Raw genomic sequence first — 72089 nt, forward strand, 5'->3', positions numbered from 1 at the left:
TAACATTTTAAGGCTTTCCCTTTACTTATTTTCCACTCTTCTCCTGGCAGAAGTAAATATAAGTGCTTTTGACTTACTATTTGCTATTGAATTTCTCAGATTCTGTGACATGGTGACTTCTTCAAGGTATATCCTTGAAAACTGAAACAGATGTGTCCTATGTAGCTCTCTGAGGAGTTACAACACAGGACCTGTCTGTCCTTGGGCACAGAAGCCTTTGCAGCTGTATGAGTTTCATGAAGCAGTGGGGTTCTTTCCGCTTGCGTGGCCAGCATGGACCATGCTTGGAGCTTTGTTGTTGCTCTTAAACAGAACTGTTAGGGTGGGCTCAATGTGCCTGGCAGCCAGTCCAGTCAGGACCCCTGAAACAGCCCTTGCTCGTTATTTTGTGCTGCCTTACAAGTGGGAACTCTGGATGCCATCCAGTCATGAATCACAGCATTGTGAAATGAAATAAAGGGAATAAGCTGGAGCAACTGAAACACCTGTGGGTTGCTATCTGCAACAGCAATAGAAACTGGGCTAGACAGCTCCTATCCATGAGCTATCATCCAGCATAAGCTAAGTTTGTAGAGCAACCCACGGGTGTTGCTTTTGGCCCGAGGGAGCCCTGAGCCACAGCTTCTTCCAGCCCTCCTTGCTGATGACTGAGCTGTCGTGTTACAAAAGGGACGGCTGAGATGCACATTACCCTTCTGTAACACATGGCCCCAGATCCTGACTGCTTGTCCACACATTTTCTATTGCATGCTTTTCGTGGAAAAAGAAGAGCCAGGGCCCAGGGTATATATAAAAAATTCTCTGGATGAGAAGCTTCTATACTTAGCCTGGGATCTTCCATAACAAAGCCTATTTTCAGACTGATTTTCTTTCCCTGGTGAGAGAGGAGAAACTGTGGGATTTTAATGATTCATTTTATTGATGGATCTGAATGTTTATTGTTGTTTTAACTATCAAAACATACAGAGGCTGGAATCTATCCAGAGAAAAGAAGGCGATTTCTTTTATTTCCTTACACTGCGTGGGGCAGTGTCAAGGGAATATTTCCATCTTTATTACAATAAGCATTTGCCTGAGGAACAGTGGGGCACAGAAGTCTGCAAGTTTGAAGAAAAACAGGCTGACAGTCAAAACTGGGAGCTGAATGTTGAGGTGTCTTTTCTTATTTGTTGCAGGTTTTTGGCTTTCTAACCTTCTCTCTACCTGTGCGTTAATAGCCAAAACTGTTAAAAATAATGTCTTACCAACCCAGAACTTCTTGGTTGTAGTCTCCTTTACATCAGCTTTTTCAAGGATTGATGCAAAGACGCAGCGTATTTATTTTTAATTGCAGTAAGTTATTGAGTGTGTGTGTCTATGTGCTTATGTGAAAGTACAGATACAACTGACATGCCCTGTACGAAATCCCAGGAAGGTATTTCTGTTTAAATATCAAACATTGTTTAGCCTCAAGTGTTTTAAATCAGGCTTAATCCCTTTTGCCTCTTAACCAGACTGTAGTACCCCATAATTTTAAAAATAGTTTCATATACGTGAGCAGGGAAACATAGTCTTGACAGACCGCCCTGGTTGTCCTCATAAACTTTTGAGGCAAGCTTTCAAGCCTTCAGAGCAGACGTAATGTGAAAAAGAAGGCCCATGATTTATGTCTCTCTTCTTGCATATCTATAAAAAAGGATGATGGGGTGTTGCAAAAATGGATTAATGGATTGTACCTGGAGCTTTGTGATCCTTCAGACTAAGCCATTATAAATGTTCTGCTGTGACCTTTTGCTTAGTCTCTCTGTTGAAGCTGTAGACACTGTTGCAGTGGACTGTGAGACAGAAATTGCTTGGTGAGGCTCTCATATGTGGCTCAATTTGCAAAACAAATTGTGTTCTGTACTAGTATTATTTTAATTGCTATTTCATGAAAATGGCAATGTGCTTGAACAACTTTTCCTTTTGGTATGGATGGTAGAGGCTCAGAATATAAAATTTCTTTTTTCACTTTGGAGGCCGTTTGTCCAAAGCCCAATATATTTTGGAATATGTATTAATAATTGAATCTGACCTAGATTTGTTCCTTGCAAATTTGGCGCAAACTACTGTGTCCCTAATTACAGGAAGCTTCTTGTGTTACGGTGCTAAAGTTTACTGGAGAAAAGGTGTCTCAGGTTCTACCATTTGTTGTGTGGATTTTCACAGGGTGCAGACAAAAATCCCAAAGTTCTGCATAACACGTTGGTCTCGCTGTAAGACCTGCAGTGGACTCTCCGTGGATGCACTTTGCCTTGGCAGGTTTGTAAATTCAGGAATCCAGAGGGTGATATATTCCCCAGAAGCTTAACGTTATGTCCTGGGGGTCTGTCCACTTCGACAGGGCCATACTTTTTCCTCTTACATGCTGCTTTTGATGATTAAACAGCCATCAATCCATGAGAGACAAGCATGGGAAACAAAAAGCTTGAAATAATTGTTCCCTACCGCACAAGTGAGGATCCAGTTTAAGGATCTGAGCCCACACAGCATTATGGGTATTAATTTTAGATAGTCACCTTTTTGAAGCTTATCCTAACCTAATTAAGTGTCTGTTTTCCCCTTAGGGCTGGCACTTTTACTAGATGAGATAACAGCTGCACCTCTGTGAGAAGCCTTGTGAAGGGCAAAATATTTGTTAGCAGTTGCTATTTTCAGCCTTGCCAGAATAAACAAAGAGCTAGGCACCTGCAGTCATTTCTTTTAGAAAGTCAGCACAATTTGTACACACTCTGGGGTCAGCGGAGGGAGGCGCAGGGAGAACAGGCAGGCTCACCCGCGGGGCTTTGGGAAGATGCTTCTGGAGGGAGTGATAGGCTCTTCAGTTTGGAGACATATGGGATTGTTAGGTGATTAATAACGCTCTTCTAGCAAGGGTGAGGAATGCACAGAAGAACAGAGTGCTTTGAAATTATTAATGCATCTTGGGACAAGCCAGTGTGAGACCCACATTGGCTATAAACAAGCGAGCTAGCACAAACAACCTGGGGGAGTTCAGACAGAGGCAAAGGCAGGAGAAAAGAGAATTGGTTTTTTTTACTCTTTTTTTTCTTTTTTGGTAATTAACCAGAACTAGATTTCAGAACACATAATTTTAGACCCTGATTGTCTAAACAATATGTCTTCATCTCGAAAACAATTAGGCTTTGGGCTTAACGTGCCTCAGAAGGTTACATAAACTAGATCCAGGATAACTCCTTACACAAGAAAAACATTCCTGACTGCGTGGGAGAGCAGATGGCATTTAGGTAAACTGTATTTGCAGGAAACTCCCCTGTGCCATTAGATGGCAAATGGCTACTGTCACTGCTGTTCCCCTGCTTGGGTTTGTGGGAAGCTATGGAAAAAAAGAAGTGCTTAATAAAGTATGCCAAATGCTTTGGTGGTGAAGCAGAGAGGGTTAATCTGGCATTACAAGGGTCAGCACTGCTGTACATTCACATTGCAGATGTGTCTCTGAGTGGTTGGTGTGCCACACCGAACCCCAGCCTGGGCTACAGGAGAGGACTGAAGAGGGATTTGTGTGCTGGCTGTGTTCTCCAGAGCGGGCAAGGAAGGGCCAGGAGTGAATGCAGCCACAGGTGGGTTTGGACGGGGAAGAAGAATCTGCAGCTGCTCCCCGTCACATGGCTGAGGGTATCTCATGCTGGGGAGAGCTGTGTGGATGGGCATGCAGCCTTGAGACCCCTTAGGCAATCTCATCTTGAAAGGCAGTGGGTCTTTGGAAGACCTACACCAAAGCCTGGCTCTGACTTTGACACCAGCTGTGGTGTCAGTGGTAAGTGGTCTGCAGTGGTAAGATCTATGTTGTACTGGATAAAGGTATTTGGAAGAGCGTCGTGGCCCTGGAGGCACCCGCAGGCCTTAATGGCCCTGATAAACCTTACCTGGGACTACCCTGCCCATGGCCCAGGGCCCCGTTTCAGCCCTTGGGGCCGTCAGTCCCTGCTCTAGTGATGTTGCAGCAGTGCTGGTCTTCAGCTCTCTATGGCCCTGTTGAGCTGGGCCCATGTCCTGGCTTGTCCCTGTGGTGACAGTCAAGGCCCAGGGAAGAAGTCACTGCTTTGAGTGAAGGCAGAGTGATGGGCCACTGGAGTGGAGGGTTAGTGGATATTTCTGTAGAAACATGTTTCTATGTTTTTCTAATCTTAGGCTATTTATTTCCATATACTGGGGGAACTGGAGGAGACTTAAGGGAGTTAGGCCGGAGCTGATCTCTCATAGCTACTTGGCTGGGTTGGGTTTGAAAAGAAGTTATTAAAGTGGCTGGCTTCTGTCTGCTCTGCTTACCTGGATGACTACATTCTCTATGAAGCTTTGTGTTTTTCCAGATATAATTTATGAATCAGTGTGAAACCCTTGTGACTCAGTAACCGTGTGGGGCATTTGCCCAAGGAAAGTTTATTCCATCACCCTGTTTTTGGACCCTCATGGTCTAATTAATTTTCCACAATACCCCTTCTGCCTTGATTTGTTGCAGGTTACACAAGGGTTTGGATTATTTTTGGGACTACTTTTGTATTATTGCTATTGTTACCCATAGCATTTTTAAAGGAGGATGGGTATTTGAGGGTGGAGAATATCCAGACGAAAATGCAGTATTTAATTTTGTTGCCATGAGTGAGAAAGCCTGTAAAAAGTCATATTTTCTAGGTCAATAAATGAATATTTATTATTTGAAAATCTATTGTGAGGAGGAAGAAGCTCCGAACTTGACACTGATGAATAATCTGTACTGTTTCTGAACTCTGAGGTATCTAAGGGAAAAATAAATGTCTTCCTTTTTATGCCTGAGGGACTCTCAGGGGGCTAAAAGAGCTTGGTAAAACTATATATTCTGCCTATTTGTAGAACCAGTGCTAAACGACAGAGAAAAGTGAAGACATTTTAAAGGCCTAGTGATCTGTTTTCCCCTTCAGTTAGTCTTGTAACGTTTCACAGCCTCTCACAACTTCACGGTAGGTTGGGGCATTATGGGATCCTAGGGATGGAGATGCCTGATCACTGAGCCTTCCTGTTCCCAGCAGCCATTCTAAAACCAGAGCTCTTCCAGCGCGCTGTCAGCAACTCCAGCTCTTCATTTGCTTGGCTCATCCATATAAATGAGCTCCTCTTGCTTTCGAGAGAGCATGTTCAGTGGAGCTTGTGGAGAAGCAACCGTCCTTTTTGCCTTGTGCATCGCTGCCAATGCCAGTGTAGGGCCTAAGAAAAGAATCAGTCTTTTAGAAAAATAACATTAACTCTGTGCCCAATGCTTTTGGCTCCCCAGAGATGGACAGGGTGCCGTTCTTGATCAGCCAAGAGTGCAGAAAGAGATGCTACGTACAGGCTCTCAACCTGTCTTTGTGTTCATCCAGCATTCATCCGTATGGTGGTCTGAAGCTCCAAAGTTCACTGCAGTGGCACTGGAAATAAAGACTGACTAACGGTATGTGTAGATTGCTGAGAACAATAACAATCATTTAAAAGAACCTAACTTAAATCTATAATCCTTCTTAGTTGATCTGCGCTATCTTGACCCTCAGGTCAGCCTAAAAGTATCTATATCTCCAGTGTTACAAATCCAGTTAGCCTGATCTGATTTCTTTTCTAAAATTGTAACTAACTAAGGTGTATGTCATGAATCATCCTTTGCTTTTTCCGTCTCTCCTCTGGAAGAAGGGCTATGTTTCCACCACAGGCCCTTGGAAAATAATGGAAGTCAGAAGGATCTGAGAGACCCCCATGTGTGCTTTCCCACAGGATAAAAGGATGGAGCAAGGGTGTCTGGGATGCAGCTGACTGAAATGATTACTTTAGCACTGCAGGGATCATCAGCATGTTGTCAGGGTTGTGTCGCTGGGACAATGCATCCAGCAAAGGCTGGGAATATAGTGAGGAAGGGCTACTCTACATGTGCCCTTTTCTTATACTTTTTACTGCACCTTTAGTTATACCCAGTACAGCCACTCTGTAAAGTCCTAGATAAAACAGCTTTTAAAACTTGGCATAGCATTATTTAAGTGGTTAGTTCCCAACAGAAAGGTCTTTTCAGCTTATCTTTGAAAGACAGGGCTTTATCGTGCTCTGGCTCTGCGATAAACTCTCCAGTTTGCCCTCTGTTGAAGGGAGATCTGTTCCATAATTTACAACTTCTTACTCTTGAATTTTTATGCTCTGTGGACTAACACCTTAAAATGTGGTGCGTCCAAAGAAAATTAACCTAAGAATAGCTGACTCAAAAAATATGCATATTAAATGTATTTAGTAAGATGACAGATTCTCCATGTTGTTGCCAATCTGTAAGGCTGAGATCTGCACCTCCCTCCCTCCTTGCTTGCACTAAACAAGGATTTACTCTTGGAATTCAAAGTTGCCTCCGTTGTTAAATCTGATAGGTTCCAGCTAAAAATTGACATCAAATGAATATATCTCCACACTGTAAAAGCATGCAACTCATCTCTTTTGCCTAAGGGAGAGTAACACAGAAGGCAAAGCTCTTGCTGTTGCCAAGAAGCCTCCAGTCCAAGCTCTTGGGAAATCTGACTTAGTAAAGAAATTTTTTCCCTTTTGTTTACAAGTTACAAATTCACTTTTTGTGTAATAGATTCAAGCCTGAATAATGTAACAGGAACTGTATTAAAAGCCCTGTATCCATGCTTAAAACAATTGTTACTGATATCCCAAACCACCTGAGCAAATCCACTTCCGATTTGGCTCTTCGTACTTTATCCTTTTGAGAACAGAATCCAAGTTTAGAGTCAAAAGTTAATTTCTTATCATGGACCATGCGAAAAAGAGCATAACACACAAACACATTCTATGCTACCCCAGTAGCCGTGGAATAGCTTTCTATAGGGAAAGTGCTAAGAAAAACCATATTAAGCTCTTGTGTCACATCTAATGATTATCCATGAACAGTGAAATCAAACTGAATCAAAAAATGCAAAGTACATTTATAGGTGATACTGTCTTTTTCCCTTGTGAAATAGGAATGGACTAATACGGCTGTGGGGCAAATTTAAGATTAAAAATAGAAGTTCCTACTCTGATAGATACATGTTTAAGTGTGTATTTAAAGGATACATTTTGATTGGTTAAAGCAAAATTAATTCCAAATACAGAAGTTAAGGAACTATCTGTTTGATAGATCTTTTTAAAAATCCAGTATGAATACAAGGTTCAGAATGATTTATTAAGCACACTAAAGCAGGAGTCGTGCATAAGCAATGAAAGAAGGCATGCTGTATCTCTGTTCTGGCTTCGCAAATTCTGCTGCTGGTTTTAACGTTCATGACTTATAAAGCTATTCTCCAGTTATGTTTCTCTCTTCCTTTACTGATCTCTCATGAAAATGTTGGTCCATCTGTGATATGCCATATGATCTTCTTAACAATATTATTGTTTAAATTTGGGATTATTTAAAAAACATTTCTTGAAATACTCTCTCCTTGCACTCCAAAGAATCTTCTTTTAGATCTTATAGATTCCAGCAGTATTTGCTGAGACATGAAGCTTAACTTTGGTCTTTGATCAAGTTGTCTGTCACTCAGCTTTATTCATTCTGCTGCTCAAGACACAGTAGTTTGTCAGATAACAATAAACTGCAAATATGTTTTCATTAAAAAACATTTTCTAGGTATTAAAGTGCTGACTGAACGGTCAAAATGAATGAATGGAAAACTCAAAAGTTTTGCAAAGCTTCTGTCTCTTCCATGAAGTGTGTGACTCAGTGCAGGCTTGAATCCAAACAGTATTGAAAATCAAGGGAGGAAAGGATGTTGCAGCTTTATATTTGAGGGAAATATAATCTTAGTCCAGCTGTGAAAATTCAGAAAGAGCTTGTACAAATTTTAAAAGAGAATGCTTAAATGTTGGTAGGAAGGTGAAATGTAGTGAAGGGATACACAAGTGGAAGGAAATAGTGGAGGGAGGTTTAAAGCAATGATTAAGTAAATTGGTTCTACTGGGTTGAGTGAAGAGAAGTTCTGGAGGTCTCAGGTCCAAGGAAGAAGGTAAAGATTGGAGATAGTGGGACGTGGAGGCATGAAAGCACATTTTTGGCTTTACCTTCTGCTTTATTTTTGAAGTTTATGTGATGACCTGCAATATCTCTGCCTTTTGAACTACATTCAAGACTCTCTACCATGAAAGCTGGGATTTGGAGGGGCCCTGTCATTTGGGGAAAAAGATCACTTTGACATTATGCCCTTCCTTAGGGAAAAGGGGCTTACACCTATCTCTCCTGGATTGCAGACTGGGGTCTGCCATAAACTGAAGAAGGATATGCTGTTCTTGGGTGGGGAAAAAAGGGAGCTGTGCTCCTCCACCCAGGCATGCACTAGGATCCAGGGGCAAAGCTTGCAGGGATTTGGGTCCTTTTCCCTGCCCTCTCCATATGAACCATTGGATGCCTAGCCTGGCCTCTTGATGTGGTGAGCCAGAGAGCAAGCTGCTTGGCAGGTTAAGCCAAAAATACAACATTGAGATGGCACTGAGGGGCTGGGTAGAGAGAGACATGCTCTGAGATTGTCACAGATTCTCAGTAAGGTTCTTTATACCACTCTGGGAAACCTTTTCTGTTTCCAGTCTGGGCTCCAAGGCTACATGTATAATAGTAAATACAGCAGGCCCAGATCTGTCTTCCAGCCCATCATCAAGTGGCAGAGTCGTGATCATTTCAATATTGTCACATTCTTTTTCTTCTAGACAGGGATGGTCTTATCTGGTGTGTTTCCTGGGAACTGCCCCTAGCCCATGCTGTCCCCCAAACCAAGCCTGCACATGTGGGACAGGGTTGCTGGGTGCAACGAAAGCCCAGCTGGTGAGATGCAGGCTGTTAAACAGCATGGTTGTTCATTTACCAGGGCATAGGTCTGTGCTCCGACCCTGCTTAGTTTATTATTTTCAATGATGTAGCTTAAGTGCTACGTCCCTGTAAGCATTTGAATTTCTTTCTGACTTGGGTTCTCCTATTGCCAGCAAGAGCCAGTGCCTGATGCTTCACAGATGGTGATAATCCTCTTCCTGATTACACCTGGAAGGAAACTCCTTCCTAAGCACTGATGGTGAGAAATCTGTACCGTAAGTCACTTCCAGCCTACACAGAAATGCAATTTCTACTTCGTGGAAATGCAACTTCTATTCTGACTCATGTAAATACTTACTTCTCTTTAGAGCATCTTGAACCACTTGTCTTGTTAGTGTAGTTTTGTAACAGTTGAGTCATCCTGTTAAGGCAAAGTTGTTTAGGGGTTTGAATGAGTCTGATCAGACTGCTATGGTTCAGTGCTAACATTATTAAGTTTCTGTGTGTTCTGGTGGGTCTACCTTAACAGTGAGTAAAGATGAATAAGGAACATAAAGGATTTCTTTAGTCTCACTTGAAAGCCTTTTATTTTTGCTATTCAACTGCACTTTGATCTATTAGAGTTTTGGTTGCTTATAGACATAAGCTACTGAGTAATGTTGTGTGCCTTTACTCATGATTTGTTTTTCTGGACAGGCTGTCCTTACTGCTGATTACCTGCACGTTGCCTGACTGTTTTTCTTTTGAAATCCAAGAGGAAAAATGCTGTAACAAATAATCACATAAACATCCTGTAAGTGCTTGGAAGTTAACAAGGAAATGAGTAATAGCCAGCATAGATTTGTCAAGAACAAATTGTATCAGACTAATCTATTTTTTTTCTATGACCATGTAACAGACTGTTTGGATAGGGGAGAATCAATAGATGTCACAAGTCCTGACATTAGGATGCTCTGACATTCCTGCAGATAAGCTGGGGAACATGCTCTGGATGTGAAATTTCTCATGTGGTTGGTTTTGTGTTCTCAGTGCATAGTTCTCCATGGGTCACTGCCAAAGTGGAAATAAGTAGTAGTGAGGCATTGTAAGGGTCTGTTACGACTCTAGGCATACTCAATATTTTCATTAACAGCTAACTGATAAAAGAGGAAGGATGTGTATTACACTTGCAGATAATAGTAAAAAGGGAGAGACTGAAAGGTGTGTGAGGTAGTTCTTCCTATCTACTAGGTCCTAGGGAAACTTCCACTGGCATGACCGTGTATAGCATAGGGTGCTGTATTGCAAGGAAGATGGGTACGGCTGTAATTGGAAAGCAACAAGAATGACCAGTGGCCTGTGAGGGAAGGCTGAAAGAGCTGTGGTTGCTTAGTCCAGAGAAAAAACAAGAGGAAAGGCAAGTCTTAAGTACACAGAAAGCTCCCTTAACGAGGAAGGGGATAATTTGGTCTCTTGGTCTGTAGCATATAAGATGGGAAATAATGGACTTAAATTGTATCAGGGGACACTGAGGTTTGACACTGGGAAAAACTTTTAACATTCAGGATAATTAAGCGCTGGAACATGTTGCCTGGGGAAGATGCATAATCTCTCTTACTGGGTTTTTTAAAAAATGAGCTAGACAAAAATCTGTCAGGGATGATGTAGTTACAAGTTTATTTTTGCCTAAGGGCAAGGGGATGGGTTAGATGAAGTCTTGAGTCCTTCAAGCGCTGTTGTCTGTAGTTCTCTGTGTCACTGCTGAATTCAGCACTTCCATATTCATGTCTAAAAGCTGGCTGAATACGTAGGGAGCCTGAGTTTTCACTCAGACCTCTCCCCTGTGGTCTTCTCTAATCCATAAAATGAAGCCCAGAAGGGGTAGATCTAATTATGTTCTATTTTAGAGGCACGAGTATTAGGGAGGTAAGAGAGAACAGAAGCTTGGGTGAGAAATGTCTTGCCTTCCCAGTGACGTCCTGACAAGTGTACAGAGTTCAGTCTTGTTGTGCTCCCAAATGGCCCATCTATGATTGCATTAGCACAAAGTATCACCATCTGAGAAGAGTTCACATGCAGAATTCATTGAATTAAAATTTAAGGCAATAAATGAAGGCTTATAATGTATTGGCAACCTTATCAGTAGCAATATTGCCAGCATATTAGTGACTATGATGGATTGACTACTGGGGAATTCATTAAATTTACAAGAGTCTCCCCAAATGATTCCACTGGCTAAAATACTAAATGCTGCCCTTGGGAGCACTTTGGCCATTTAGTTTCCAAGCAGAGCTTACTCTGAGAACAGGATTGTGCTACTGATGTTTGCTTGAATTTGGGAGTAGAGTCAATTTATGTAAGGGTTTTTCAACATTGAGAATAGTTTCTGTTTGTACAAAGCTTGCTGCCTTACTAAACATAGGGTCTGTGAGAAATAATTTTATGAGTGAAAAATACATTACTTAATACAAAGTTCCCAAAAAGCATAACTATAAAAAATAACCAATATTATACTTGTGCAATAAAGCTTAATCTAAAGGCTGTGTTGTTTTGGTTGCGTGGAGGATGGCAGTGATTTCTGTCTGCGCAGTCACCTTTGATAAAAGAGGAAAATTGCTGAAACTTTAAACTGAATCTATAGAAATCCTCTACCTTCCTTCTTAAGCTGATGGATACTTTAAGGTTAATAGTTAATGTTGCAAAGTCAAGTGTATCCACATACTTGTGAATGTGCACTGGAGAAATTCTCCAGAGATTGAGACGACAACTCTCTTCAGCAGTGTGGGTCTGTGGAATGGTTCTTGAATGAACTCAAAGTGCAGTGGATCACAATCTGGATTAATTTTCTTATTTGTAAATTTTGATTCTGGTTTAGACAACTGGAGATTGGTTGAAGCAGAACAGACCTTGTCCGGGTGCTGTGATTGTATCACAAATTGGTTTCTTGACTACAAAATTGAGATCTGTAATAAATTCCATGGGTCAGTAGCTGCAGGGTCGATTTCTTTAATGGTACTAGAACTATTATTCAACTGTAATGTAGAAAAGATGAAGCATTTTTGGATGAGGTGACTGATATTTTTTGGACAGACCCTTAGTGTTATATACTAAATATTAAAGAAAACAATCATAGCAATAAGAGTTATCAGTGGCTGAGAGAGGACAGGAAATCTAAGGCTTTTTCATCTAGTATAGGAACATATTTCATAGCTAAAAGACTGTGAATCTGCCCTTGCTACCCCATTAATAATCTCTTTCTTTTGAAACTTGCCAATGGGCTGGTTTTCTTCTGGGACCCTGAAGACCACCACCTGAATCATTGTCTGATAGTAAGGTGAGCGTTGGGGTAGGAGAGAAGTTTTCTCCCACTTTTGAGTTTTGTTTCACAGCTCCAGGTAAACACGAACACAGTTGCAGTGCTAGCTGGCATAGTCTTATTGTTGGAATACAGCTTTTCAGTTGGGCTTTTCTTTTTATCTTGCACAAGATGCAATCCTGGCTTGTCAAACCTGAGAAGATTGACTCATCTATTGTATTGCCCTGTTCTCAGTAAATTGCAGTGCAATTCCCAATTTACCTGCCATATGGCCAGTTCTTCTTAAAAATCCAACTGCATAAGCAATTTGTGCCCAAGAACACGGGACAGGAGCACATTACTTACAAAGTATGTAATCAAGCAGTGTGATCCAACCCATTAACTGGGTGACATCCTTCTCTTTATTTGGACAGTTTACTGGCTCTGGGGTTTCAAGTGGGAGCTGTCACTTAACACTTGCTGATAATAAAACGTAATTGAAATTTCATTCCTGTACCAGCAAAGTGCCAGGTCACCAGATGGTTCCTAATTGTTATGTCTACATATTCTGTGCTGGATAGCAGCAGATGATGTCTGTGCTCTTACCAGGACAATTGCTACATGTACTTTGCAAATTTTTAATATGCATATCTTATTGTTTAAATAATGTGAAAAGAATTGCTTCAATATTTACTAAACAGTGTAAAGTAATAAACTTCCACAGGCAATTCTTAAAATTGGGGTGTTTTTTGTTGTTTTGTTTTCTAAATCATCAATAAGACGCTAGCAGCTTTTTAACCACAATAAACTAGTGAGTTCCTATTCAAAAATGAGAATTTCTGAGATTGTAAAAGCTGTGATCCAATCAGGGAGGTAATTCAAGTCACACTGTCTCAGCATATCAGCATGGGCAATGTAAGTAACACTTACCCTGAGGCACATGCCTTCCAGGATGCGGGATTGGATACCCAAATTGGGTAGGAGATGTTAACAGGACAAACAAATGGAGAAAACCTACCTACCATCGCAGGTTTATGAAAGGCAAGAAAGGATACATACTGTGAGGATGTTCATAAACACACTTTACTTCTCAAACTCTTGCTTAGGACCTTTTGGGCCAGGAAATACAGTCACCGTGCTGTGCTTAGAAAAAGCGTGTGTCATGAGCTTGCTCCTTGCAGCAGGTCAGGCCTAGTCATGGCAGAAAAGGCAGATGATCACTGAAGCCACTAAAGCTGCAAGCATGGGTTGGACTCTGCTTCCCTGCCTGCCCGTGTCCCTGGAGGTCTTTTTTGGCCATGCACAGGAAGAAGTGGTAGCTTGGCCTTTGCCTTGTAGCTGGTTCTGTGACTGTATGTGGGAATGAAGCAGTAGGAGGTAAAGTTGCTGCAGAGGATTCTTGTAAGAGCAGGAATCTGGCCTGCTCTGAGTAAATGGCAAGAGGGAGCTTTCATGCAGAAATGGACATACGTACAGTCAGGAGTACGTCTCGTCAGGAGTAACGCGCGTGATACTGAATGACAGAACCAGCTGCCTACTTAGACATAGGAACTAAGGTCAATCACAAAGACAGCTTTTGGAAAACAGAGTGTAATAATACATGATATGGTGCCTGAGGGATTTCCTGACCGCTTGCACAACTGGGGATGGGAGGTTTCCTAGCTGATGCATTTGAGCATCAAGAGACGTTTTTGCACTTACGTTCCAGATGTGCCTAAAAGTCTTGTTCATGTTCCCCAACAGCTGTCAGGAGGATGAGGAAAAAAGAGAGAACAAGTAATCCCTGTCACCACTGGTGGCTTTATAGCAATTTCTAAACTTCAAGTGGCAGGGCTTTCCTCTTTGCTTCTTCCATTGTTTTTGCTTTAATCTGTTGTCTTTAATTGGGGTGGTGAAGGGTGTTTGGTGGTGTGTATACTGCTCGTTTTCAACTCTTTGTCCGGGACAACTCCCAAACTGAAAACAAAGAGAAAAGATCAGCAAGTTGTGGTGTCTTGTGCAGGGATGGGCTATTACTCATTTTAAGAGTCCAACCCGAGCTGTCATTTCTGATATATAAGTAATTTTTATCCAGAGTGTCTTAAAAGACAAACTCTTCCTTGTACAACCCGGAAGGTAACTGAGAGACCAGTTCAGATGCTTAGGTTAGCCAGGGGAGAAGCAAATAAACAAGGGTCCCTCCAAGAGGGACTCGTCCCTAAAACTTCCTCCCTCCTTCCTGTTCTTGGCTGTCTTCATTTTAATGTCCTGCAGGTCAAAATGCAAAGCCTGTGGGGCTGTCCCAGAAAGACATACTTTCTTTGACCTGGAGTGCAGGGAGCAAACTCCTGTTGTTCGTATTGCATCAGGACAGCTTTATTCTGCTTTATGCTGTACATCTGATCCATAACTTTGGTATTTACTCCAGTTGCGGAACTGTTGGCAGACCTGTGTGAGATGGCCCCAGTAAAAGCAGGACTGCTGGGATCTACACTATTGCTAAACTCAAACCAAAACAAAATGCATATCTTCACAGTTCTTCCTATTGAGATCAGAAGTAGAAGTAATAAATACAGTGAAGGAAGCTGTTCTCAAATTATTTGGGATGTTAAGTGGAATGGGAAAGTGCTTCAAAATATTTCTCAAATGGTTTCTGTAAACATTCCTTGAATAGCTTTCCTGTGCCTAGGTTTGGTGCGTGTTTAAGAAGACAAGGGCACTTTCTAGAAAACGAAGTTTTGTCTTCCCTTTGGTTTGTTAGAAATCTCATAGAGGCTGGGGAAACAGAATTTCAGTTCCATTTTAAGACTTCAAAAGAAGCAAATGAAGTTTCAGAGGAACATCTGGAACTCAGCCCCCAACTTTTCACCAAACTGCTCTAAGTTTGCCCATGACTCATTGCTCTGGACATAGAAATGCGATGCCAGCAGCAGACATGGGACGTTTCTTTGGCTGACTCCTGTACTGATATAAGGTTTCAGAAAAACAGAAAGCAAACTTCATTTAGGACTCTGTTGCTGTTAATGCTTTCCTTGATGCAGCCCTTGACTGTATCAACCCAAACTAAATTCACGTGGCATGTGTGTAATTTGACAGAATTTAATCAACAGCTAAAAATTTGAAATAGTATGCAGTTAAAAAGTGGTGTTGTAACAGTGATGAATACCATGGAAGCAGTAGGTTGGTGAATCTGCTGCTCTCATTGAAAATGAACCCAATTTCCTGTTGATAAAAGGTTTTGGTAACAGTGAATCTGCTCCAATATTTTGTTATTAAAAATGGGTATATAGGGAATGTACGGAAGTACCTTGCTTTCTGGGGTCTTGCCTTTCTGTTGAAGGACCCTGAGCAACTGGTTAGATGCTTGTTTTGAAGAAACCCTATGCATCTATTCCACTTTACAAATAAAACCGCACAATGCTCGGTGGGCTGTAAAGTAGCATTACAGGAGCAGTCGGAGATGAGAGACCTGCACCAATCAAAAGGCTGATGATAATTGTGTTTCAGAAGAGTACAGCAATGGCTATGAATTATGGCTATGACTCAGAAATGAGATTTTCTTACGTACAATAATTCTATTGCTGAGTCTTGTTAGCGTTATGGATAAGAAAAATGAAACTGCATCCCATGGTATATCAGAGCTTCCCTTATATTGTGTTCTAGGTTAGCAAGGTTTGACTATGTTTCCTGAAGAGTTTCCTTCACTACATATGCCATTAAATTTCGACCAGCATTATCATTACTATAGTTGTATCCCAGTGTTGACACCAGCAGTCAGGAGTAAGCAGATGAAATGTTAAGGACTGCAATGTAGAGAAGGTCAGCCCATGATCTGGTGGTTTCTGTCCTGAATTCTATGATGTCTGGCATGTTCCTGTGGGCAAGAACTCTAAGCAATACAGCTACCCACTGGCAGAAGGAGCAGGACTGAGATGAAGGAAGGAAACACAGATGTACAGCAATTTCCAGATTTTTAAAATTTTTTAGGAGAATGGAAGAAGCTTGAGTTACACAGAAATGGGGACAGAGTAGGAAAATAAGGTGCGTGGAAGCAGGAAGGGGATAAACCATGCAGAGCCCAGCAGACATTGGGCAGAGCTTCAGTTATCAAAGATGAGAACAAGCCAGTGAAGGTGTCTGAGAAGTGTTTGAAGATTTTTTTGCATGGTAAGTATGGGCAAGCTGAGTTTTAGAGATGGCATGACATATGTGATGAGAAGCTGGAACAGGGAAGGCATCAAGGTGAAAGGAACAGGATTTGGCGGGGAGGGGCTGAAGTGAGGTTCTGGATATACTGTGAGGAATAACAGGCAGGACTGTGTGGTGGCATTGAAATTTAGGGGAGAGTCAAAGGTTATGTACTTTTAGTACATAAGGGTAAGGGACAGGAAAAATACCAAATCTGCCAACCATTAAAGACAAGAGAAAAAGAGCTGGAATTCCCTTGACACCAAGGGAGTTTCTTTCAATCACGATACCATTAAACTTTCCAAATGGCTCTGAAAATATTTCTTGAAGCGTGACTTATCTTCTTTCAAAAACATTTTTGTATTCCAAGAGACAATACTGTTAGAGCCCTCTGCATGGGTTTCCATTCTGCCACCTTTTTTTGAGGTGACTAATTCCCATGGAATTTCAGGGGATTTGACCATGTAAATAACTTTACTTCCTTTTGGAAACCTGCTACCTTCTGTTAATGGATACGTAGAGACCCAAGTTCTTACCTGATTTAGCTCAGATACTGCAATGTATGAAGAAAATGTACTAGGCTATCACGCAAAACGTTTGCGAAACGTCTGATTAGAATAAATATATATAATAGACATCTGAAGTTTTTTTTACTTAACATTTTAGGTTTTGTGTTGTTTTGGTTTTTTTTACTGTAACTGAATCAATCTTTAAATGTTAATTTAGTTAGGAGTAATGTGTATCTCAGATGTTATTTAAACATTTCCTCATCCAATCCATGTTATTTTAAACAATTGGTAAGTGAATCACTTGCAGAGGTCTCTGCAGCACTGAAGATTAATACTGTTTTCTCCAGCATGAGACATTCAAATTCATCCTCTAGAAACCAAAAGAGAACACTGACTACCCTCCTGGGAAAATGCAAGCAATTCCGTAAAGTCAGGGGAGGTTTATATTACAATTGTCATCTAAAATTCAGACAAGTGAAATCATAAAAGCCAAAACAAAACAGAAACGGTTTAATACAGGTGAATGTCAATGCCAAACAAGAGAAAGGCAGGGAAGCTGCAACTCATCTGGGTGACTTCCGCATAACAGAACTGCATACATACAAGGAATTTAAAATGAGGGAAGAATCTGAATGTGAACAAAACCAAAATTAAAATCAAACTGTATACTGACTAAAAGGGAGGATGGAAAATGCAAGCAGCTAGCTGGTAGCAAACCTTAGCTATAGCAGATGTGATCGCCATTAGCTCTAAATGTATGTTAAATTAAAGCCAGCATCAGTTCTCACAGAGATGGCCTCAGTCATCTGAAAAGGGAGGTTAATTTGGAAATCAAAACTTTAGAAAAGGATTAAAGGCAGGGTTTGGGAGAGGTAGAGAAACCTGATGTCTGATAACCATGGGCCAATGTTCACAGTCCTGGATGGTCATTCTACAGCTCTGAATGAGCGGTGTTACATTTCACAGGAGCTGGTGAAGATCCTGCATGTAAAAGTCAACAAAACCTTTTAAGGATGTGAATGTAAGAGTCAATGATTTGACTTATTTCTAGACAATCAAAAGCTGAGCAAGCAGTAAAGTAGATGCTGGTGACGAATGCTGAGAAAAGGAAAGCAAAGTCCCAAAGATTTCCAAATAATGACTAGCATTTAACTCTGAGCAGCACTTACACACAGAGAAACAAAATGATTACAATAGCAGGCATCATAAAATACTGGAACCTAGAAAAATGGAAGTAGTAAGAATGAGTAACTCAGTCAAAAATTTCAATCGCACAGTTACCGGGGCTGGATGTAATTTCAGAAAACTGAGGAGGATGACTTCCAAAATGATGAAGGGATTACAAACTGTAAAATAGGTGGTAGGAATTATCATCAGAGAAATGACAAACAGAAAAGAAACTGTGTCATCTAATCAGAGTGCTGAGAGCCGAGGAATAAAAAATGAAGTGGAGGAAACATGCCTGGCTGGGACTTCTTAAAAATGTTCCTAGTTACTGACTGAGTAATAAGACTGATCACAACTACCTAACAGCAGGACAATGTTACAGTAGAAGAGGTAAAGTGACCCAAACTGTCAGTACTTGGTATCCTGCTCTTCCCATCGCACCATTAGTTATATAGTACTGGCTATCTAAATTTATTTTAATAAATAGTATGCTGAAATAACTGTTTAAAAGACAGTCATAGCAAACTTGGTTTAGGGTCATAAATTCTGAAAAGAATTAATGTGTATATCTAAGAGTTTATTTCTTGGTTTGCGACTTGTGGTGAAACATTAAGTTCAATTTTATTTGAGCTGCTTTAACCACCCTTATCTTAAGCAATAAAACTATGGTTTTGAACACCCATCTACCTTATTTCTAGAACATCATGCAGATTTAAAGCAAAGATCCGTTGCTAAAGTAACAAGTCAAAAGTAAGAAGCTAGATGGCTTTGTTTAGTGAGGATCTAGAATAAACTTAGGTAATTACTTCTCACATTTTAATTTCACTGTAACAAAGTTTAAAGTGTAACTAACAACAATGTAAAACTTGAATTTGAAGTAACTATAGTTACTGCTTAACAGTGTGGAGCAAGGAAATTTTTAGAGTTAATGAGTCAATGAGTTCAAAACGAAAACTACAGCAAATTCAGTCAAAATATGATACTATATGAAATCTCCGACGGCTATGGGAAATTAGGAAATAGGGAGCTTTTAGTAAATATTTTGGGTTTGTGACGCTTTGCATTGTGACTAGCCATTGGCTCTGTCAAGCATATAACAAATCTGCATCAGAGACCCGTGTTTGTGGGGATTGCTCAACCTTCAGTAACGACTGAAAGCTCTTACAAGCAGATGGCGGGGGGACTGTAAGAAACCGTTTTGGTTTTGTATCAGTCTCCCGGTGGATAAGGGCCCAAACTGTAGTGAGTACTAATTAATAATCTTTCCAGGAACTGTGACAAAGAACCATGGATTGAACGCATGTGGAAAATTTAGCTATTCTTGCTCAAAAAGCTGAGTTTTCAAATCAGGGTTTTCACGTGTAGTGGGACAAGATTTGATTCTTCATCTGTCTTCTCTTTTTCTAGTCTGTGAAGCAGTCCTTAGGGAACAGTTTTAGTTGAGATCTTTCTAGGAAAGTAGTTTTCCAATGCGTTGGCTTTCTTAGGACTGAATCAGAAAAGTAGTACAGAGCTACCAGAGAGAGTACTGACACTTCCCCTGCTACTTCACTTGGACACCCCACCTCTACCACTATGGTTCTGCTTCTTGGGATGCTTACGGGGTATCTGAAAAACAGGCACGTATTCTGAAGTATCTATGTTACTTTTGGGAAGGCTGTGCAAGAACTGCGGGGGATATGCTACTATTCTTTGCTTCTCCCAGCATATTGCCATGTCCCCTGCACAAACATAATACATACAGTTTAGCCCTGACAATTTAGAAATTATGTCTTTATGAAAAAATGGCGTAATACTTCCATTAAAGTTGAGAAATCTCTTATTAAACCTCTGACGTTAACAACTTCATCACAGGGGTACAGGATGCAAGTTATAATGACAAAAATGGCTAGCTAGTATAATGTAGTTGAGCGTAGATTATTATAGGATTTGTACAGAAGGGAATTTGTTGCCGCCTTTTTTTTTTTATTATTTTATACTGATAGTAAATATCTGTTTTGCTCTGTTGGGTTGACAGATAGAATCTTCTTGTCATTAGCAGGTACTTCTTGCCAATATATTGGTTTATGAGTTTTCAATGATAAAAGAGTGCCATGAAGTTCTCTCCCATTTTTGTTGACTGGGAGTTGCTGTTTGAATACTAAGTAAAATTTCATTTACTGTCACATCAACATAGATAATATCTGAAAAGATTATTATCCCAGAGGGTAGAAACTATCTGTTAACCTCTCCGTTCAATAATAACTACCTTGAGTCTATATTTGAAAAGACAAAACCAAACTAAAAGATGTCAGAATGATGCTGATGTTCTGTTCTTGTGTAATGTCTCCTATTGTCTTCCTAGTATGCATTTTCTGTCATTTTCATCATTCTCCTGATAAAATTATAAATGCTATTACACAATAAACATTAGAAATGTTATCCCAAACAAAATTAGCTGAAAAGAGATTAGTTTCATTATTTAAACAAAGGAAATATTGTTCCTACCATATTTGCTTCTGGAAATTGAAAAGTGAGGATGGGATAGGGGATAGAAAAAGGACTGGGAATTTGCCCTTGAGTTTCAACCCATTTGGGGTTGAAAATAAACTTTATTTTTAAAATAAATTTTTCTTAAGTAATGATCTTCAAATCATGGACTCTTAGCATTAGTAACTCATTTAAATAGCCACACAGTCAAAATGGTTGGGCAGCATTCTATTTTAATGACAGTTCTGCCCATGAGAACTGCAAGATCTTATTCCATCAATAAAATCAGAAATAGTCGGAATGCATGTGCACCAAAGAATACCATGGCATTAGAATAAAAAAAGGAAAAAATATATTTTGGTCTGGAATGGAGCTGATGAAACAGAGGCACCCTAAATAACATTTAAGAATTGCTCTGGCCAGAGAATCATTTGATATATGGGTAATTTCAGCTGCTTACCTTTAGATTAAAAATATTAGTAGTGGTGTTCTCAGAAGTCAACACCACATACTTGAATAATCCTCACAGATGTTAGTACTTTAAATAGGAGAGGTACTGTCATTCCTACAAAATAAACACATAGTAGGATGGAAATAAAAAAATCCCTCCAAGATGTTAAACACAGGCTCTTGCAGTAAGTACATGGAGAACTACAGTGAGAAATGAAAACGTTGGGGAAAGAAGTCAGATTGTAAATTATAAGGAAACGGGGAGTTGGTAAGTCTGTCATTTAACCCTGAGGATCAATGTCCTAAATGATGAGATAGTTAGGAATGTAAAGCTGGCAAAGGAGACGAACTACTCAAAGAGAGTGGAAGGGGGGGACAACAGAGACCTAAAAGCTAAGGCAGGCATTTTGAGCTCTCTTCAGATTCAGGTCAAAGAACCTGAAATTTGTAATGGGGATACAGACTCTAAAAAAACTCAGTAGTTAAACAAAAGAAAAGACATTAAGTTCAGTGATCAAACTGGAAGTCATAAAAACCAAACCAGAAATCAAAAGCAATCATCAGATAGTTCAACCAGCGGAACAGAAAAGGGGACGTGGCAAATTCTTCATTATCTCCAGTCCTCAAATCATGATGTAATATGCTCATTTGTTCCGAGTTTCTGGACTGTGGGTGCTGACCCCCTGCCTTCTCTAGAGTCAGAGAATGCAATCAGGGAGTTGCGAAGCGTTGAAAATTTACTGCACTCTCCCCTACTCTATGCACACCCTTAGTCTTCAAGGTCAAGTAACTTCCATCAACCTCTCAAAGCTCTCCCAGATTATATAGATTTACTGTCATCAATAATTCTTAAACTATTTTATAATAAATTGTGAAAATCTGACTTAAATGAGAAACGTCAGCCTAAGAAACTCTAAAAGGGCCCATCTAGTTCTGGTCACTGTATTTAGTGACAGAGCGGTAAAACACATACATCATGACAAAGATTAGCTGATAAAAGTCTGTGCCGTTACTGGCTGTGACTGCATGTTTTAAGTAACTATTTGTAATGAAAATGAAGCATGGAACTATTTTCATGAGGGATAAAAACTTAATGTTCACTTAGGAACATATTTTGTACTTGGCTGTTTCTGTAGTATGTTATTACTTGTAATCTGGACAAGTTTTGTGGGTACTGACTGCATTTGCTGCTTCTGTCTTCATTTCTGCTTTTGACAGTAAGTTCTGTTTCTTGTGCTGTTTGGATTACTTGTGTATTAAGATACTGACACTGAAGTCATGCTGTAGGTACCACTTAAGAGACATTCGTTAGGGATTCAAATAGTTTATTTTAAAAACCTCTTAAGTAAATTCACGAACGTATTAAATGTGCATGATAAAGTCTTAAATTAACTTGTATATATTGCAGCGACATGTAACAGGCCTTATAAACGTTAAATATCGTATCTTAATCCAGACAGTGAAAACTTGTAATTACACTGTGTATCCCGGAAGTTTGTTTATTACAAGTTCACTGATGTCTTTGTATTGATTAGGAACACATAGTTTTCCCAGAAAATCATCCTCTCTGTCTGACATACCGTTTTCCAGGACACCAAGTTCAAGATCAGACGTGTTAGATGGCAAGTAAGAGCTAACTTGAGTTACTGACTGGCTTTTTCCTGCAGAGGTCTGCCCCTTTCCTATATTCAGATCGGCATCAGAGCTAACTTGTTTGCTTCTCAGTGTAGATACTTGTTTAAAATGCTGATCACCCCTGTTCTCTTCCTTACGGATCTGTTGGGCTTCCTGCTCTTCACCTAATAGCCTTGCTCGAATGGAGGCATCACTAATTGAGTCAACAGATTCACCGCTAGTTCTCTTGCTGGTTTTCAAGTCACGGTTTCTCTTCAAAGACTGGACTGGAGATGAAACTGAAGGAACTGGCAGAAGATCTGAAATACTTTCAGCTCTTTGACTTGTCTTTGAAATTCTGGACCTGCTGGATTCCGGCTCTGTATCTGACCAACCTCGCTTAGGGCTTTCAAGCCACAGAGGTTCAGGACTGCTGTCAAGAGCTTCCGAGTCTCTGCCCATACACTCAGCACTGGTGAAATCTTCTGAATAAACCGTGTTCTCAGGACTAGCGACAAAGTCATCTGAGTATATGAATTCAGAGTTGTTTTCCACACTCCTGCTGGGGCTTGGTTTATGATCACTTAAAACAGATGCATCATCATGTTCTGTGGTTTTACGGTGGATTAAGCGTATTGCTTCCTCATTACTTCCCTTCGCATCAGCATCTGATGGGAAAGCTGCAGGGAGTTGGGCTTTGGCATACTTTTCCTTGTGAGCAGATTTTAATACAGCTTCCTCCAGTAAGGGGGCTGTAGTTACTTTGCATGGACGTTCCTTGCTTGCAATTTCATCATTCTTCAATAGACGTGCAACAGCCTGTTTCTGCAAGTCAGGAGACACATCTCCTGTCATGGAAACGTACTCTGTGAGAGCACTGTTTTGTAATGAAGTCTCAACAGTTTTATCAAACTGATTATTCTGCTTTGAACTGTCTCCCTTACTACAATGCCTGCAAGAAACCACATCCTGTTCTCCAGCATTTCTGAGCAGCTTTCTTTTGGATAAATGGCTTCTCTCCTTCAGCATCTCCATTTGCTTTTTTCTGTACTGCTCTCTCCTTTCATGAATTACCAGCTTATCAGGATTGGTCTGCTGCAGCCGTAGCCTCAGCGTATTTGTCAGCCCGTACAACAGTTTCCTTCTGGGAGGTCTGTTTTCCTTGGTTTTGCAGTTCCTTTCAGAGCCCGTCTCTCCCTGGGGTGCAGCTTTCTTAGGGCCTCTCCCAGCCCGAGAAGACCCTGGTGAGGTGGCCTCTTGCCGGCCGTGCTTGAATCGAGGGCTGGCAGCTCCACTGCTCCCACCTGGCCCCGCAGGTGCCCCTGCAGGCTTGAGGGCAGAGGAGGGGCTGGGGCTGGGGGGCCGTGAGGCCACGCCACCCCCCGCGGGGGCCTTGTAGAGCCAGGCCAGATGGGGGTGGGCAGCAGCAGGCGTAGCGCTGTGGGCGAGCACCGACAGCTCTGCCAGCAAGGCGCTGAGTAGCGGCAGCTGCCCCAGGGTGCTGTGGAGCTGTCGAGGGCCCGTGGGGTGCAGCAACGAGGGCCCAGCGCTGGGACGTGGGGGGCTCTGGCCCGTGTCTTGCTCCTGCGGTCTCCAGGCCTCGACACGCTCCCACTTCCCCGCCGCCGCCGCTGCTGGCGGCAGAGGAGGCTCGGCAGGCTCGCGGCTGTAGTAGAGCACGGGAGGGCAAAAGATGTTGCCCTCCAGCTCCTCACCCTCCTCCTCACCCTCCTCCTCCTCCTCCTCGCCCCCCGGCTCAGGGGAGGCGGCAGGCGGCGTGGCAGGGCCGGGGCTGGCGGGGCTCGGCGGCTCCTCACCGGCCTCCAGGCTGGTGAGGCGGTAGCCCAGGACCAGATCCCCGACGGGGCGGCCCGCGGAGTCCCGCAGCGGGAAGCAGCCGCGGCGGCCGCAGGAGGCAGGCGCCCCGGGCCGCTGCAGCAGCTCGGCGGCGGCGGGGGCCAGGGGGACGCCGCAGCTGCCGAGGAGGCGGGGGGGCCCCGGGGCGAGCCCGGCGGGCAGCGCCAAGAGCAGGGCGCGGAGCGGCCGCCGGCGGAGCGCGGCGCAGAGCGAGCCCCGGCGCCAGCGGAAGAGGCACCGCTTGCCGCGGCCGAAGGGGAAGGCTCGCCCCGGCCGCAGGGGCGGCGCGGCGGCGGCGGGGCGCAGCAGGAGGGTGGGGAAGTCCAGGAGGCGCAGCGCCACGGCCGGGCGCAGCGCGGGGCCCGGCGCCGGCAGCCGCACCGCCTCCACCAGCAGCTCCAGGGCGAAGAGCCCCTCCGCCGCCATGGCGGGCCCGGGCCCCGGCGCTCGCGGGGCGAGGCGAGGCCGCCGGCTCTCTCGCGAGAGCGGCGGCGCGGGCGGGCGGCCCGCCGCCCCGGGGGGCCGTTCCCCCGGCACGCGCCTGTGCAAAGCGCGCTGGGAGCTGTAGTCGCCGCCGGGTGGGCGGCGGCGTCCCGCGGCAGGCGCGCGAAGCGCGACCCGGCACCCGCTGCAGCCCGGGGGCAGCACGGGCCCGGGGACCCTGAGGGCGTCCCGCCGGTGGGGAGATGAGCAGCGCTCCGCGGCCTCCTGTGTGCCCCCAGCGGCGGCTCGCGGCAGCCGTGCTGCGGCCTGCCCTCGCCGGGGGCTGCGGTGGGAGGCCGGGTGGGGCGCAGCGGGCGCAGCCGGTGGAAACCAGGTGCTCCCCGGTGTCGGCTCACAAGCGCCCTGCGTAGCACGGCGGCTGCTGTCGTGGCCCTGCTCGCGGCTCTGAAGGCAGCCGCCGAGGCCCTGGTGATGTTTCCCCCGCTGTGGGTCACGAGTAGCTGCCGGAGGAGCAGGGGTGGGATGGCAGGCTGCGCTCCATCGGTCAGCAGAAGTGCTTGTGCGGCAGCGAGGGAAAACGGTTAAACTTTTTTCTGCTTCTTTGCGGCCTCTTCCCAACCCAAGAGAAACATCGAGGTCTGTGCCAGGGGCTGTGTGCTGCAGAGTCTCTCCACAGCTGAGGGCCTGTACAGATCTGAGATTTTAAAACCTGTGGTTCTACATTAATTACGTTTTTATAATGTCACCTCTTCATATTTAATGTCTCCATGTCTGTGATGCCTGAGTGCCTTGGACATCCATTGACAAATTCCTATTTTCTCTCCTGTCTGCATGTAAACTGGGAGTTGCGGTGGACACCCTTGTGGAGAATTTCACTCCTTTCCTCCTGCCTGGCAAAGAGAGTCCCTTTGAGACACCAGAGTCTCCTTGCCACAGGCACAGCAAATACTTGCCGAGCTGGGAAGAAAATTGTTGTGTTCAATTAGTAAGTTGACTTTAAAACAATGTATCCTAAACTGATGGTGTTCAGTTGAAGTTACAATACGCCCTCACCATTTACCACCAAGGAAGTAACTAAAAGAAAGACCAATCCCCTCTCTGGTTGTTTTTTTTATTCCCTCTTTTTTTGCTTTTCCTTCCTCTGCCAAACCACAATCACATTTTAGAAAAGCAGAAACCAGCAGGAAATGGTTAAAGAATCCAACCCTTCACTGTTGGTCAGGCCCCTTGGTCATTATTATTTAATGGACACCTTTCATTAGCTGTTATGTCTGAGAAGAGAGTTAAGGAGTTTGACCTCTGAATTGTGACCAGGGCTTAAGAAGTAAATAATTAAGTTCTCAGTTCCTCCACTGCCTCTATTCTAAGCACATGAGTCTAAGAGGTACAAGTCCCCTGCCGTCAAGGCTGCTAGTGTTCGGGTGTTGCCATTGTACTGGCATTGTGGCAGACGAAACAAATGGCCAGTCCATTTCGCTGCCACATTCATCTCCTACCATCAGTCATCTGCTTTTCTTGTGCTTCCTTTTCCTCCAACCCGTTCCCATCCCAGGAAGGCCTGAGTTCTCTGTAGAGGAAAAATAACAGAAGACCCCCTGATACACTGAAAGCGACAGACGTATTTAACAGTGGTCAAATAGTCGCTCTCGAGATTCCCCGGGAAGACGATGGATAGGCATTTTGCCCATTTTACAGATGGGCATACTATGACTATGATGTTTAGTCCAAGATTTCTAACCTCTGAATTTTGAAACTTCCAACCTGTGTAGGCAAGAGACGTATCTTTGTGTGTGGTAGCTGCGACTGAAGTTAGGAGGTAAATTATGGAGGACCCAAAGCCTTGTTTGAAAATGCTGAGCCTCTGCACTCCCAACAGTTTCATGTGAAACTGAAATTTTCAGTTTCATGTCCCTGAAAATCAGCCCTACTCCTGTATTTCATTCTGCACAGGCAATATAAATAAAAATTACTGAATACTTGTGAAAACTATAGGTGTTAATAAGCTGTGTAAGATCAGTCAGCGAGTTAGTGACAGAACAATTACTTAAATAGAAAGAGGTATTGATTTTTAAGTTTGTTCTTGTTGGTGTGTTTTATTATTAAGTCAATCCTCTGGTCATGAGAGCATATTTCTCTTCAAAATAAACAGAAAACAACATTTTGTTGTTGAGTTGCAAGTTAGAAAAAAAGACCTTTTTCTTTCCACCAGTCCTAGTTTCTACTAACCACCATTTTAAGGAGACTTGTGATAACACTTCTTTAGATTGCATGTCACAAAAGAGTGGTTTAGAAAATAGGCGTGCCTCAGAGAGGCGGGGTTATGGGGCCAAGTTTCATTACCTGCTACTGCCCCAAAGACATCAAGTACATATTAGGATCTACATTAGTTACATTCAGTAATCTTTTAAAAATAGCTCTGGTTTTTCTCAGTGCAATCTCTTCAGTCCTCCTTTCTTAGAACTTGACTTCAGTTCTGCTGTTTTTTCTAAAACACTGGAAGACTGAGGAATTTTGCTGACTCAGTGAAGTCTTTCATTGACCTTATCTGTATGTTTGAAGTACTAACATTTCATCTCAAAAAAATTCCAACCCAGACAATTGGTATCATTAGCAGCAACTCAGCAACTTTGGTTCAAATCTATCTTTTGAAGGCTCTGAAATGCCTTCTTTTGCCCTTAATTTCTGTAAAATTTCAGATTTATTGATCTCTCTACACAAAGAGAGCTCTCTATACAGTTGTATACCTGTTTATGGATGGAGAAGTATGACTTAAAAAAAAAGATCTTGAGAAAACGTGGATTTTGCTAGATCTACAATTAAATCTACTTATGCTGGTGTCGTTCTAAAGATTGCATTTTTTACAGATCAAATGCTGAAGAGCCATTGTTCACCTGGATATAAAATCGCTTTTCTCCGTGCAGAATCTGCAGGGTGATGCTTGGAATTTGTGCAAATATTTAGCCTGGTGGCACTCTGATTCAGAAGGGGGTCAGACAGTCTGCTGGAATATTCAGCTGCAACATAATAGCAGTTCTTAAAATACCCCAGCTTAAAATGCCACCCAGAGAAGACTTATTTAGTCTTTTCTCAGTTGTCTGTTGAGTCAGCCACTTGCGAAAGGGCAATAAACAGACAGAAATTCAGGAATAAGGATGGCAGAGTTCGATAACTCTGTCAGTTTTCATGAACTCTCTTCTTCAGTTCATAAAAAAAGAAAAATTGTAAAATACATGAACAAAGCATTTGAGATTTTTGCAATATATTTAGGTTTCTCTCTTGAAGAATCTAGAAAAGGTTTCAAAAAGGAATAAAGTCAAATGAGAATGTTAAATCTATTCAGAAATTACTGTTTGCATATGTTTCTGTATATTGTGCGGAGCTTTGCAGGGAGCTTTGCTGTTTCCTGTGTCCAGATCCTACTTCATGATTCTTAATTTCATGCTGACCCAGACCTAATGATGTATGGAGCAGCCTAGGAACAGTTGCAGTGATATTATTGGCACAGGCATTTTGATATCCATCAAAATGAAGGATACCATGGTTTCTCCCCACTTCTCAGGGTGTACCCTCCTGTCCACAAAGTGCCCCATCAGTTGGGTGGTCAGAACAGCTGGTACAGAATCTATTCAGACGTACAGCTCCAAAATACCTCCCGTGCGTTGCTACCCTAAAGATGCTTGTTAGCTCCTCTTACTTCAGTATGATAGCTCTCATGTTTATTTTCATTCTCTACTATTTTTAGCAGACTTTGGGAGTGTTAAAATAAGCATTATTTGCCTAGTCATGTGGCCCTTCTCCATTTGGCAAACACCCGTCTGTTTGCTGTGTTTTAAATGATTTCATTGCTCTTCTCAGTATTTTACTTTCTCAGGGTGGTAAGAGTTAAGGCTTATGGCAGAGTTACTTCTGCAAAGTCAGCAGGGGTTGTACACAGGATTGTTTTCTCATTACCTCAGGGGGGAAAAATTGGTTGGCCTTTAAGATATGTGTGAATCTGTGGCTTTCACAGCCAGCTTGGAAATACAACCCATGCCAGCTTGCCTTCTGATTCCAAATTTCTTAAAGGATTAATGGGACTGCGGCAAAACACAGCTTCTCCTTCTGTACTGAGCAGTCCTCATCGTCTCTCTTGGATCTGGGGAAACTCAGTCCAAGCTGACACTTAAAGGAAACATGGGAAAATCTGGCAAATACTTGAGAGAGAATGGTGCTGCGAGAGCCAACAGGAAGCAGGATGTCACAAATACAGGAGCTTAGACAACTATATTGAACATGACAATGAGACATATCCACAAGGGTCACATCTGAGGTGATTTCCTTTATTGAAAAAAAGTTCTTATTAAAGCCAATAGACATTTTTGCTTAAAACAGAACAATAGTGAAGGGTCAGCCTCAGGATTCAGCCCATTGAATATTCTTTGCATAGTGCCCAGCACATGCAAAGCCAATTTCCTTCAATAACTGGCTGTCATTAGCACATGGGGGCTTTACCATCAGTCTTTCCTTTTATTTGATATAAACCGTCATGAACTCATTTGGTATTAATGGAAACCCCATGGGTTTGCATACTGTCATTTAGCATTAATTAATGTATCATTGTTTAAATTGTGTTACTCCCCATCCAATAGCTGGGAAGCTCTCAGAAAGTTCTCAAAGGGATTGATTTATTTTCTTTGGCTTCATGGTTGTAGCCCATACTTGTCATGCACATACGTACTGAATGACGGAAGGATTCCAGGTGCTTAGCCATCCAAAGAAGACAGCTTAATCACCCAGCAGCAGAGTTGCGTGCGTATGTTTGAGAAGCGGAGGAAATCCGTACCAAAAGTTTTCTTCAAGGTGTGGGGGTCCTTACAATTCCTGTTGTAACTGTAGAGCAGGATAGGTCCTCAGCCCCTCTCAGGGTTTAGCATTCCCTCTGTAGGCAGTGATTTTTCAGACTCGCCACCTCCTAAAAAGCTACGTTTACAGCATTCCTCTAGCTCAAGCTGGGAACCACTGGGGGCAAATTGCAGTTCAAATATCTTGACAGAGCTTCTGACAGCGAAAGCTCTTGTGAGCCTCGGGATGGTTCTTAAAGTCGATTCAACAGTTAGATGAGATTTCATTAAAATAAAAAATTGGAGATGTCTGCAAATATTTGAGTAGGAAACAGTTAGTATTGTGTGCATTGTACCATCACACTGATGACACTCATTGTTTAATCTGTCGTAATTACCATTGTAAAGTATGTTTTTTCAGAGGTTTACAGTACAGCTGTTTTGTTCACTGCACATTTTCAACCTCTAAGCTGTTTCTCTTTTTCCCTTTAAAAACAAATTAAAATCAATTTGACTGCTTTGGGAGCTCTCCTTTAGAGAAAGCAAAACAAAAAGAGCCAAGGATGTTGTTATGCAGAGCTGCAGAGCTGGACCAGATCCTCCTCACTGGTTGTGCAGGAGGCTGAGCGATACGCAAGTGCCTGTGCCTGGTAGGAAGGGGGCAGAAATATTCCATCCCACTTAGTGAACAGGAGGTATGAAGCTGCTTGTGGAGGTCGCAAGAAGAACCAATTAGCCCTGTATTTTTCATGCCCCTTCTTGTTTTCCAAGGAGACATGGTGGCAATCCCATGGTTCAGTAAGGTGGAACGTGAGAGAAATGTCTCTCTAATGAACATTTATCCCCAGCTTGCCTGGCAGTGGGATTTCCACTCTAAAGGTGAGGTCCTTTTCTTGGCTAACAGCTTTGCTCCAGGGATCTCAACAGTGATGTCCCTCCTGCGTGCTTCATCCCTTCAAGCTTCTGTCCTTACTCTTACTCTGCCAGGTGGCAAGTATGGGGTACTTCCCATTGGTGTCCTGATAATGTCTGTAACTTGCTGACTCTTATTTACCATGGTGGTGGCTGTGATGTGAAACTTAAATGTATGGACAGGGCAAAATCATGGCCTGTTACATTGCTTTATTGATTAGAAGGAAAGAATAAGTGAGAATAACCTTTTGTAGCAAGGTGGGGGTCAGTCTCTTCTCCCAAGTAACAAGCGATAGGACGAGAGGAAACAGCCTCAAGCTGCGCCAGGGGAAGTTTTGGTTGGACATTAGGAAAAACTTGTTCACCGCAAGGGTAGACAGGCACTGGCACAGGCTGCCCAGGGAAGTGGTTGAGTCTCCATCCCTGGAGGTATTTAAAAGACGGGTAGACGTGGTGCTTAGGGACATGGTTTAATGGTGGACTTGGCAGTGCTAGGTTAACGGTTGGACTTGATGATCTTAAGGGTCTTTTCCAACCTTAATGATTCTATGATTCTATGAATAAGCTGTGTTTTAGGATGATAAACATGGGAATCTGGAGGTCTAGCTTCAACTCTCTCTTTTGCCATAGGTTTCCTCGTGAAGATCTAATTTCTCTGTGCCTGAGTTCCTCTCATAAGACATAACCAGTGTTTCACAGAGATGCTCAGTAGATAAGTATTCCTGGAAGGGAACAAATCTCTGGGATGCCCAGAGCACACAGCATCCCTGCCAGCCCCACAGGCCCCTGCCCTGGGGAGTGATGGCGAGTGGCTATCATCGGGATTGCTTTGCTTGCCCCTGAAATGCAGCACCACAGCCCGGTGGCAAGGCCACCAGCCCTTCACAAGCAGTGAAGAGCAGCTGGAAGCGAGCAATTCCTTATTGCAAGACCCGACCAGCTCCTTCCCACGTTTCAGAAGTGGGCACTGCAGCACAAGGGGAGACGCTTTGAGAGACCGGTGCATCTGCGTAGCTCATCGTGTTGCCATGCAGGGCTCTTAGGCACTGAAAATGTGGCAGCCTGCCTGAGCTAATTATCTCCCCAGCTCTTGAGAGGGCTAGTCCAGGCACGGCACTGTGCTGACACAGCTGTCCTGCTGCCGGTTCCTTGGCTGGCCCGTCTGGGGGATCCCAGGGCTGCACTCCGTTGCAGAACGTAGCTGTGCCTGTAAGAACTTTTCACAGGTAGTCACAATGCTTGAAAAGTATTTAATTCAATGCTATGCAAATAGCCCTGTGGGCTACAGCTAGGGAGGAAAATAGGCTTGTTTCTCTTGTGCTACACCGTGTAGTCTGCGTGGGCAGAAAGACAGAGCGCTGTCTGTTGTAAGGCCCTGCCATAAGGTCAGATGAGAGCTGTGCCAGTGCAGAGGCCTGGCCGGCCAAACTCCCTGCTTGTCTAACTCCACTGGCCTTCCCTGAGCTAATTCAGGGGTGACTTTGGCCCAGTAAGTTCAGCTAAAGCAGCTGTGATTGCCCTAACACAAAGTTTCCTGGGTTTGCTGGTAGGTATTTTAAGCTTATTGCTATTTTGGTGCAGTTTCGTGCATTTCCTATTTGAACAGTTCCTGTCGGAAGTATGTATTGTTTGGGAAGACGTGGCATTAATTACTGTGCGAATTATTTGTTGTGCGGGTACCGTGGAAGAAATAGATGGGAACCATTCCAAATGGTCTTTAATGAGTTCAGTCATCCAAGATCCTGATTTCCATCTCATAAATAATAAACTGTCCTCAATATGCTAATTCAAATTTGCCTTTAAATTGCCTGTTTTAATTTTGCAGAGGAAATAATCAAGAAGAAAAAGTTCTGAAAAATGCAAGTCTGCCCTGTTTCTGTGGCAGGGCACTCAGAGGTTGCAGTGTCTGGTCCTCTTCCCCACGCTAAGTCCTGGCAGTGAGCATGTGACTAGGCTGGTCATGGTTTCATGTCACGAAGAGTGAAATTTGAAATGTAATGAATGAAACTGTATATGAAATCTTTGCTCCATAAAGGAAGGGTCCTTAATATAACCTTACACAGTGAGCTCGGTGCCATCTCCTTTTGATGGGATCTCCAGTCTCAATTTCCTCTGCTGATCGTTTGCCGTTTGGGCCAATGGAAGCCAGAAGTGCTGCTCTGACAATAGACCTAGCCTCTGGCAAGGTAATAGCGTGTGCTCAGCAGTGACCCATCTGCTTCATCAAGTGCAACATCAACAGTCTTTTAGTCGAGTCTCCTCTAGTCTTGCAGTAGCGGGTGATGATTTTTCAAAAAGCCTTCTCATATTTGCGGGCGCTTGTACGAGGCATGAATGTACTGGTAACTGGACTAATGATTTACCACTCTGCTAACTATAAATAGAAATATTTCTGCTCCAGGCAGGCAAATCATTACGCTCAGAGAGTTTGGTACCGATGTAAGAGTTAGCCATGAGATTATTCTGTTCCGAAAACATCCTTTTCATTCTTTTTTTTCCCCCTACTCTCAGCATTTTATCTTCAGCAAACCCATATCATGATTTTACATGAACCTGTGGTCTCTGGGCTGTCTGTAAGTCCAGACTAAACAATAGTGCATAGCATAGCAAAAATACTGCAAGACAAGTAAAAGAAGTGTATTTTGGACATGTATTAGCTGGTCACACATCATTCAGATTTGTTAAGGTTTGATACCAGATAACTAGACAGGAATGGAAGGTTTGGATGGTTCTGCAGGCACATCTTACTGGAAACACAGTCACAGAAATTTCATTTCAAGAGACAAACCAGTGAAAAAACCCAAACAGGTTACTCTATTTCCTGCCCTGGAAGGAATGGCAGCTTTTTGAAAACATTAATATCCTCAGTCAGGCATTGCAAATATTAGTTCTCAGTTCCTTCAAGGGATAAAAAGAGATAAAAATAGAAGCCACTCTGAAACCTCCCAGAGGCTGACAAATGCATTCACTCATTTCTTTATAATGACATCTTTCATGAAGGCCTTAACAGTGGAAATTCTCAGAGGAGGATTCCTTCCCCCCAATACTTTCTCACTTCTGTTGAAAGCTATCTGTATCATTGCGAGCAGGCAGGGGGTAAAATACTTTCTGAAAACTCAGCTGTGCTTTTGTAGGCTGATCTTAAACAGGAAAAAGGCTCTTTCTCCTGAGTGCACCGAGAACGTGGTGCTGTGACCTGGAACGGCGTGGGAGTATCTGGCTGTGGTGGGGCAGCCCACGTGAGAGGGGATGGCTGTGTGCGCTTCTCAGCAAGGGGTGAGCAAGGTGCAACCTCCGCGCCTCAAACCTGTGTGTGTGAGAAACACACGCTGGACAAAACAGATGTCAAATTTGCGGCAGCTTTCATTTCACTCTCCACTCCTCTCATTCGTATGTCTTCCCAGTTTGTTCATCTCTCTTGGCCTGCATTCATCCAGCTTAGCAGAGGCAACCTAGTCACAATTGCCCTCTGCTGCAGGGAGAGAGAGGACTCTTCCAGAGCTGCCAGATCTTCAGATTAACTGGCTCCCTCTCTGAGGAGCCTCTTTTTGTGTGTTGATTGTACAGGAACCAAGGCTTGTTTAGCCGGCTTGGTCTACAATTGAGTGGGGTGATCTTGATCTCTACACTTCAATCTTTGGCAAGGTTGGCAGGCAAACAGAGCAGTCAGTTGCTTTATTTTTCTTACACTAATTTTAAGAGTCTTTTTCACAACCAGAGTGTAAAGCAAAGCCCAGCACATTGCTTACATCGACACTGGGAGTTAAAGCCAGAGCCTGAAATGGTATCGTTATTGCAGGTGGAACTCGTCTGACCAAATGCAGGCTGAACATGGAGATGAATAGAGATGAACCCCCAAAGCCTCTCTTTCATTGCTTACACTATAAATGAACCTAGAGCCAATGGCTCAGGGGTAGTCAGGTACATCTAGAGATATGTAGGTATATTGCATCCGCAATACCTGCAGAGCTCCCCCCATGGCAGTCATTCCAGAGCAAGGGATTGGCCACACAGGTGAACTAAAGATACAGGACTGAAGGGCACCACCTGAGTCATTGAGCCAGTGCCTCTCAAACTGCAGAAAGGCATGCTGCAGATGCGCAGTCCTGTGCACTGTAGCTCATCTCCCCCTGGGATGCTGTACATTTCCAAGCTTCTCACAACAGGCTCCAAGTCTGTGCTAGAAGACCAAATGCCACAACAATTGTGCCACAGGAGGAGAACAGGAGAGATCAAGGGCATTTCTAAGTCCTCCTGGCTAGCAGGAGATTTGCTGGGTGACATTTGCAGATGCTTCTGGACCACGCACTATGCTGCAGAGGAAGACAAACACAAACCAGCAGCATCTGATGAGCTAATCTGGAAGAGGATTGCTTCCCTGTTCCAAATCTGGTGAGTAGCTCAACCCTGAGCATGTGAACAAGCGCAGACAGCTGATGGATGCCGATAGCTCAAGGAGCACTGATGAACCTTGCATCCCTCAGTGACCATGTTTATACCCTTAACTGACCCAACATGAAGTAAAATACTCTATCTTAAATCCCCGTGAAAAAAGATTAAGGGGGTCAGGAAAAAGTATATCATTCAAGAAAAATGTCAGCCCTGGAAGTATAACCTTAATTATTAAACCATACTGGTCCAATTTTACTCCTATAATTTCCCATGTACACAACAAGAGGATCTCCAGTGGGGAGTTATTTTTTTCTTTTATAAACAAAGGCTTTGCTTTGTAATGTACTGCTGTTTGGCACAGCCTCTGATTGTGTAAAAGGCAGATCTTTAAACAATGTGCTGTGATCTTATCTGATCTGCAGGCTGGAGGATATATCATCAATATAATTTGTGGCAGGATATTTGCATAGATGTGGTGAAGTAAGTTGGAAACTCCTCTGAAATTACACAGGCAAAAAGGAGACAGTATTAGCTTAAGTAAGTGAAGCTATCAGCTTAACAGCTCCATGAATATGTGTTCTTTCTGGAATAGGAAATCACAGTTTGCAGGTACTTAAAGCCAGCTAAGAGCAAACATGCTGATTGTGATTTTCTGTCACTAACACATTGGATCACACAGGGAACCAGTAACTACGTACAGACAGTTTCAGCTGTCGTTCATGGGTTCGCGTGTGGCTCCGTAACTCCATCGCTGGTATCCAAAGGCTGTTCTTGGCCCCAGAGAAAGAAGGGCTTGGCCCCAGAGAAGGGGGGCTGCAGTTCTGAAGTCGTTAGTAGGCGAGAGGTGGCATTATGCAAACAATCACTGCTGTCACAAACAAAATTAGTTGGTTCCTCTCCTGGTATTCTTGAGCTACTAAAGGAATGGACATTGCCAGCGCTGTTCAGGAGACCAAGCTAAATTAGCATAATAGACCCTTCGGGCCAAAAAAATCTGTGCCTCACTGAGAGGTACTCCCTTTGTGTCAGGGTTGAGATACATATTAGTATAGTTTAGGGACCAAGAGCAGCTCATGGTGTCAGTGAGTCTATTCATACTGTGGAAAAAAAATGTACTTTAGGTTCCACAGCAGTAATTCTGGCCACTTTCACATATTCTCTGCTTTCTTGAAGAAAATAAACTGTGATGTACATAATAAAGGGCTTCTCTTCTTGAACAGTACTTGCAGTTGTAACCTAGCAAGAATATTGGGGAGGCTGGAAACATCAACTTTGCCCAGACAACCAAAAACTTTCCTTTATATTGTGCCAGTGGTTGCACCGTCTGGAGCCCTGATGCCGTAACGGGATTTGCAAGGGCTAGAGATAATGTAAAGCTCCAGATCTGAAATTGAAGCTTCCCCAATGTGAGAAGTGTTGGTGTTGGTTACGCTCCATGTGTAGCTGCTTTTTAAGTTGCAAAAGATTTCCATTTCTAGTATAACACCCTGTAAAAAAAGAGCATGCACTGACTTCTCTTGTTAAAATTCCTTTCAGTTTCTTAGGGTTTTCTTCCCTTTATTAGTTAGGAATGGTGGAAGTCGGTGGAGCTTTGTAAAGGACCCTTTCAGCAAGGTTGGAACATATTAATCATGTTGCAAATCCTGCCCGCTGACTGATGGGGTGCCTCTCTGTGCTGGTGTACAGGCCTGTCAGAACCCTGGGGGAGCTGTAAGCACACGTGGGCACCCGATGCATGGGTTATCTTGCAAGGATGGAGAACAGCTGAGAGATGAAAGAGGGGAAAGCAACAAAGTTCTGCCAGATGCAAAAAGTAAATGAGCAGAAGGAAACCCAAAACTATGCATTTTCGCTGTCACTTTCTTTGGTACCTCTTTGGACAAGTGTGCTATCCAAGTTAACCACATTGTCCTTTTTTCTTGTCCTTGACTGTATTTGTATCTTTGCATTTATTGTTCTGTTTTGTCATGTTATCAGCTTCCAAGAGCAGTACACCAAATCAGACGTTTGTGCTCAAAGCTGTAAGTCTCCAAGTAGGATGAGTGAGTTTGGTTTCTTCCCTAAAAGTTCAAAATGTCCTTCCTTGCTCCTGGGGTCCTCCATGGGCTGCTATTCTGGTTAAATTCAAGAGCTTGGTTCCGGAGTCTTTGCTCCATGAGGGAGATCAGGCTTCTTCCTTTGAGAGCTCGCTCTTGACCTGAATGACAAAGAAACTGAAAAAAGGGCAGGGTGAGGCTGGGGAAGGTTTGCTCACTGATGTAGCTCATTAGAGGACTTTGCTGCCTTGCTGCTAAGCCTTTTGGTTCTGCCAAGTTTCTTGATGAGAGCTGCAAGAGTAACAATAGAAAAGTAGGTCAGGAGTAGATCTTGTAAATCTACTCAAAGGGCCAAGAGCACAGTTTGTGTAGAAGAAGAAGAAAAGAAAGAAAGGAAAAAAAACAAATAGGAAGATTTTGGGATGAAGAGAAGGAGAGGAAGGCCAGAAGTGTAGGTAGGGCTTCATGGGTGAACCATGATGTGTAATTACACACCGGCTTACAGATTGCTTTCTGTCTGAAAAATTCTTCAGTGTCTTCAGCAGGGCTTTCATTAGCGCTTCTGAATCTCTTTTTCTGCGATTGCTGTTAGCAGTAAGGCCAGCCTGCCTGCCTGCAGGGATTTTGACACTGGGTGAGCAATGTGCTGGCCTGCTGTATACACATTTCAAGTGTGTAGCTGCACCCCTACTGAGACCCAGGGAAAAGCAACAGCAGAAAAACAAGAGCTTTTGCAGGATGGACGGTTTCCTTTGAAATCTGGTAGGCATGTGATTTCTTTAAAGGGAAGAAAATCAATAGAAGGATTTTTTAGGTTGGAAAAAACACCATCCCCAGTGTTGTCTTTGGGAGTGAACTTTCAAAACACATCTCGGTTTGGACAATACACACTGCTTATCCAGCACGCACACAGCATACACCTCGACTTTTTATTCAACTGAACTTTTTGCCATGCTGGCAAAATTTCTTACAAATAGCTGGTGTCATGATTTTTTTTCTATTTAGGCCTAAAATCCTAGGAGGTTTCTGTAACACACAGTTTAACCCCTGACACACTGAACTGTAATCTGATTTTAAGCAAAATCTGACTGTGGCTCTTCCAGCACATCCATAATTCCAGCTAGCTTCCAGCAAATATTATATACATCTACATTATATATGTATTTCTTCTGCTTTGTATTAGAACACTTTTTGTCTGTTATGGTTTTTGCCGTTCATTTCTTTTTGAGTGCTTTTAACTTGTTTTCACTCTTGTTTTCCTAGCAGTTAGAATATAAGTTTAAAAAAGTATGTTAATGTGAGACACCATTTCAGCTGAAGTAAAAGCCCTTTTGCATATACATTTACTCAGAGAAAGTGGGACTGAGAGAGGAACAGGATTTGTTCTTACCAGTCTCATCCTTTCCTGTGGAAATTTCCCCTTAAAAATTATTTTGCACTTGGGACAGCTTCCTGTGGATCGTGCACTTTCTGCATGTGGCAGTACAAGCCAGCACATTTCTGCATAAGGCGGTACAAGCCAGCACATTTCCCCACCCTCAGTCAAACTGGGTGCAGCTCTGCCTGCTGGTTTTCCCCTATCAATAATTAATGCATCAGTTGATAGGCAACGAACATTTTATAAAGGCCATTTAAACAAAACAGAACAATGTCTTCCTTGTATCTATCAATGAGAGGCTTTTTCATCTCTCTTCTGCAAGTTCTCTCATTTTCCTTCTGAAAGTTGGAAACCTCTGCCAAGAAAACACAAACAGAGGACTCTTCATTATCATCATAACACAGAGTTTTGAAGGAATGCTGTCAACTTAGACAACTACATTTCTGCCTGAAATGTTTTACCTCCTAGTGTCACAAGGACAGCATGAAGCTTACTGAGAGTTTAGGGAGAAATATTTCTCCTTGGTTTTCACTTTTACATCCTCCTCCTGACAGTGTTTTTCTCACTACCTAGCCTCAAGGTTTCCCTACAGCCCATCACTGAGCTCCCGGTCCTGTACGATGAGGGCACAGGCCAGATTTAAACATACAGGTGCAGGACTCCAGTACATGTGCAGGAGTCACAGGTGTACAGCAGTAAAGCTGTTTTGAAATTAGGATTGGGTTTTTGTTTTGATTTTTAGTTTATCTGAAAATCTTGGTGGTTACTCTTCAGACAACCCTATATTTATCTGGAAAATAGGTGTGATGTGGACGGGGTTCGTTCTCACCCACAAATTCCCTCCTCCGTCAGCTGCACGCTGGAGCGTGAGCTGGAGGCCTCTGTAAAGGCACAGATATGCCAGGGAAGGAGGAGGGAGGTTGTACACTGAGGAGTTAGTAGCCTGCAGGGAGTGGTAGTGATGGATAGGAGCTATTTATATTTTGGGCAAAAGGCCACCACGGAGTGGCCTGGGACCACTGGCTGTACTTGTTTATGCGCTGGAGGAGTCCCCAGGGAGCAGCACACCATGAGTGGCCTCACACAGCTGGCAGAACCGACCAGCCTTGTGAAAATCTTCCTGCCTGTTCTCACCACTATGAGTGCCGAAATGCGCATTTACTATCCTGACAAAATGTTCTCTGCTCAGGTGGAAGTTTGAAACACTAAATTTTTTTTGCTTGGTCTTCGTCTGGACTTGAAGCATGGCCGCGTAGCATGGCCGCAAAGGTGCTGCGTGCTGTTTCCAGACCGCTGGAGGTATCTGACCCACCTGCCAGGTGCCTTTTGTTTCTGCTTGCATGCCCGTGGTGTTGAGCTGTTTACGTGGTGTTGTTTGGTGGCTCTCAGCATTCCCCTGGGCAGCGCTGCTGCCTGCGCTGAGTCACGGCTTGGTAGCGGCTGTCACTGACGGAGGATCTGGCCCATCACACGCTGCAGTGTCCTGGCAGAAAAAAGTCCAATAAATGAAATGCAGTATATAATCTGCAGTTTGCAATGAAGGACTTCATTAATTTATCTCTTGGCATTTCATGCTTGATTTTTGCATGCTTTTCAAATCAAAGGATAGAATCATAGAATCGTTAAGGTTAGAAAAGACCCTTAAGATCATCGAGTCCAGCCGTTAACCTAGCACTGCCAAGTCCACCACTAAGCCATGTCCCCAAGCACCACGTCTACCCGTCTTTTAAATACCTCCAGGGATGGGGACTCAACCACTTCCCTGGGCAGCCTGTGCCAGTGCCTGACTGCCCTTGCGGTGAAGAAGTTTTTTCCTAATATCCAACCTAAACTTCCCCTGGCGCAGCTTGAGGCCGTTTCCTCTTGTCCTGTTGCTTGTGACCTGGGAGAAGAGACAAATGTAACGCTTTCTGAGATACATCAGACTCTCTTCCATTTTTGTTATGTGTCATGTCTTCTCCTCACACCGTCTTTCAATGGCTAGCATTTCCCAAGTGTTTTCTAAGGGAAAATAATATAATCTTTGGATTATAATAAGTATATAATAGTTGATGCAGTTTTACATAATTTGCTAATTGTACTGTACATTAACTTAATGTTCCTTATGAGTTACAAATTGTCTTTAATAATGAATTATGTGCCTTACTGAATAGGTTTTCTTTCTCAGGGAGATCAATACTGGCTTTTAGTTAAAGAAAACCCTGAGTGTCCCTTATCTTTCTCCCTCCTTTTTATAATTATTATTATGCTTATTTTCTAGGTCATTTTCAACCAAAATTATGTGGCAGGCCAATGAGGAGTTAAGATTTAGATAAAGCAGAACTGATAAACCAGTTACTATTTTGGGGATAGGCACAGAAATATTTGGAATGCTATGAAGCAGTTGTTATGGTCTTTTAACCCATCTAAGCTGGGAGTTACTTGGGTAAGGGGAGAAAATGAGTCTATTTTTTTCCCCTTAAGTCGGATGATGCATGTATATGGATTGCTTACTGATATGACTCAACTGTATGAGCAGAATAACAATGATCTTACTGTGTTCTCACAGGAGTATTTCTCAAAGATTTCCTATATACCTGAATTTTGTCCCCCATCCCATTGCTCTGTCTTTTAATTAAATTTTAGCCTGAATTGATTACATCTAGGTTTTCCCATGGGGCTGTGGAAGTGAATTTACTTTTATTCTCCTATCTGTAAAGCTTGTTGTTTAAATCTTTTCTCTCCCTGTCTCATTTTTTAAGATGATTTGCTGATTGCAATTTGATTACCTGTTCAGCTTTTTACAAATTATGTTACTCTAATTGAAGCCTAGAAATAGAAATACAATAAATGGCTGTAAGTTAACCTCAGAAATGTTTGATTTCGTATTATTCTATTCCGCTCATCTCAAGATTCGGTGTTATAGTAGATGATACTTTTTAAGCCCCTGTAGAAAATACTAAATTAAAAAAACAAGAAAGCAGAATACTTGCATTTATTCAGTAGCTCTCCTTAGAGACTGCAAACATGGACAAATGCTGAAGTCTGTTCTCATTTTCTAAATAAGACAACTGTTATCTTGGTGGAAACCAGGACTTTTTGAGTCAGATTTTCAAAAAAGCTTCTAAGGAGTTTAGAGGCATGAGTCTCATTCAAAGGCAGATTTACACCAGCCAAAGATTCCTCTTATACAGCGGGGGGATGACATTATCAGAGGGAAAAGCAAATTCACTTGTATATGTCTCTGAGTGAATTTTGCTTGTGGGCAAATCTGGCTATCTGCAGCAGAAACGTGATATTTTTCAACGCTTCAAGCTGTCCCGAATTCTCACTTCAGCATTAAGTTGTGCATAAACACTTGCCTGGCTGGAAAGGCTTTTCTTCATGGCACGCTTTCCCGACGCAGCGGTCCCAGCAGCACTGTCCCCAGCAGAGCGTGTCCCACGTGTTTCGCACAGCAGCATTTCCATATTAACCGTGTGCTGTGGGACGCCATGGAGCTGCTGCTCTCCGGCTGTTCGCCTTTCAGTCCCACGCTCCTCCGTCTTCTGATGTATAGCAGAGAAACCGTGTACTTCACTGCAGTTTAACTGAATTACTTTTGTGTCACCCAGGCCCAGTAATGCTATAAAGGCTGGTTAACATATATATGAAAGCCATGGCTCACCACTGCGTTTTCTGTGACACATGCTCTTGTCAAAGGCTTTCATCACACAAAACCATTAAAAAGTCATGACCGCTACTGAAAAGATCCAGAAACAGGGCTAACAAGTAAAGAAATCAAGAAGCGGCCCCCCTTGGGTTTCGGATGGGGAGGGGAATCTCTTGATTTAATCACTTTTTATTTTCTACGCCCCCTCAGCGGACGGTGCTAAAGCAGTTAATGCCTCACTGGGTACACACTGAAGGCCTCTTGCTGCCAAACACCTGCAATCAGTAGCTGATCATTTGGCTGGGAAGTCAGAGGCAAGACACACGCGATGCTGGAACTGCAGCACCCCCTTCTCTCAATGCCACAAAGCTGCAGGAGGGGCACCCCATGGTGCCTTAGGGTATACCGTAAGCTATAGGGTGCATGTTTGTCTTACGTGTGGTCAACAGTTATGTACAGAGAGTCTCTGTGGAAAGTATCGCATCCCCCAGGATCGGAGATAGTGTTCTACCCGTTGTGAAAATAGGATGATGACGACAACACTGCTGAAACACACTGAAGGCCAATTTGCAATATGTTGCTCGTATTGTTCACTCGAGCAATTATTATAACCCGTTTGCCTGTAAATGTGCTTTCTGTTGTTATATCATTAACCTTAACAATGTCAACGTGCTCCCCATATGTGGTTCCATTATACGACTTCACAGGGTAAGAGCACAGGACGCGTCTCATACGGGGAGGAGCGTTCACAGCCCAAGCTTTACTGATGCCTGAGGAGAACATCAAGTCCTATGGACGGAGCCTGGCTGCGGAGAGGCGCTTGCTTCGCTGCAGAGGGAAATGGGGAGCCGTTTAATCTGCCACTGCCCGACTGCTGCGGGGGGAGGAGGATTTTCTGCCAGAGGTGTGAGTCCTGGTAAAAGGCCACATCCTGGGGGAGCGGTGGTGTCCGCAGGGTGGTTTGGGCAGAGCAGCCGCAGGAGCACGTGGGAGATGTTTCTTTCCTCTTGTGTTCAGCAGCATTACTCCCAGTTAGTACCTGTGGAAGTGAGAGAGGTGGTGAACCCTGTTTTCAAGGTTTTGTGCTTTTCAGAGTGCTGTGAATGCGAAGACGGTTTTTTGAGGCTGTTAGCCACTTACACATATAATAGAAATGAAAAAACGCAGATGAGCAACCTCAGACTGTTCTCTTCTGCACAGAGGTCTGCTTTCAGGACTCGAACTGTATATAGAGAGTCTTTACAATCAGCTAAAATCTAACACAAAATATGATTTGTAAACATAAGCTTTTTTCCTCTCACAGCTCACAATATAGCAATGAAGTGGGTATTATTTTTCACTGAAGTAGGAAAAAGCTTAATACTGGTTCTCTTACCTCCACATAAAACAAGCTGGTCATTTCCAGTGGGATTATCATCAAGAAGTTTACTATGTAAAGATGGCTATTAGTTACTGTATCCAAGATTTCTAAGTAGATTTAATAATATCTACTTAGCTAAAGGCCCAGAGAACACTGGCCCTTTAAACAGAAATTACATGATGCTGAGGGATTTAAGAAATTACTGAGCAGATGTCTTTAGCTAATAGTGTAGGAAAAGGAACGGAATTGCTATCCGAAGTGCAGCGAGGCCGCTTTGCTCTCAGCGCCTAGCTCATGCTGCACAAAACGGCGTCCTTTCGTCAGCCCTACTCCAGCTGCCTCCGCTGAACTGCGCAGAGCCTCGCGTTGCACCTCCGGCTGGGGGCTGGCCTGCAAGTGCCTGCGGGGGGATGACGGGGGTACTTGCAGCTGCATCTTACACCATTTGCAGTAGGGGTAGCCGCAGGATATTTTGGGACTTCCTTTATGCAGCCTTTCTTTCTTACAGCACTGATCTAGAGCTGGGAGAAGGGATCTCAGCCTGGCTTTCTGCTTCCTACATTTTGGAGAGTGCCTGATCTCTCAGTGGGTATCTGGAAAACGCAGCTCAGAGGAGGATGCCCAGCTTCATTCATGCAATGTGCTATGTTGCCCCTAATGGTTAGTGATAACTCCTGTGGTAGTCGCTGATGGTCATTTTGGACAGAAACATTCAGGTACTGTGAGGATGGACTGCAGGCAGACCTCTGGGCACGATGCTGCCCAGTTTCCTACTTTCACCTCTGCCTCTAAGATGTTAATGATTTTTCTTGGAGCATCTACATAATATTTCCGATATATGGGAGAGGTATTTGACTTTCTAAAAAGGATTGCAATAGGTCACACATTCTACATGGACCTTGTTGAGAATCACTAGCTAAAAGCTGACTCTAGTCATAGCTTTTGGGAGATTTATGCTGGCTTTGGACAAATGTCAGAAGCCCAAAGAGCAGCAAACTTGGGCTGTGGCGGGGATTTGTTCTGAGGCCACTCCACGTCTGACACATGCGCTCTGGTGTCTTTCTTGTGCCTGCTGTGCCTGAGCTGTTACTGTCCCACTTGTCCGCTCCATTCCTTTGTCATAGTTTATCACCAGCAAATAAGTGGTGGTGGAGTCAAAAAAGAGACCTGTAACCATGTCAGGTGCTAGTGTTGGTGTTTCAGTGCAGACTGCCCTTCGCTGCTGGTTTGCTGTGTGGGGTAGCCGGCTGGGCGCTCACCTGCCTGCTGCCACCAGCTGGGGCGAGGGGACGTATGGCAGTGGACAGGGCTGAAGCAGTTTGCCCTGGTTTGGGGAAGGCCCTGTCCTCTAGCCGAGACCTTGGCATTAGTCTCAGCACAGTTTCTATCAGTGCACTCTCTTCTATCTAAATACAAGTGCGGAAATAAATTAAGAAGTTTTAATTGGCCTTTCAGCGGGCCAGTCACTTAACATTATCATCAGGCAGTTGACCACGGGGATGATAGGACAAGAGGAAATGGTCTCAGGCTGCGCCAGGGGAGGTTTAGGTTGGATATTAGGAAAAATTTCTTCACCAAAAGGGTAGACAGCCGTTGGCACAGGCTGCCCAGGGAAGTGGTGGAGTCCCCATCCCTGGAGGTATTTAAAAGAAGGGTAGATGTGGTGCTTAGGGACATGGTTTAGTGGTAGACTTGGCAGTGCTAGGTTAACGGTTGGACTTGATGATCTTAAGGGTCTTTTCCAATCTAAACGATTCTATGATTCTATGATGTTTGCCAGTGACCCAAAGGGGGGAAGAGTCCTCTCTCTCACTCTCTCATTTAGCCTCCTACAGACGAATGCTTCTGCTTTTGTGCCTGGGTGCTGCGGGGGTCCGGGTGCCGCAGCTGGGTGCCGCGCTACCTGCGAGCAGGAGGACCGACAGGCCTGGGCGAGGCGGCACATCCCTCTCTGCTTAAACCCTACCTGATGAGCACTACTCTGAACCCCATGCTGTTTCGCTTATCAGCTGCAAAGGGGTCATTGATGAGATTCTCAAGGCTAACTAGAAGACTGAGCTGTCTAGCTGCCATTGAAATTAATGACAGTTATACGGCTAAACCCTCCAGCTGGCTTTGGGAAAACCAGCTTCTCCCTGTCTGTGCTTGTTTACTGGAGAGGATTGCTGTAAGAAGTTATAAAGTAGCAGAGAATGCAGTAGTATTCAGTTGCTGTAGAAGCTAAAGAGAATTAGATGCTCTCTTTTTGCCAGATCCCCAGCTGCTGTAAACTGGCTGCTCTCTGCCAAAGTCAATAAAGCTATACCAATTTGCTCCATCTCAGGATCTGGATCTCTCAGGCTGTATCAGAGTATCTGCTGTTTCCGTTTGCAGGCAGGTGAAACGCTAATGAATATGGAACAAGATCTTGCAGTCAGGGGATTTTAATAAATAAAAATATATTAACAAAAATCAATGCAGGGCCTTGCTCCTGTCAGCATTTGTTCTGTTTTCTCCCCCCGCCCCATTCCTTCTTTGTTCACTGTGATTGCAACTGCATCACTATGGTAACTAATGAATGATTATTTAATTTACCAATCTCTGGATGCGGCAGTTTAGTGTTTAAAATATTCCACCGCTGTCTGTCATACACATAGGCACAAATATACAGGCTGTCACACAGGAGAAATGATAGGTGCTTGATATTCTTATTTTAAGCTAAATCTGTTTACCTGTCTCTTCAAATGGGACATGGGAGCTTTATCTGCTGTGGCAATGACCACAAGCTAAAGAGTATGTGCAGATAAACATAGTTGTGTTATTTCATGTTTACTGTCAGTATGTGTCAGATGTCAGCCAGCACACCTGAAATGAAGGCAGCACCATTTACATCCCAGAGGATTTCTGCCCAACTCCCAGGTCTTAAGAGTTATTGCATGTTCACAGGAATTTTTCAGAAGAAAAGTGGTATTTCATGTTTGTAAGAGCCAGTCTGAAACTGTTGTTTTGAAGGAGCAAAAGGGGAAGAACAACTGTCACTGGCTTTTCAAAGCAACGTTGGGCCTTCAGCCATCTGAAGTCTTCAAGAAAAGGATAAGTAATTGCTGGAGGAATGCTAGGGCAGCTACATGCTCTTCCTTGGGGCTGATGTAGGTGGGGACTGACTGGAAGATGTAGAGCAGCATCTGCTTTCATCGTGTTTTCTCCCAGCTCTCTACCTATTTCAGGGCTTTGATGAGCTGATTTTCAGGAGATCCCTAGACACCCAGGTACGTTTTTGCTTGGAGGGGACTTCAGTTTTATCCTATCCTAAAGAATTGCGCAGCTGACTTTTAATCTGCAAAGGGAATACTTTCTCAGTAGAATATACTCCTGCTAAAGGTGAAGCAGGTATTTTTAATAAAGTTACTGGTTTCTTTTTTTTTTTCTGTGGCTGCTTGAGGAAATGGGGGTGAAAGAGTGAAGAGACAAGAGTGACAATATACATCCAGGCATAGATATGCTCTTATGCCTGCTGAGCAGCTGCAAGAGAAGTGACATGTTTCCCTCCTGGAGGTGGTGGGACCTGAGACGTGACCATTTCAGAGGCACCTTGCTCAGGGCCTGGGGAGGAAGGTTTGCCTGGGCTTGAGGAGAAGGAGGAGATTTCAGGTACTCTGGGAGAAGCCGTGAGAAGTTTAATGCTACACAGTGCTCCAGCTCTGCTCACGTGGGAAAACACAGCAAAGCGGACTGTGGAAATACCCTGTTGCCCGCAGGCCGCAGGAGGTAGCCTGCTTCTTTTGCCCATCCTTTGAGCCATCCTGGGATTATCAAAGATAAAAATTCCAAGCTGCAGGCAGTTGTTCCCACCTCACTTAGCTGGGATGTGCGCATATGTATATATGCACGATGTATTTGTAATGGCACGACTCAGAAACAGCTGTTTTGCGTAGGTGAAGCTGAAGTCTCCTGGGTACGCTCCACTTTGCCCAAACCCTGGCCCCAAGAGCAGCTTTCGACATGACGGCTACGCTTCATTGCAGTTTCATATCTGAAACAGCAGGACCAAGGACTCCTAAATCATGTCCTATTGTTGATATATAAGTGTGCAGTGATTCAGACAGGTAGTTTTATTGCTGGTTACGTGAAACGATAACTGGTTGTATGATGGCCCCCGGTTAACCTGTGGTAAGGTGAAAGCAGGGGCACTGGGCTAGAATGAACTGTTGTATTCCAAGGTTGATTTAAGGCTAAAATGGGACCTAGATCCACCCAAACTGCGAAACTGTGTGGTTCCTCTGCAACAAATGTTTCATTTCATTGCCCATATCCCAAGCAGGCTGCTTTAAAAAAAAAAAAAAAAATTCTCATTCCTGTATCCTGATCCCCCCTGAGCATGAAGCACTGGTAAAGAGTCGGGCGAAGTGTAAACCATGCAACTTCTCAGCTCCGGCAGGTCTCTCCTTCTAAGTCTATATTAAACCTGGATCTCTGCTCCCAAGCTCCAAGGAGCCTCATTTAATCTGGGCTTGCTTTAGAAGCCCCTACAGTTCAGGATGTGCCCGTTATGTGCTGCACCACTGCTCACCTGGAAACCATTGAGTGTCCCAAAAGAAAATGATGGCCATCTTACAGGGATGAGTCATCTCTAACAGCTGGGTGAGAGATGATTTTTCTAGTTGTACACAACTTTAAGGTTCAAAAACAACCAAACCCTTTTCTGTTCTCTACAGGGCTGAAACGAAGTTCCTTCTGTTTTTAGGAGGAAAAAATGCAGAAAGAAAGATCCTCACTTAGCATAGCCAACAGTTCATTAATCAATTCACATCAGGTGAAAAAGATTCAACTTTGCTGGCCTCCCACATTCCAGAAAAGTGCTCTAACCACAGAAATATCAGGGATCTCCTTTGCAATCTTCAATTTTTCATGCAAAATGGAGCGGTGCCAACCTGTGAAAGTAAGAGGCTGACTTTGGTAGGTAGTTAATAGCTTGGTGATTTATAGTACCTGCCTAGTACACAGGGGTCCTAAGTTCAGGTCTGTGAGAGCCCAGGGCTTTAGGCTATTGTCGATTCTAAGCCTCTCTTGGGTTTTGACCATAAATCACACCCTAGAGATGAGAAATATGTCCTGACAAAAGTTCTGGCAATGCTACTATGTTTCCCTGCAAAACACTTGTTTCAGCCACTTGCTACTTTCTGATACAAACATATTTCATTGAAGAACTTCATGAACTATCTCTAAGTGTTTGACAGCATTTGAACTTTCAAAGAGCTCAGAAAAATGAAATTAATTTTACTGTATTTTGGATTGCAAAATCTTTTGGTAGGCTTCCAAAGACCTTTTTTTTTCAGGGTAGTCCATTTTATATGGCTTGGTAGTATCTGACACACATCTTTGATACCTTAGCTCTCCAGAGGACTTTGGGACATAAGACCCTGGTGCACTGTGTAGTAAAAAGAAAGAGAATTTCCAAAGCATGAAAAATTTATGCTTCTATGTGGATGAAAAGTGAGAGGAAATAGCTATTTTCTCTCATTTTTAGTACGGCAAATTAAGAGAAATCTATTAGAGTACCTGATGCCAGAGAAGGGTTTGGAGCTGGCTGATGACAAAGGATAAATTTGGTGGCTTTACTGGGATCCATGTAGGCAGATTAAAAATGCATCAACTGTAAAAGCAGAGAGGCCATTCCAGTGTCTGCGGTGACCTCCAGTGCAGCACAGACCTGGGATTTGCCTGCTGAGCTGGTTGGGAAAGGAGAAGGTGGCCTGCTTTGCTTCTCCCTAATGGATACCATCTGTAACGTGTTGTTCATCTTGCTCCTAAGCAAGCTGCCCTGCTTGTTTTCCCACCTGAGGACTCTCCCCCGCCTTCAGAAGAGGTCTGCTCAGAGGGCTCCTGTGTGGGATTTCTCAGCTCTTAAACAAATGAGAAAGGTTGATGAATCTTTAACAAATCCTTCCCTTCAGCTGTTTGTCAGACTGAGGAGATAAATAACACTGGCAGTCCCATCCCAAGTGCTTTTGCCCAAGAGAACTCCTATCTCAGCTACTAACAGAGAAGTGGCATTTTTTATTTTGCCCAAGAGACTCACTTAATCCATTCTTGGCTCCTGGCTGCAACCCATCATCTGGGATTTGTGTTCCTGGTTTCAGCAGGTGGACACAGAGCTGACTGAGGGCTACAAGACAACACTTGAGCCTTACTTTTATGAATAAGCCTAGCAAGAAGGTGGCAAAAGCGGAAAGATGATTTAATCTGTTTGTCTGCTTGTGGGTACTGTACTAATGGGGAAAAAATCGATTTAGGTAGAATAGTGAGGATGCTGTAGGCAGACTGAATCCAGGAGCAAGAAAGCGTGGTCTTGGCAGTAACACTGTAAGCTCTGACCAGAAGGATATTTCAAGAGGACTGTCTGCTCTTTGCATGCAGCGGATTCACGGGGAGAGCATTTCCTTCTCCCCACACCCAGACCGTCTCTGTGCTGAACAGTAGCAATGTGGTGCAGAGATGGCGCGGTGGCTCAGCCCTGCATATGGGAGACGTGCACTTGGCTTGTGTCAGCCAGGCATCTTGGCACAGATGCTGTGTTGCCCTGCGCTGGCTGTGCTTTTGCTGGCTCTGGAGGCCAGCCGAGGCTCCCCCAGCTCGAGCATCTCTGCTCCACACCTCCATGCCCAATGGAGGCATTTCCTTGGAGGCGAGGGAAAATCCTTGGGGGACTGCCTGCATGTGTGCATGGGTCTGTGACTGTTCTGTGTGTAACTGATCTGTTTTGTGCATTGCGATGAGGCCTGAAGTGTTGTCTCTGTGCCATTGGTTTCTCCTTGCGTTTGAGAAAGAGTGAGCTCGCTAGCTTACATATTTTTATCTTTACTTAAATATCCTTAAAATAAATCTTTTACTTAACTGTCTTTACTTAAAACTCCAGTGTTCATGACTAGAGTCAGCATTTGTAGTTTGTTTTCTACTTAGGAAGCACTGATAAATCATGAACAAGGGCATAAGGGTCCTTTTACTTTCTGACTACGAGCTAGCAGAGCTAGGCTTTGTTTGTAAGCTTCTGAAGTAGCCAGGGACACAAGAGAGATGAGTACGCTTTAATGTTGTTCCTCTCAAGTGTCACCTTGGGGTGACTTCTTACTTATAAAACTGCTTGGGGTTCTCTCAAGCTAAGATTGCTCCAAGGCAACATTTTTGATCAGGCATGACAGTGAAGTACATCCATTGAGGCATAATGTTGTATGTGTCCTGCATGGTAAATAGCAGGCGGATACAGGGACGATCCACGGCAAATCACTGTGGGCTGTCCCACGGCACTGCCGGCTGTCCCACGGGCATCCTGTGGCAGCCGGGACGTGCTAGTGGCCTCCCCCAGTGCCAGCTGCCAAACTGGGGTGCAAGTTTCAAAGGCAAAAAGAGCAATGTTCTGAAATGCTGGTTACGTTTTGTCTGTCTGTTGGACTTTCATTTATTTCTTAACACTTCAGCAAGAAACAGCTTTGCTTTGCTTTTCCCCGCCCATCACTGGCTGTCTATTATTGCCTGGTGTGAACATTTTCAGTACTCTTTCCTTCTTCTTGCCAAGTACAGTAACAGAGGAAAGGGGAACAGACTTATGCTGGTGGCAGTCTCTCTGTGCCTCCGCTTCTTTGCAGAATGGGGAAATGATGCTGCTTCTTTTTGCCATTTTTTGCCACACCGTGTTGAATTGCCACTCTATGATGAGAAAAAACAGACTCATTGTAATTTTCCCTTTTGCCACCGGTGGGTTGTAATACTGCAGTGTAAAAGCCTGAATCCGTTTCCAAGCTGATGGGAAAAGGAATGTACTGGCGAGCCAGAATGGTGTGTACTGAGCACAAATAATGGTCGATATACAGTTTAAACAGTATATTTAAACACGAGTTTCTGTCAGAACATCAGGAAACACTTTTTTACTGTGAGGGTGACTGAGCGCTGGCACAGGTTGCCCAGGGAGGTTGTGGAGTCTCCATCCTTGGAGACATTCAAAAGCCATCTGGACATGGCCTTGGGCAACCAGCTCTAGGTGGCCCTGCTCGAGCAGGGGAGTTGGATGAGGTGACCTCCAGAGGTGCCTTCCAGCCTCAACCCTTCTATGATCCTGTGATTATGGACTTCAGGCTGTTATAGCCATAGTTCTGTTATGTCATAAGGGAGATAAGGTTTGTGAGTAGAGTAGTATTATTTTTTAATACACCAATAAAATTGTTAGGAAAAAATGGACAGACTTTTGGACGCAAGCTTTTATCACGTTCTATGTGCCTAAAATCTTGGGTATATTTATAAATACAGTGGCTGTTTTAATAAAACATACTGACTTTATCCACAAAATTTTTTGGCTTAGTATAAACACACGCATACAATGCAGATCTTGATAGCCCTCAGAATTAAGGAGAAAAGTAACTAATAGAAATTTAGAACTTACGACTGTGAGCCATGATCAGCAAATGTGTAGCCAGACCAGAGTGACCTCTCCCTGATACCAATAGCTCCTTTTTCCAAAGGAAAGCCCTCAACATTCAGATGTGGAAATGGAAAGTCCCCAGGAAATAGAGGAAAAAGGGTTGTTCATTGCCAGTTTGAGTCAGTTTATCAGACAGTTGCTTCTAGTTAATATAGTCCATTATGCTGAGATATAAATGGTCTGAAGGAGTAGGGAAATTTTTAGCAGAATTGTTGGATTAGGCTTTTTGAATCAGCTAAGTAGATCCTTACAACATAGATGTGACCAAAAAGATACTCCACTGAAAAATATGAGTCACAAGCATGAAAAATTTGCAAGATTTAAGCAAGTGAGATGCTCATTCATCAACTCTGCAAAATACGTAGCAAAGCAGGGGCTACATTGCAACTTTCAGATCAGTGCTGCTGGAAATTGCCTAACCTACAGGCAGTCGTTGCAGTCTCCGCTTCCTCAGCCTTGCCATTTAGTCCTGTACCTACCTAATGTATTTCTGACACATTTCCACAATATTTAAATAGCGCCTCCTCTCAAATATGACCAGTTTGCCAGAAACTGATGCCCCCCTCCAGGTAAAGCTGTGACTTGGTGCCAGAAAAGATTGACTTGAGGGAAACAGACCCAGAGATGCAGAGGTGTGTAAGACAGGAAAAAAAGAAAAAGGTAGAGAGGCCATTTCATGGCTTGCAGATTGACTTCTTTAATGACATTTTCATTAACAGTTCTTGCTGCTAAATGCCATGGGTTTCTCCCTTTAGAGCTGTCTGCATTAATAATGTGTGACTCTACTGGGAAGTGATTTACATAAAACATGCTTCTCTCATTACAGACAGGAGCTCTGTGCTGGGCCAGGGAGAGGACAAGGAAGCTAAGTGCACTCTGTAAATGAAGGGCAGTTTCCTATGTTGGGCCATGAGCACCCATGAAAAATCTCCCTCCCCTCCACCACCACCCTGGCCCGAAATGTTTCTCAGCTCAGAGTCCATACCGCATCCAGGCGAATGTTTGTACACAGATCTGGCACAGAGTATTGTGGTGGAGAGGCCGGGATCAGCTGATGCAGGTCAACACTACAGAGAAGCTGTAGACAGGAGTAACCTCAGCTTCCCCTGAAAGGCCTTTTCTGCATGTTTTGTATCACTTCTGCAGTGCAAAGCGGCCAGGGCCTCTGATCACAGCCTTCTGCATTTCTCCAGCTTTAAGTGTCATAGAAATAGGTTCATATTTTGTGGTCTGTCAAGTTCCAGACAGATACCAATGTGAAAACATGACCACTAGAAAACAGAAAATGAAATATCACTTTTTTCCAACTTCATAAAAAAATATTTATTTAATTTCTTCCTAAATATGATATGACTGGGACTTTACATTATGGCTTTTTCTCTAAGTTGGATACACGGCAGCCTGGTCCATTTGTTGCTAAGTCATCCCCTGCGTGCTTTTTTGTTATAGATGAAATGGTTTATGTTGACTCATAAATAAAGAGATGTACAGCTTCTTAACTTCTTCCCACAACATTGCAATAAATTAATAGGAAACATATTGCTGAGACTGTGCTCTCAAAGTGGATTCCAGTTAAAGCAGATACCAAGTGAGATCTCAGTTAAGTTGAGCTTTCTAAGGGTTAGTGATCTAAGCTGTCCAGTGTGTGCTTTCCTAGAGGGAAACAGTGACCTCCAAAATGGCTCAGCTCTTGTATCTAAGCCACCTATTTTAAGATGAGATTAATTGTTTTCTGAGGGTTCTTGTCTCTGTCCATTGACTATGGTGAAAGATACGGGTGACTTAGCTTAGATCTGAAGAATTTCAAAGGCTATCTTGGTATTTTGAGGGATTTTTTAAGAGACGATGGAATGTTTTGGAGATGGAAGTAAAGCTGCCATGAGTTCAGTTTCATTTTATACTTTCATTTATATTTCATTTATATATATAAAAAATTATACACACTTACCACATTTTAAAGTGAAACAAAGATAAGATTGTCCATAAAGAGTCCTTGAAAAGGCAAAAATAATCATCTCTTGCCTGTGGTGGACACTTATGCCATTGAAATTATGTTGTAGATACAGACGAGAACTTTGATTTCTGAAAAATAACATCTCCGACCACTGGGAAGTTGCTCATAGGAAAATAAGGCATTATTTGTACATTATTAAGTAAACCCTTTCTGTTTCTCACATCTCCATGGAAATAGATTTGTTCAGCTCATTAGACATAAACACTTTGCTGGTGCTTCCAACAGGAGGACTAGCCTGACGATGCCATTAAGAATCAGAGAAGAAATCAAAGGCTTTGGAAGATGAGCACTTTTACATCATGAACCCTTGTTAATTTGATAGTTGGAAATTAAGGATTATGGATGAAAACTTACACTGGCCACTGGATCCATCTCACAGAAAATGCCGGTAAAAATTCAGTTCATGCTTTTTAATTGCTAGGTTTGATTTCGGGGCAGTAAGGAGAGCAGTCTTGCATTCTTGGTCATGATGTCTTCTGTGAAACTACATGCAGACCAAAATGATTTGTCCACATTGATTTATTTGCTGAGTTCAGGCTTGTACTTGTAGTACTGCACCCAAACTATCCTTTCAGCAGAATAAATTATAAAAGCCGAAATTCAAATTGTTTCACGTTTTGCCTTCCTTTACCTAATTTATACGTCAGTTAAAAACATTGAAATCTAAAAAGTGAAGTATCCCTGATTTTCCTGGGGGATTGCACAGATCAACGTTTCTGGGAAGTTGACTGAAATGTAACTGTAAGCTTTTGATTCTTTAAATAGCCTTGATGAAATGTTAACAGTTCTTCTGTACCGTATCTTTAACAAAGCAGGAAGATTAGAAGTGAGGTTTGGCTTCAGCAAATCATATTGTTGTCCTTTAAATTAGTTCTGCTGTGGGCATGGTGCCTGCAGTTTGCTTAATCTGTTAAACCTTTTTCGGTAAATTAATATTTTGGACAATGATGAATATAAATAATTTACATCTACAGCTTTCATGTTGTATGTTTGCTGAGCTGGATTTGCAAAGGCATCAAGCCAGGATGTAATTCCTGGCTTTATTAGGTTATGAAACAGAATCTAGCCAGAAGATATAATGTCCTTAAGCTGTAACATCAGCAGCAACAGACAGACCTTAATGCTGCTGGACCTAATGGAATTAGATTTCATGTATGCTTAATGAATGCAAATGCCACTTAATTTTTACAGCTTGAGTTGTAATACATTGCATGTGACACATCTGCTACTGGAAAAAATATTCAGATGTGTGATTCTTACACCCAGTGTCCAATTTCAGCACTGTAAAATGTATCCTCTTAGGGAAGCGGGAGTGGAGAAACATGCCAGCAATATTACTGCATAATTTAAAGCAGCCACCAAAGAGAAATATTAAAATATGCACCAGGCAATTACAAGCGTTGTATATGTTTTTATTCTCCTTTGCTGCTGTTCAACAAGGAGTAGTAAAGAGATTTAGAGCAAGTGGCAACCATAGCAACAAGGAATTTTCAGTTCAACCTGGTGCTGTATAACTTCTGGCAGAGAAACACATTTCAGGATACTTCGTCAAGTGTTGATTCTTCCGAAAGATATGTGCAGCGTTTTCAGTTCTGCCTCTTAGGCACTGGTCCCATAAAGATAAGTGAGAGCCAATTTCAGTGCAAGCCCAAGCAGAAGCGATTACAATTGGATTACGCCAGAGCTGGTCATGCTACTTGTTCAGCGGTGGTCCCTTGGGTTTGTTAATTATCAGAGATAATAAGTCCCATTCTGCTCTCTGTGAGAGAGAAGGGAAATAAATGTGATGTGGAAGAAGGTTTCTGTCCCTTGCCAGTCCCCTGCTCCGTCCAGCTGTGGCTGTGAGAAGTCCCAAGCAGAGCTTTGCTCCTCTGGCCTGGTCGTACCAACTACCCTGCTCTGGGGGGTACAGAGGGCCCCCGCAAGCACAGCTCCTCAGGAGTGGCAATTACCAGAGTGACTGTGTCCTTAGACTCATTTGTGCTTCCTAGCACGTCTTATTTGCTTGCAGACAGCTAGGTGGGCATTGACCCTGAAAAAAAGTCAGTGAAATCTCAAGGGGAGTATGGGTGGTATGCAAAACTCAATCATGTATGCAAAGAGCCCAGAAAATGTATTCAGTTGATGAGGGTCTGGGGGTTTTTCAAAGACAGTCCGGTGCTTAGTCCCTGTGCATTTTACAAAATAGAGTGGGTATGCATAATATTCAAGATTATGGCAGACATAGTGGTCACAAAGAAGTCTGCCTACTGATCACAAACTAAGCTGTGCAAAGTCAGAAGGATCTGGGGCTCTGACTTAGGTGAAAAAGTTGACCTTCACAGCTGGACACCAAAATGAAACGTCCATTGCTTCTTGTGACGAAGAGTTAATTTGCACAGTTAATTCTGAAATGAAGACAGCAACAAGATGACAGGACAACAAATGGTATGCAATCTAAAAGACGAGATTGATGTTATTCCAGAGAATATGTTAGAAAAAGCTGTCATTAAATGTCATTTTTTTCTAACTCTGTTGGAGGCAATCCTTTTACTTTTCTGTATAAGACAGAGCTGTTCTACGCACTGACTTAGAGCAGGCTGAGGGCTTTTTACTTTTATTTCATGAGCCAGACACATCCTGCAGTAGAGGTACTGAGATATGCAAGCCTCTTACATTAATAGTCTTGTTTTTGTTAACCTTTCCTTGTGGTCACCTTAGGAAGACACTTCGCATGCCCCAGGTCTGCGGATCCCAGGCTGAAAGCTGCTACATGATGAGATGTCCCTTGAAAGTCCCTTAGCCAGGCATTGATTCCTGCCATTGAATACGCAGCTCCATGCTCCCAGGGGTAGCTGGAGTCCTTAGTCACTAACCAAGGAAGTCCCTCATTTTTACAAGTAATTTGCCAATTGCTTTTTTCTAGACAAGCAGAGTTGGGGATAGGTCCCAGGAGCAACGCACGTAAAGTACACGTCTGACCATTTTATCTAGCACTCCTTTGAAGGTTACTTATCACGAGATGCTGTGAATAGCACATAGATCTCCTCCACCTCATTACACCTTAATTTGGGATCCTGAGACTATAAAATTGTTTCGTAAATTATCTGGAAATAGCTATGGCTGACTCTGCATCCTGGAGGGGGAAACCTATTGCCTTTTGGCAAGACATATGAAGTTACCTATGATCAAGGCAGCACATTCTTAAATATTTTATCTCCATATGTGCAATCGCTGTATCAAGTTACAGCAGTAGGAAGTAGAAGAAAAGTATTGCCATCACACTTAAGACTATAGATGTTTAGAAAGGAGTGAATTGAGTGAGGCAGAAATCTAGGATCTGCTGCTTTCATTTTTTTCAGTAACACCATTTTTTGGACCGCCTGGGATAAAAAAAAGCAGAAGGTAGGTAGTATTATTTGAACAAACTTCCCAGCAACTATTGCATGGGGATAGCCTTTGTGTCGTGCAGATTGTTTTCCTCCACACACGTATTTTGTTTCTTGCATTGGAGCACTTAAAGCATATCCAGCAGAGTTATACATCTGCATAAATATTTGATAACCCTAATTGCGCAGCCTACACCATACTTTGACCCTTGGGCATGCAGTGCAAGTAAATGCGCATACCACCCGTATATAAAATGTTAAGGTGATCAGGGAATGTGTGAGATTGCCTGAAGCATCAATTTAAAGCAACAGCTCTACTTGTGCTGTTTCAAAATCAGAGGAATAATATGTTCTTGTTTTATAATTAAAGAGAGTTACTGTTAAATGATTTCACATTATTTGTTAAATGAACAGGAAAATCATCAACTTCTCATTGTCACTACCATTATAAACACCTGTCCTTCAAGGAATCTTTCACATGGAAAGAATCTCATCTTTAGAAATGTAACAAGATAAGAAAGAGGTTTGGGGCATAGAATGGTCTAAATACCATTTTGGTTCTTAGCAAAAGCATTGTTAATCATGGATTTAATTTATCTTGAAAAGAAGTGAACTGTAATTATAGCTCCTAGAAATACATACTGCAGGATGTCTATCTTTTATTTTCTGCTAAGTATAATTTTTCATCTAAAAAAAAGCTGGCTATTTTTATTTTGAAAAAGCTGCCTCTGAATGTATATCAGTAGACTCTGTTCTTCCTGAATCATTGATAAATTGAAATACTACGTTGAGAAAGAAAAATCTCATTTTTTCACTTCCTGTCCACATCCATTTTAAATGCAGAAAACCTGAGGTCATTCTTGTAGGTGGGCATAAGACCAGGATTTCCGTCCTGTGGATAATTCTGATACTTCTAATTTTTCTTCCTTGTGACTTGGAAGGACAAGTTGAGAGAGTTTGGGGAATTCCCAAACTTTCCAGTCTCACATTTACTCATAGTGCTCATTTAACTGAAATGAAATGCTTCTTTTAATCATCTGGTGGGTTTTTGTTGGTGGTTTTTTTCACCTTTAATATGTCCAGAAGACTGAGAATCTGCGTCTTTTGGGACTTCTAGCTCCTCTGCTTTCAATTTTTCTCTCCAGGTTGAGTGTCTTGATTGGCCTGAACCCGTCTGGCCACACCACAGTCATGCACTGCCCGTCTAGGTGTAACGTTTCAGCCGAAGGGGAGCAGGAGAAACGGTCCTCTTAGGAAAGCTTATGTTGTGCTGAAGTCTCACGTGTAGTGCTGCAGCAATTCAAGTGGACGCAGCTTAGTGTTGAACTGACACACCACAAATTCATCTGAGATGTTTCTATTCAGGCTGATACATGATTCAAAGACATTTCATTTCTGTGTTCTAATGAAAAAGTGAAAAATTACTTTTACCCACAGAAATTTTGACTTTAGGAAGAGCTGCATTTCCAGTTCTAAAGACAAAGACATTTTTCCTGAACAGCATAAATCAAAGTTGTTTTCCTGTTTACAAACATCCCAGCCTTGCCTACTGGATAGAGAAAACAGAGCGTGTCCTCCTGTATTTCAGTGTAACTGCTCACTCTCAGCTGTCCTTCTTAGCCTGGTTGAGGGTAATGGGAAAGGACCTACATTAAAAAATAGTAATACTTGCTTTTTGCTTTTCAAAAAGAAGAAAACATATGTGAATGTGGAATGTGCTTCTTTAACATGTCTCAGATAATCTAGGCCAAGCCCTTGGCCTTCTGCTTGCGTATCTTCCCCTTCCATCTGTCGTAGCGCCTGGGGCCGTTACCAAAATGAAGGCGGCAGGCGCTCCCGGTGGGAACCTTCTTGCCGAACGTGAAAGTCTCCAGTCTCCGCGAGCTGAGCCGATCACCTTGCACACCCGTTATCGTTAAGGGAAGAAATAGGCCCTTTTATGGCTCAGTTCGTTTGCCCTTTCCAGACACCCATATCGGGACACGAGCATCGTGCCCCGCAAGTGTCTGTTCGCTCCCCTGTCTGTGCAGAGACTGAAGGCAGCTGTCACAGAGGTAAAGGTCTGTGTTTTGTTAAATCAGTCAAGGAGCCTGTGAAGATATCTCCCAACTCCAGACATAAGGAAGTATGACAAGTATTTTAAAATTGGTAACAATCCGTCATTATAAATGCTTCACAGAAATGGGTTTGTTACTTGTTATGTGTTGTTACGTTGACATTGTTATACTCTTAATGACATGCTCTTAGCCTGAGAAATGTTAATAACTGTGAACAAGTGAGATTCAGATCCAGGAACCATCACCTTATGAAAGTAAAACATTTGCCTTCAGCTTCAACAGAGCTTTGCTTTTTGTAGTAAAACTGGATACATGAGGCTACCGCTCAATATACTGGGGCACCCATAAGTAGTTTTGGCAAATGTTTGATTTCTAAATGGCCTGGCCTGTGTTACACAGAGGCATCCAAGACCCATCAGAGCTCTGGCACATGCATCCATAAATCTGAGAAGGTGCATTTATAATGTGTTATCTATCTGAGGTTGTTGTGATTTTTAATTTGCTTCTGAAGGTGAAGCCCTCAGCGGCAGCTCAGAGCTAAATTGTATGGACTGAGGGGTTTCCAGGTTTTTGAACACACAAATGAACTTAGCAGCTAAGGAAACGTTCTTCTGTCCCTAGTGGAAAATTGACTTTAAAATGAAGCAGAAGGAGAGAGGGGTTGGATATGGAGTCTCCTGGGATAGTTGGCAAAGATTTTTTAAGCTAGGAAACTGCCTGCTTTTCTTCACTGGGAACAAGATTTGGGAAACAATTCAGCAATTTGCAAGCATCTAGCATCGTTTGAGAGGCTCTAACAGTATTCTACTTAGCCTCCTGCCTCCCTCTCCAGTGGGCAACGGCCTCCCAGAAGTCCGGTGTCAAATGTGGCTTGGATATCCTCGGAGGTCTCAAATGGTGCTAGATATGTCCAATATACTTTACATCTCAGCCCAACAGAAAAAATCCAAAGGTCACTGCTTGACCCAAAGGCACAGCAACGTAGCACCCATGGAATGCTCTTTTTAAGCATTTGCCATCCTGCATAATATCAGTGATTTTTTCCTGTATTAAAAAACTGTAAATGCAAATGGGATTTCAGTGAATTTTTATACATACGAATTCTAAATCAAATATTCTGAGTGCACCAAATGTGCACTCTTTGCTTGAGAATGACAAATATATGGGGAAACATTAGGTTTTCTGGGGCAGAGGAAAGGGGCAGACAAACCTCTGAAGTAAAACAAAACTTTTCAAGACTTTTGTTCTGTAACACCGTATTTGGATTCCTGTAAAAATTAAGTGTGAGGAGTGGAGGTCATAAGTAGGATGTCTCTAAAAGCATTCACTGATGTATTGATGCATAATCTGCTGGGAGACTTCCACCGCGCCGCTCCCTGGAGTGCACTTGGGTGGTGCTTGCGGGCCAGGCTCTCTGTTGCTTGCCCGCCGGGCAGGGTGAAGCAGAGGAAGGTGAGGGTCCCTCCTCGCTGCCTCCCAGCTCAGCTTGTGACTGGAGTCATCCAGGGTGCACTTAATACCAGCTACACAGGAAACATGCGTAAGGAATCAGAAATTTGGGTAAGCAAGCAGAGTGTTTTTAATGAAATTAAATCATTACCTCCTTGGTTGTTGGTATACACACATACAGTTTGATTTTAGCAAAGCATTCGTGGGAACTGTCACTGTAAAGGGAGGTACTGTAGGACATATATTGGAGCAGGTGTGGTGGTACATTCCTGGAATAAAGTGGTCAGTCTAATTGCTGTGAGTTAAGGCCAGCAGTGTCTGATGTTACCGCCAATAAGGTAATATTTAGGCCGCCTTAGATACCTGACATTAAACCTAGTTTTTGCAGAGGCAGCAACAGTCCAGCCATCCTGTCTTCCTAAGTGCTTACTAAAGACGGCAAGTGCTGCAATGCCGGTGTCTTTGTTGCTTTTCACCTCCAGTGTACGGACGTCTTCCTCCTATCAGCAGAAGTAAAGGCTGAAGTTATGCCAGCCTACCACACCCTGGCACTGAGGGCAGTGCCGGCTGCTCTGCTCAGAGACCGGCGGGGAATCAGCAGGCGGTGACAGACGCTCGCCCTGCCAGAGGTGCCTTGTGCTGCCTACGGGCAGCAGGCTGCACCTTGTTCTCAGGTTTGCGTAGCCCACTGCAATAGATAGCATTGGGAAGTGGCAAAAACTGACACCATGCGATCGTAGAGTCATTCAGGCTGGATGGGCCCTGAGGAGGTCGTTTTCTCCTTGAATATATTGGTCAGGAAAGGGGTCTTAGTTTTTTGCATGGTATGCATGTGCATGGCTTTAGTGCCTCTGTGATTTGGATGAGGTCTGGTAGTACATGTTTAAAAGGAGGGGGCCTGACACTGGGGCTCGGGACCTTCCCCACCTAGGGCTGTCACTGTGTCTTCATCTGGACCAGCAACATTCCTGCTCTTCCAGTCCTGAGACTTCCCTCAGGTGCGTTCCAAGTTGATGAATTTATGATGGCTTAAATGCTGATGAATGACTGATTACCAACATGAAACAGATGCTTCTTGTGATATTATGCTAGAATTGGACCCTGCTTTTGAGAACAGAACAAATGGATTAAGCCCTTTCATTACTTTTGCCCTCCTGAGAGATAAAATGTCTCCCTGTCTTCTGGCAAGGACGTGTGATTGCTTGTGACATATCGCTCTGATTTTGCTCATCACTGCAATCTCACCTCACTTTGCAGAGTTTTAGATACGTGTTGTTCTATGCTGAAAATCTATTTGATTTGGGAAGACTGCAATAGAGGTTTACCACTGTTCTGTACTCTATTAGAAGATCATGCTGGCAGGTTGCCATAGCTGCAGGTGCCGAATAGTCAGAGCTCTTCCTTTTCCATGAGGACTTCAACTTCTCTGTCGAAAGAAAGGAAATATTTTTTCTTCTGTCATTTACAGCAGTAGTTTACGTCATCATTACCGAAGAGTATGTAGCAAGAACACAAGAAGCGACTCACCAGTGGGAAACAAGTATAAAGACAATTTAGAAAACTGTCATTTACGTGGACTAATGGAGAGGTCTGATTTTTTACTGTCTTACACCTGCGTTATTTGCAGAAAAGAGTTGTATAAAGACGCAAGGCCTTTTATTTGATGTTATTTTCTTCGTACAATGTTATTTTTTTCCAGTTCCACATTGCACTGGTTTAATGAATACTTCAGGCTTCTGAAGTTTATTTTGTTCTATGGACAGTAAGTGACACAGCCATAATGATAACAGCCTTCTTGAAGTCATCACTCTGTCACAGTTGCCCTGAGGGAAACATTTCAGATCAGTGAGTAGTGAGCTTTACCATCACATTAACCAAAAAGTCACAGCCAGTTTGAATTTGCAGTAATGTAAATCAGAAGTGAATCAGCTTCACACCAGTGTGACTTGAGTGCCAAGCACACTGTTAGTCTATGTTTCTCATATTGACTCCTCTAATATGTTCACTTATTTTCCTCCTGTAGTAAAATAAATCCACATTTCTGTAGGAAGTCCTTTTGTATATACAGTTACCATGCATGTTATGTTAACTCATTGCATGGATAAAATCAACAGCTAGTCTTTTGCGGTTTGTTTTCCCTGACACGGGATGTATCTCTACCAGCATGTTCAAGATGTGTTAAAGTAAGCCTTCTTGAGCAGATACAACAAGTCAAGTCTGTGCTCCAAACCAATTCAAGAGGTGGGTTTTAATCCTTGATATGGTGTGGTTTATAAAAAAAAGCAGACAAAATGATAGACTTTAGGAGGGTGGCTAGGGACTTTTTGCTGAAGTAGAAATGATCAAGAAAATAGCTGTTCAGTCTCTCCAGGGTTTATTGAACAAACAATGGTGGAAATATGGAGATTTTATTTCCCCCCACTCTGTTTCACTAGTTTTAGACAGCTGACTTAGATAAAGCCATCTTTTGATAATATTAATGAGGGAGAGATCAGGATCCAGGTAGATTTCCTTTGTAAAGTGAACTTTACTATTTCTTGTAGACCAGCAAAGGCAACAGGAACTTAGTGTGGAAGCTGATGTCAAAATCTAGCCCTGGAGAGATTATATAAGTAAAAAAATAAACACAAAAATGCAAGTTCTTATCACAGTGAAATAAGGAATCCAAAAGAACGTGAGCTGAAGGGGAGAAAATTCACAATTAAGAAAGCAATTTCAAAGAGTTTGTTTTGAATGAGTGGTCTCATTTCTTTCTAATTATGGAGATTGTATTGGTGAGTTTTTCCTAAGCATCGTGAGTCCTACAATATATTGTTGGAAGATGATTAATATTATATTGCTTATGTCTGAAGTGTGAACTTTCCACCTCTTCTTTTTTTTTTTTTTTTTTTTTTGAATCAGCAAATGTTAAACACTAACTTACTAAGAGTGAGTTTCAGACCGGAGAAACCAGAACCATCAGTCCTGTGCTACTCGGGCATCGCCCCAGCTCGCTTGCCTCTCGCGAAGCCCCAGAGCTGCACCCAGGGAGTGGGTGCAGCGGCGAAGCTGGGAACGGGCCGTTCGCATCCCGCAGGCAGCTGCTCAGAGACTGACATGTGGAGGAGCCGAACCCTTGCTTTGGCTTGAAATTCACCAGATTTCCCTACTTTTGTAAATCTGGCAACAGTGGAGCTTGCTGGTTTTCAGCTTTGGCTTCACTGACTCTTGCCTCTGGGTCCTGAGGAGCCCTGTATTTTGTCTCAGCGATACTGACCCCTCTTCCAACTGCACTGCCGCTCCCCTGCGATGTTCCTTACAGCTGCGTTTCTTCTCTGGGTATTTGATCACCGAGGCACTCCTCTCCCACTGCCTAAACTCTGGGCTTCTCACTGGCCTGGCTACACGTGTCCTGGCCCTTGTTCGGCTGCTGTCTCCCTCTGATTTCTGCCTGTGACAAGTGTCTAACGCTCCCATTTTCAGATGACTGAAATGGTACATTTTCTCCACAAACCATCTCATTGGTGCCAAATGCCCCTGTCTACGCACCCTAATTGTAAGTGCTACAGGCCTGTCAAGTCTTGCACGTCTGAAGCTTTGCACCTTGAGAGCTCTGAAGTGGAAAGAAGCAAGTCTGTTATTAATGGACTCTGCTTTCCCCTCCAGAGCTGATTCTTCTGGATGACCTACTGCGGCATTTCTCTAATCTTCCAGCTCGCCTTCATCACTGGTTTTCAGACATACGAGTCCCTCAGCTTGAGTGGTACATGTTTGAGAAACTATAGATATTTCTCAGCAAGCCTGGAAAGGAGGGCGAGCAGGCAATGGGCTGCAAGGGTGTAGAAGGAGGAGTCGGGAAGATATCTTAATAACTTACGTTCATTAAAATGAGGGCAGGGGGTATTTTATCTGCATACCTGGTCTTTTAAGCGATATTATTCACAGTCTGTGTTATGAGATACAGAAATTTGCATGACATCATGTCTGCCCAGATGTCATCAGGTGATAGCCTCATCCTGGTAATCCCCTTTTTCTGTATGCATTTGCTGAGAAGTCCTGCTGGTGAAGGTAAAAAGGTAAAGACCTTCTAAATGCAGAGGGGACTGACTACATAGCAACGTGAACAGAGCATCATAAATCAATCTTTCCTCAGGAAAAAAAAAAATACCTCTGCAGACTCCAGCCTGCTAGGGAGGGAGCATAAATCTCTTTTAAATACAGGAAGTAGCTCACATTTCTGGAAGAAACTTTACTCTCCAGAGTTTATATGTTACGGATCTTCTTTCGCCTAAGTTAATGTAAAGCTGGGCTAAAATTGGTAAAAGTGAGGTCAGGCCCCGTTGTTGTAGGCTGAGCTATTTATAAACAGCTTTGTCTTCAAACAATGTGGGCCATCCATCATGTGTCTCAGCCTCAGAAAGTAGTGCACCGTTCTGAGGAGCGGGACTGGAGTTTAGTTTGCTTTGAAGGAGGCAATGTTCAAAGAAAAACGTCTTCTTCGCTCAGCGAAATCGTTCCGATTTCCATGGTACCACACCGAGCATGTTCTAAGGGGACTGTTTCTCCCCATTAACCTTAACCAGAGCTGCTGCTTCATCAGCTGCATGAGGGCTCTTATTGCCTCAAATATATTAAGCTACATATTTCTCCCTGGCAAGCCCAGGTCAGCTAAGGAAACCAAACGAATTCACTGAGTTAAATTTTGGAAGGAAATGTGTCATGGCCATAACAAAAGAACTCCCTGCAGAAATATACTTGCAGCAATGAAGTCCGAGTGAGCTGTAGGAAGAGGTATTATTTATTAAATGGACAAAGAAACAGTGAAAATCAGGTCGGACTATAAAGGCACTTTGACCAGCAAAAACTGGTTAGAAAATAGAAATTCAAGTATTTGAAAATTGATATTCTGGATAGGAATCAAAGTTTTGAAAGTATTGAAAAGGAAATTCCTGCTTAAAATTAATTTGAAAATATTTAATCGTCTCATTCTGGTCACATTGCAATAGTTTAATATCAATTATTAAACATAATGCCTTAGTATTTTAAATACAGGGTCAAAATAATCAGGTTAAATGTAAACAGTTTTGCCTCACAAAAACCATTTGGCATTAACAGGATGAAGCAGCTGATGTAAACGCTAAGCTGTGGAAATTATTTATTTAAGCTTTCACTTACTCCTAACTTGGCCCAGATCAACACATTCCCTTTCAAAGTTTCACTTCTGGAGAAGCTCTAAAGAAACATTTGGCCACCGAATATTTTTTAACCAACACTAGGGTAATAATTGCGTCCTGCCAGAGCGCAGTGGGCTCGGGGGGTTCCTATCAGCAAGCTGGCTGCTCCCCATCACTCCGTGAAACCGTGTTTCGCTCAACTGGGCAAATGTTAGGCACCCTCTCACCAGTTTGAGGTTCAGCCTCACGGCTGCCCCTCCACAGCAGTAAATCACAGACCAAATTGTTTCACTTTCTGCAAACATACGTTGAGTTTTTGGGCCTTCAAAATTGTGCACGCTTGCAATAACTAAAAGTCTGGCTCAGCTTTCTTCTCTCTGTTAGAGCAAAACACAAGCAAACCACCTTCCTTTCTGTTAGCTGAAGTTTACTGTTTCCTATAACTCTGGCAATTAACAGGTCTCAAAAATAAATCCTGCAGGTTGCTGGGACTTTAAATAGCAAACGTGATAATCCTCTTATATTTATACTTCTCTTTCTAAAAGGAAGTCCTCGAATCTGTGGTAGTGCTCTCATTTTCCACGCAGAAAGAGCAAACAGTCAGCTAACCTTAGAAGCCAGGCTCACAAAACTGACCAAAATAGACTTTTGCTGAAAGAACGGGGCTAAAAAATAGTTTGCAAACCCCTCCTTCTCAAACTTGCCAGTAAGAAAACTGAAGCCCTGGGAAAGGTCTCCTCTGTTCTTTACTGGGGAAGAAGATCTTTAGGGGAACAAAGCATATGAGATGTAAAATAAGCAGAGATAATGTCAGTATATGTTCTGTTGAATTTTAATATGGATCTTTTCATATGGGTAATTTACTCCAAGATTCTATGGAATTAAATATGTTGTATCTATCTGCCTTTTTCCTTTTTTTTTTTTCTTTTTTAACATGCCATAAAAAGTAATTTTAAGAACTTACTGCTTTAATAGATTTTATAGGAGCTTCTATTATGGAAATATTATTTCTTCTGTTGCGTTTTACAGTAATGCTTTAGCATATTTTTATTTTCTCTTGCGCTTCAGCTTTACTACCTACAAAATGGAAATAACGTGTTACCTCCTATGGAAAGCAGTATACAAGGAGCAGTATAGAAGACCAAGATATTAGTGCTCTTCCTGTTTTTATCCTTTTTGACGCAAGCGTCCAGCTAAATATAAAGTGTCATGATAGATTGTTTCCATAGCCGGAGAAAATGGTGATGGAAACAAGGGTTTCTTTTAATTTCTTCTTCTTTGTTGAGCCAGAGTCTTGTTTTTCTGACAGCACAGGGGTTCCAGCTGGTCGGTGTCGTGCCTGCGGCGCTGAGCCCCTTTCTGCTCAGCACGTAGGTGCAAAAGTCTCTTTGTTTTAGTTTTTCCCAGGACTGTGCGCCCAGTGTTGTCCTGACTCTGATCTGGTGTTTCTTGGTAGCCTTCTCCCTTCGCTTCTCTGTTCCTTTTTGTGTTTATAATTGATACTCAAGCCTTGGCAGATAGAGAAACCTTTCTGCACACACGTGCCTTTGTTTTGGGTGATCTGGGCTTGCTCGTGGGACGGGGCATGCCTTGGACTCGCGCTCTGGTTCCGTAAGGGCTCTGCTGGAACTCTCTGTACTCCGTGGTAAACGATGGGCAGCAATTACGTCCAGCCTTTAGCACTATTCTAAGAGGATAATGATATCTATGGTGAAAAAAAATTATCAGTGATACCGCTGTAGCATCTGATCACCTAATTGCGTATTTCATCTTCTGCTCATATAAATAGCAGCCATGAAAGAAGTATAATTAATATTGCAGCTAAGAAAATGTTCTAGCGGCTGTAATTAGGGCTGGATAAATTGTTAACTGTGAATAAATAATCCAAAGTGTTCTTGATCCTTTTGGTTTGTGCATCAATTAGGGAGTTCTAATTTCTCTCTTTTCCTCTCTTTCTCTTTCTTTTTTCCCCTAAATGCAACTAACATGGCAGAAAACGTCAAATTTCCATGGCGTTCAAATTATCTACTTCATGGGGTAGAATTGCTTAACCAAACTGCATGGTGCTGATGGGTAAAACTTTCTGAAGAGCATAACAAATAAACACCAGTAATGGGAGGGGACAGGTGCAAATCCTCAGGAGGTGTGAATTTTCAAGCCAGCTGAAGACCCACCGTCACCTGTCATTGGTGTCGTTGCCAGCGTGGGAGAGTGAGCACTGGTCCATGTTTGCAGGGCTTCCCGAGCTTTAAGGTGAATGGACTCTCATGTGAGTAAATAGCAATTAATAGCAGAGATGCGTGTGGTCAAGGTGAGCTATGTTTGGAGTTCAGGTGAACGTCCATCGCTGCTACCAGCCTCGATCTCTACTGCATTTTATGTTGGTGTTTCTACCAGCACAGAAGGGATCCTGTATGATGTTACAAAGTGAGAGAGTGATTTTTTACAATTTTTACTTGGCGTGAATTTCTTTGTGAGGTCCACGACAGTGAAGAATTCAGCTAGACCACCACAGCATTTGCTTTAGGTCTGGTGCAGCCAGCTCTCACACAGATGCTGCACCGTATCGGGTTTTTAAACTCAGCTTATTCTTTTTTCTCTACTTTTGTCTTCTAAGGCTGTCTAGACCACCTGTTGCTCAATGGAAAGGCACACAGAAGGGTATTCAAAATTTACTGAAAACGTTTCCTAAGCTGTTACTGTTTTGCCACAGTGAACCCACCCCTCCGGTGACTGCTCTGAGTGGATGATTTGAAACCACTTAAAAACAGCCATTGCTTCAGACAAAATTTAGTCTGCGAATGCTCAGTCAGTCATGAGTCCCTCATTTTCCCCCATTTCCCCCAAAGGTGAGATTTCAAGCAACCTGCGCACAGCATTGGCAGAAAAATCATAGAAGGCAGTTCCCAAGGTCCGGCTGTCACTCAGGAGGGCTGGCTTGTTGGCAGCACACCTTAAATTTCACTGTCGTTAAGTGCCGATTGCTCCAGCAAGATGCAGAAGGCATACTGCAGCATTCTGTTTGTTGTTGCAATTGCTGATATAAATTGACTAACCCTCTAATTACCCAAATCTTGGGACTAATAATTTACATACTTTATTTTCCACTCGGTAAAATTTATTTGAGACCCAGAGGAGCACAAACGCTATCTACTTAAATGCCAATTTTGAAAGCCAGAGGCTAACTACAAGTACTTCAACATATGTGTGGGGGTGTCAGAAGCACTCGGGCTCAGCCTTGAGCTGACTAAGCTGAGTTTGCAATTTAGCCTAGAGCTTATCTCCTGGTTTTGGCAGAAGCAGCAAAATTTATGATCTGTCCTGGTGACATTGGAAACACCTTCATGAACGTGTCTGAATTGTTTTGTTAGCTTTGCAAATTCATGGCTAAAAAGATCAGGTCTCACCTTGAAGAAAGACCAGAACAGATCACATTTCAAGGTTCTGTAAAAATACAGAGAGAGTAATCATTTTTTTTATAGGAGCCACCAGGCAGGCTATTCTCCAGAGGTAGGTAGGATACTCCCAGGTGGTGGGATAGGTGGTGAGAGATGCTGGTTGTATTGCTCAAAGATACTGTGACAGAGAAAACCAATAGAGTGGTCTCTTTGCCTGACCCGTGTTCCTTCCTCCTTAATCTAAACCACCAGCACTGCTACATTTGGTATTCAGATATAAATGTTTATTGACTCTGACATGATTACGAGCAAGGGAATGGTTTAAGACGTGACCTTCGCTACAAAGGCTGCTGGGTAGTTCAGCCTGAGAGATCCATCATGTGCGCTTTTAAACCTCAGCCGCCCTGCAACCCACAGTGAGGCCAACTCAATGAATCAAATGAAAACAAAATCAAAGTGAAGCGCAGCGAGGATCATTAATGTCATCTTGGTTTCCTTTACTTTGGCATAATTAACATTTATACATAAACATGCATTTGTTGACATATTCTAAATAACTAACATATGAAAAATATCTGCTGGGCGGGTGGTGAGCTGTACCGCGCAAACAGAGAGGTGGCAAAATACAAAATCCATGTGTTGTTCATTTGCTCATCTTGTCCTTCTAAGGTGTCTTATCCTTGCCCTAAGTTGTAGTAGGGGGATTGTTTCATGTGCCATCTAGCACGACGTTCCTAATGGCAGGGAAAAAATAAAAAAATACCACTGCCGACAGTGTTTAGCCATTACTGCAATATGAATATCGCTTTCACGCGAGGTTTGGGGGTGTGGCGCCCCGTATACATAAATGCGAGTGTGTGTATGTCTGAGCACTTAATTAAATTACACCAGCAATCTGATAGGATTTTGATCTCAGTGGTTCCCGGACTACAACAGCATCACAGTCTAGGCTCTTACCTACTCTTTCTGCCCAACGACTCAGACACTCCTTGAATCCACCTCATATCTTCCCAGAGTAAAATTTCTTGCAACAGTGAAAAAAAGACATGTCAGACAGTAGATATGGTTTGCTGCAGAGGGACTCTGCATTGTTTGCCGATTTTTTTCTGAGTCTATGATACTGGTTTTCCTGCCTTGCTTCCAGCTTCCAAACTGCACCAAGAGAAAATTCAATAGGGTTGAATATTTATGACTTTTCTATATAAAAAAGTTCTGGAGCTGACATGAAAAAAGGACTCCGCAGTTACGAAGAGGAAGAGGCAGTCTGTAAAACTGAAGGTGGAGGAGAGGTCTTTTACACCGCTGTTAAATTCCAGCCTGTGCAAACGGTAGCTATATTGGAAATCAATAGCAAAACCCCCCTAGACTTTGATGGGAGAACAATTAGGCCACTGTTGGTTGTCTTTGAATTCCCACACTGGGTATGTCTATTGTTTGCTTGGCTGGCATTGTCTTGAAAAACCTACTGGCTTTTTTTCCTTTGTTCTGGGTTGCTTACATACATTAACTGCAGTAATTCTTGTACTAAAGCCTACTTGTAATGGACGGGAATAGGCCAACTTTCTTTTAAATTGTATGCGAGGTGTTTCCTGGCCCTACTGTGGTTCAAAAGACTGCTAGCACTGCAAAGTGTTCACGTAACACCTCGCACAGAGTTAATAAGCACAGTTATTTGAACCTTACTGTGCTTTCCTGTAGGATTATTGTGAAAAACCAGAAAGGTAATAGCAGTTTGCCATGAAGATATGAAATAACCCTCCTTTGAGGCACTCTAACACTATCTAGTGGCAACGTGCACCCACTTACGGTATCCTCACAGGTGCCTCAGGTGTGAGTAAGAATTGGGCCAAGGGTTGTGGATTTGCTCCTCTGCTGCAAAGCAGAGGGTGTGGACTAGGGCAGGTGCCAGAGGCCGTGCTGTGTCAGCATAAGCGCTCCTGCTCTGTGACTGGGGTCAGGGAACTGAAAGAGTTGACAACATTTTTATTTTATTTTATTTTATTTTATTTTATTTTATTTTATTTTATTTTATTTTATTTTATTTATGCGGAGCTGGATCTGCCCCTTCCCTTGATCACCCCGCAGCAAGATGATCACTAGTGGCAGAGTGAAGGAGGGAGTGGGGTGTTTGGTGAGGTGGGAAGGAAGGTGGGCTCACCCCTTTTCACAGCAGCCCTAAAGCTCAAGTATGGTTTAGCAAGGGTGTAGGAGCCTGGGCACCTTATGGGTGGGCGCAGGAGGACCCTGGTCCGCGGCGGAGCAGCCGCAGCTGAAGAGCCCCACTTGCTGTGCTGGGCAGGGCAGAGGCTGCGCGGTGGCTGCTTGGGGTGAGGTGGCTCTCGCCCGCCTGGGCTCCTCCCTTGGTAGTGGGTGAGAGCTGAGAGATGAGATCCTCAGCTGGCCTGACTTGGGACAAAAATCACTAAGTTCAGAGGAGCCGCCCCATCTCAGTGAGCTGAAGATACGCCTCTTTGTGGCTGTGTGAAACCCAGCACTGCTGGGCAGCTGGGGAAAGCGTGCGAGGCAGGGGTGGTGGCCACTCTTGCATGGGTGGAAGGCACATTTTCACACATGGTGTTCCCCCTTTGTTTGCTGATCCCATCTGACTGGCTCCGCTGAGCAGGGGGGAACCTGTGATACCTTCATACTTTATCAAGGTAAGGCTTTGTGGTGGGCTTTGTGGGTGCAGAGAACAGGGGGTCCGTGGAGGTGAGACTGAATGTAACAGCACAGACAGGCTGCTGGGCTTCCACCTCTCTAATGTGCATGTATTTGTTGTTTTCCTTGTGCCTTGGGTTTTTCTCTTGGCCTGGGTGTTTTTAAAGCTCACACAAAGCATTGCCCTGGCACTGCCCTGGCATTAGGAAAGCAGAAGATAAGAGAGCCTCCTATTTGAAGAGACAAGTATTCGT

At 43.2% G+C, this 72089-nt stretch overlaps 1 protein-coding gene across 1 annotated transcript; it reads right to left on the reverse strand.

The window, feature by feature from the left end:
- Window positions 1-22255: 22255 nt before the first annotated feature.
- Window positions 22256-24739, reverse strand: MAP10 (microtubule associated protein 10; the record flags this gene model as incomplete). The annotated part of the gene is made up of 1 exon (XM_082305604.1): window positions 22256-24739. One exon carries the CDS (start codon window positions 24737-24739, stop codon window positions 22316-22318), a length of 2424 nt encoding a protein of 807 aa, XP_082161730.1. The 3' UTR covers window positions 22256-22315.
- Between the last annotated feature and the right edge of the window lie 47350 nt (window positions 24740-72089).

Source organism: Platalea leucorodia (assembly GCF_965183815.1).
Source record: "Platalea leucorodia genome assembly, chromosome: 3".
In the NCBI taxonomy this organism is placed as follows: Eukaryota; Metazoa; Chordata; class Aves; order Pelecaniformes; family Threskiornithidae; genus Platalea; species Platalea leucorodia.